The sequence below is a fragment of the Pseudophryne corroboree genome, chromosome 8 (genome assembly GCF_028390025.1).
Source record: "Pseudophryne corroboree isolate aPseCor3 chromosome 8, aPseCor3.hap2, whole genome shotgun sequence".
NCBI classification, from domain to species: domain Eukaryota; kingdom Metazoa; phylum Chordata; class Amphibia; order Anura; family Myobatrachidae; genus Pseudophryne; species Pseudophryne corroboree.
This window is the reverse complement of record NC_086451.1, coordinates 370,457,553-370,529,641: the sequence shown is the minus strand read 5'-3', so window position 1 is coordinate 370,529,641 and position 72,089 is coordinate 370,457,553. Positions and strand designations below refer to the sequence as shown.

General features: G+C 44.0%; 1 protein-coding gene across 1 annotated transcript; it reads right to left on the bottom strand.

The window, feature by feature from the left end:
* Positions 1 to 29,229: 29,229 nt before the first annotated feature.
* SPRY3 (sprouty RTK signaling antagonist 3) lies at positions 29,230 to 56,869 on the bottom strand. The gene is made up of 2 exons (XM_063937573.1): positions 56,177 to 56,869; positions 29,230 to 40,122 (listed from the first exon to the last, which is right to left on the bottom strand). Exon 2 carries the CDS (start codon positions 40,023 to 40,025, stop codon positions 39,153 to 39,155), a length of 873 nt encoding a protein of 290 aa, XP_063793643.1. The 5' UTR covers positions 40,026 to 40,122; positions 56,177 to 56,869; the 3' UTR covers positions 29,230 to 39,152.
* Positions 56,870 to 72,089: the final 15,220 nt, after the last annotated feature.

Sequence of the window (72,089 nt, the reverse complement as noted above, 5' to 3'; positions counted from 1 at the left end):
CGCCTCTTTTTTTCTTTGCGTCATGTGCTGTTTGGGGAGGGTTTTTTGGAAGGGACATCCTGCGTGACACTGCAGTGCCACTCCTAGATGGGCCCGGTGTTTGTGTCGGCCACTAGGGTCGCTAATCTTACTCACACAGCTACCTCATTGCGCCTCTTTTTTTCTTTGCGTCATGTGCTGTTTGGGGAGGGTTTTTTGGAAGGGCCATCCTGCGTGACACTGCAGTGCCACTCCTAGATGGGCCCGGTGTTTGTGTCGGCCACTAGGGTCGCTAATCTTACTCACACAGCTACCTCATTGCGCCTCTTTTTTTCTTTGCGTCATGTGCTGTTTGGGGAGGGTTTTTTGGAAGGGACATCCTGCGTGACACTGCAGTGCCACTCCTAGATGGGCCCGGTGTTTGTGTCGGCCACTAGGGTCGCTTATCTTACTCACACAGCGACCTCGGTGCAAATTTTAGGACTAAAAATAATATTGTGAGGTGTGAGGTATTCAGAATAGACTGAAAATGAGTGTAAATTATGGTTTTTGAGGTTAATAATACTTTGGGATCAAAATGACCCCCAAATTCTATGATTTAAGCTGTTTTTTAGTGTTTTTTGAAAAAAACACCCGAATCCAAAACACACCCGAATCCGACAAAAAAAATTCGGTGAGGTTTTGCCAAAACGCGTTCGAACCCAAAACACGGCCGCGGAACCGAACCCAAAACCAAAACACAAAACCCGAAAAATTTCAGGCGCTCATCTCTACTTCATACTAAATGTGTTGACCAGCGCCCATCATCTTTTGCTATTGGGGTCGTTGCTTAGAATGTCCCTGGCTTTATTCCTGTGGTCATGTGATCTGAGTTATCACAGGGACGTGCTGTTTGGATATACAGTATATGGCAGTGGTTCCCAAACTTTTTGGAATCATGGCACCCTAGAGTATCAGAATTTTATTCACGGCACCCCTAGGCCAAAAATTTCTTAGCAAGAAATTTTTAAATAAATATTAAATCAAAAATTGTGTTTATATGTCATATTTAGGTTCTATTATGTGGTGAGGAACAAGATTTGCTTGTTTTATCCACATATTTTATGATTGGCAGCCACCAGAACTGGTTTTTCCTATTACTTTGACCAGCAATAATTTTGATTGGTCCTGGACCACCAATCCAAGGCACCCCTGCAAGTGTTCTGAGGCACCCCAGGGTGCCTAGGCACACAGTTTGGGAACCACTGGTATATGGTATATAACATAACATCATTATGACTCACAACCTAGCTCCAGTGTTCTGTGATCTCTACTGTATTTGTGTATGACCGGGTTATCTATGGACTCTATTTGCTGCAATATCCCAGTAGCTTATTCCTGACCTCCCCAGGTTCTAACTAGAGTTGTGCGGCGGGCACTTTTCGGGCTTGTGTTTTGGTTTTGAATCTGGATCCCCGCTCGTGTTTTGGATCTGGATTGGTTTTGCCAAAACCACCCTTTTGGGTTTTGGTTTTGAATCTGGATGATTTTTGAAAATAAAACACAAAAACAGCTAAAATCACAGAATTTGGGGTGTAATTTTGATCAGTAACATTCATTTCCACTCATTTCCAGTCTATTCTGAACTCCTCACAATATTGGGGATCATTCCAAGTTGATCGCTAGCTGCCGTTGTTTGCAGCGCAGCGATCAGGCTAAAAATCGGCTGTTCTGCGAATGCGTATAGGCCGCAGTACGCACGCGCGAAGTACTTTCACACAAAACTATGCAGTTTTACACAAGGTCGAGCGACTCTTTTCAGTCGCTTGGCTGATCGGTGAGTGATTGACAGGAAAGGGGCGTTTCTGGGAGGTAACTGGCCGTTTTCCGGGAGTGTGCTAAAAAACGCAGGCGTGTCAGAAGATAACGCAGGCGTGCCTGGGGAAATGGGGGAGTGGCTGGCCGAACGCAGGGCGTGTATGTGACGTCAAAACAGGAACTAAATAGTCTGCAGTGATCACAAGGTAGGAGTAGGTTTGTAGCTACTCAGAAACTGCCTGAAAATTTTTTCGAGCAGTTATGCTAACCTTTCGTTCGCGCTTCTGTTAAGCTAAGATACACTCCCAGAGGGCGGCGGCCTAGCATTTGCACTGCTGCTAAAAGCAGCTAGCAAGCGATCAACTCGGAATGAGGGCCATTGTTTTTAGGCCAAAAGGGTGCGCCAAGGTAGCTGGATGACATTGCTGAGCGACACAAGTGAGCTGCACAAACATCTCGCCCATCTAGGAGTGGCACTGTAGTGTCAGACAGGATGGCACTTTTAAAAACTAGGACCCAAACAGCATGTGATGCAAAGAAAAAAAGAGGTGCACCGAGGTTGCTGGATGACTAAGCTAAGCAACACAAGTGGGTGGCACAAATACCTGGCCCATCTAGGAGTGACACTGCAGTGTCAGACAGGATGGCACTTTTAAAAACTAGGACCCAAACAGCGCATGATGCAAAGAAAAAAAAATGGTGTACCGAAGTTGCTGGATGACTGAGGTAAGTAACACAAGTGGGCGGCACAAACACGTGGCCAATCTAGGAGTGGCACTGCAGTGTCAGACAGGATAGCACTCTTAAAAACTATGCCCCAAAGACCACATAATGTGGTACTTTATTATCCTTTATTTATATGGCGCCACAAGGGATCCGCAGCGCCCAATTACAGAGTACATAAACAAATAATCAAGCAGGAAAACAGCAACTTACAGTTGATGACAATATAGGACAAGTACAGGGTAAATAAACATAGCTACATCAGCAGATGACACTGGAATAAGTATCAGGTGGCAGAAGACTGCTGGATTTGGTGCAGTTTAATATTATTAAAGTAAGAAAAGGATAAGCACATGAGGGAAGAGAGCCCTGCTCGTGAGAGCTTACATTCTAAAGGGGAGGGGTAGACAGACAGGGGTGAGACAGATGGGGTACATAGAGAGCGTGGAACAGAGGTTTAGGATGAGATTTGGCTGGGTTTGGTGAAGAAGTGGGTCTTGAGAGCCCGTTTGAAGTTTTGTAGAGAGGTGGAGAGTCTGAGGGGGAGAGGTAGGGAATTCCAGAGAAGTGGTGCAACACGTGAAAAATCTTGAAGGTAGGAGTGGGAGGAAGTAATCCGTAGGCAGGAGAGTCGGCGTGCATTAGCAGAGCGAAGAGGACGGGTTGGAGTGTAAAGGGAGATAAGGTCAGAGATGTAGATGGGAGAGGAGTGGGTGAGGGCTTTGTAAGCAAGTGTGAGAAGCTTGAAATGGATTCTGAAAGGGAAAGGGAGCCAGTGTAGGTCTAGTAAGAGAGGAGAGGTGGACGTAGTGCGTTTGGTGAGGAAGATGAGCCGGGCAGCAGCAGATAGATTGGAGTGGAGAGAGGTATTTGTCAGGAATGCCAGTCAGGAGGAGATTACAGTAGTCCAGTCTGGAGATGACCAGTGAGTGGATAAGAGTCTTAGTAGCATCCTGGGTCAGAAAGGGTCTGATCCTGGAAATATTTTTAGATGAAAATGGCAGGTTTGTGAGAGGTGCTGAATGTGTGGTTTGAAGGAGAGGGAGGAGTCAAGGATTACTCCAAGACAGCGCACTTGGGGGCTAAAGGAGATAGTAGTGTCATCAATAGATAATGAGATTGTAGGAGGTGAGGTTATGCGGGAGGGAGGGAAGATGATCAGCTCGGACTTAGACATGTTAAGTTTAAGAAAGCACTGGGACATCCAGGAAGAGGTAGCAGAGAGACAGTTGGAGATACGAGTGAGGAGAGCAGGGGAGAGGTCTGGAGAGGAAAGATAGATTTGAGTGTCATCAGCATAGAGATGATATTGGAAACCAAAGGAACTAATGAGCTTACCTAGTGAGGACGTATAGAGAGAAAAGAGAAGAGGACCAAGGACAGAACCTTGGGGTACCCCTACAGTTAGTGGAAGTGAGGGGGAGGTAGAGTCATGAGAGGAGACAGAGAATGAACGGTCAGAAAGGTAGGAGGACAGCCAAGAAAGGGCAGTGTTACACAGACCAATGGATTGAAGGATACGGCAGTACCGCTGGACTTATACGGCAGCACCACTGGACTGGACTTATACGGCAGCACCACTGGACTAGACTTATAAAGCATTACCACTGAACTGGACTTATACGGCAGCACCACTGGACTGGACTTTTACGGCAGTACCCCTGGACTTATATGGAAGCACCACTGGATTTATACGGCAGTACCACTGAACTGGACTTATACGGCAGCACCACTGGACTGGACTTATATGGCAGCACCACTGGACTGGACTTATACAGCAGGACCACTGGACTGGACTTATATGGCAGCACCACTGGACTGGACTTATACATCAGTACCCCTGGACTTATATGTCAGTACCCCTGGACTTATACGTCATTACCCCTGGACTTATATGGCAACACCACTGGACTTATACGACAGCACCACTAGACTGGACTTATACGGCAGTACCGCTGGACTTATACGGCAGTACCGCTGGACTTATATGGCAGTACCCCTGGACTTATACGACAGCACCACTTCACTTATACAGCAGCAACACTGGACTGGACTTATATGGCAGTACCCCTGGACTTATACGGCAGCACCACTGGACTGAACTTATACGGCAGTACCTCTGGACTTATACAGATCTAAAACCTGTGAGTTTCTGACAGCGGGATGATGACGTTTTACCTTGTTCTGGTTTCCGAGTCTGGCGGGAAAACCCGAGCTGGGCTCGGATCCGGACTTGGAACCTGAAGTTCGGGGGGGGTTCGGTTCTCAGGGAACTGAACCCGCTCATCCCTAGTAATAACTAGTGCTGCACCCTGATTTCACCCTTACAGATGGTGACAACAAAATGCTAGTGACAACAACTGGGTGCTGTAGTGTGACATTATCCTGCAGCACTTGACTCCTGTCACTGAGAAGGAGGCAGCAGTGCAGTCAGAGTTTCCAGGAGCAGCACAGCATCTCCAAGATTGCTAGGAACCCCCTCTGGAGTAAGGTAATTAGGGGCTTCCCATGAGGCTATACCCCCTGTAGTGAAGTCAGCAGGTGACTTACACAAGACCATGCCCCTACCCATGAAGCCAAGACCCCCTTTTGTACACATGCATTGAAGGCACAGTCAGGGAGGCACCAGGCATAACCGACGCCAGTGCCACCACTGTGCTAACACAAGCTTTGTCTATGACTCCTCTCAATGCTATCCTTGTGGCTTTTTCATGACCTCTCACTATACTATTATTGGTTTTATTCATTACTTTCCCTTGCATACTCCCTGTGGCTTATTGTATGGGTTCAGCATTTGGAAGGCATGCTGGTTCCTATAGTGCTACTTGGCCCCTAGGTAAGCTAGCCCTCAATTTGGATGTATTTCTGTGTGGGCCTGTATCATAAGGCCTTACAATAGATAATTACATAGCCCTAAGTGGGCATTGTTACCATTCAGTGTAGGGACTGCTGATAATCAGGGAAGCCATGAAGGGACTCAGTAGCTTACCATGTATTTGCAAATATATGCAACAAATATCTCTGAGTGTTATAATCCTGAGCATATAGCTCCTGCATAGTTGTCTCCCAGGGCCTCAGCTCCTGCATTCAGTAACTGACTACACAGGTGTCTGCATTCTGTAATTACAGCTGGTTACCTGAAACCTACTATTCAGCTTGTCAGCCTGCTCAGTCTGCACTGCAGCTGCATGATATATCAATTACTGGGAGCCTGTCTGGTGCTCACAGCTGATTGGTCCAGCCTGTTCTTTTAAGCCTCTCAATCCCAAGATGCCTTGCCAGTTATAGCTACTCCATATTGTGTTCTGCTCTCTGGTTCCTCTTTGGTGTCAGTTCATCTGTCCAGTGGGTTTTTCCTTGTTCCTGCATTGAATCCCAGCTTCACCATCTTGCTTGTGAACTTAGTCTGCCAACTACCGTTACCCTATCTCCAACTGTGACCCACTTGGTACCTGATCCCAAATTCCGGATTCTGCACCAGTTCCTGACATTATAACTGGCTAACCACTTCCTGGGCATGGACACAACAAAATCCGGCTCAAATCTTGGCTGGTCAAATACAAAATTTGACTCAGCAACTGCAAGATCTAAAGCTCCAAGTTTCCACCCAGGAAGAAACTAGCAAGTCATTGGTAGCAACAAGGGCTCCTGGGCCTGAACCGAAGCTGCATCTTCCCGATCAGTTCACAGGTGACCAGAAACAGTTCCAGAATTTCCGTGATAGCTGCAAGCTATATGTCAGACTCCGGCCATTATCATCTGGTTCTGAGGCTCAGCGAGTGGGTGTCATCATCTACCTCCTGCAGGGAAAACCCCAGTCTTGGGCGTTCGGATTAAAAACTGAGATTCCCGCCTTGCACACAGTGGATGCCTTTTTCAGAGCCCTAAGAATTCTTTATGATGAACCAGACTGAGCAGCTTCTGCAGAGGCTCACTTACGAGCCCTGAGATAAGAGAAAAATACGGCTGAGGTATACTGCACTGAGTTTCGCAGATGGGCAGGTGATAGTGGTTGGAATGACCCAGCCCTCCGAAGTCAGTTCCGCTTAGTCCTCACTGAGCAAATTAAAGACTACCTTGTCCAGTATCCTACTCCTGAAACCCTGGACAAGCTCAGGCAGTTAGAAATTCAAGTAGATCGTCGGATCAGGGAACAGAGGATGGAGAAAGGAGGAGGGTCACCATCTCCCTCAGCTGTATCCTTGGAAGAAGCAGAAGACTCCAGTGAACCCATGCAGATTGGGGCCTTTCGTCTCTCTGCTCAGGAAAAATCCCGTAGGTGATCGATGGGCCTATGCTTATATTGTGCAGCAAAGGGTCATTTTGCTAATGTTTGCACCCTGAAGTTAGGAAAAGACAAGACCCAGGGATAAAAGGGGAGTTACTCCTGGGTCTGGCTGGAATCTCTCCTAAAAATTCAGTCTTATTCCAGTTCAAATTAGTCTACCAACTCAGCAAGTGGCAGTCAAGGCTTTCGTTGATTGTGGTGCAGCTGCCAACTTCATGGATATTGCTTTCGCCCGGTCCTGGAACATTCGTATACTAAGGATGGAGCCTCCTGTGACTACTTGTGGCCTGGATGGTAACCCCCTCCTCAGTAGGCAAGTTTCTCAGCAAACTCCTCCTGTTCATTTAACTGCCAGTCTTCTGCATTCTGAGAAGATTAGTTTCCTCCTGGTCAATTGCCCCATGGCTTACATAGTATTAGGCCTTCCATGGTTGAAATCCCATAATCCATCCATCTGCTGGAAGACATGAGAACTCTTACAGTGGGGAATGGAGTGTACGGGAAGGTGTCTGTCCTTGCCAGTGCGATCCTCTCAACTTATACCAGAGGGGCTACCGACTCCATATCATTCATTTGCAGATGTTTTCTTCAAGAAAGAGGCAGATACTCTTCCCCCACATTGACCTTATGACTGTGCCATCAGTCTGGTATCTGAAGATAAGTTACCTAAGGGTAGATTATATGATCTTTCTTTGCCGGAAACCAAAACTATGGAGGATTATATTCGGTAGAACCTAAGCAGAGGGTTTATTTGTCCCTCAAAATCACCAGTAGGAGCAGGATTCTTCTTTGTGGCAAAGAAGGGCGGCTCCTTACGTCCATGCATTGACTATAGAGGACTCAACAAGATCACTGTTAAGAACTCTTATCCTTTGCCTTTAATTTCCGTGTTGTTTGATCAACTCCGGATGGAGGAAATCTTCTCGAAACTTGATCTTCGGGGGGCATATAACCTCATATTGTTATGATTCCCGTACTCCAGACCAGAGGAGATCTTATGGCAGAGGTCTGAGTACTGGAAAGATATACTGGTTGTGGGAGCAGGAGAGCCTAGTAACCCCTGGCGCCCTAACTCCGTTGTCTCGCCCGTGTTATCAGAAATCCCCTGCGAGACTATGGTTGCTTGAGCCCATGGCAGCCGCGTTCGAAGGGCGGATTATGTCTGCCCAACCCCGATGCCCCCTCAGGTCTTAATGGGAGACAAAGGGAAATCCGAGACAGGGTGATAACAAGGGGCCCTCTGACTAAGCAACCAGGCCAGGGGTTACAAGCTAACTAACTAAACCAAAAAGTATGTGCGGACTAGCCGCCAGGGAAAAGGACAACCAAAGATCCACTGATCCGTAACTCCTATCCAGCACCGCTGGATACCAGAGTGGATCAGGGGGAGCGGAATCCTCCGCAAAAGCTCCAGAACACAAAGATACAAAATAATAAACAGTAAGCGGTCAAGCCGCAACACACGGCTACGCCGCGACTCACGAACACCACAGGATGTTAAAGGTGCTCGGTCAGACTCCAGGAACAGATGACAACTTCCGAGTACAGGATCACTGAGGACAGGAACAACCGGATTGAGCAGGACTGGAAACTCTCTGTAACCGACACAGGCAAACAGGAAGCTATCACCGGCGTCTGTGAGAAGTCCAAAGGGTGCTTATAACTGTGAGCTCCCCAATCAGGAGCCAGACTGGGTAATCACAAGTAATGCCGTGCAGCTTGCATGCTGCACGGCCAGCACACCATTATACAATTAGAAAAGACCCAGCAACGGGGAACGCGGCCCGAACGTGGCGTCCCCGTTGCTAGGGTCTGAGCGGCTCCGTGCGCCCGGCGTCTAGCGTTGCCAGGGAGCCGGCGGCTGAACGCGCACGGCGTCCCTGGTTGCTAGGCGCCGGGCCGCACCGACGAGCGGACCCCGGCGCCTAACAGTACCCCCCCCTTGAGGAGGGGTCAAGGAACCCCTAAAGCCAGGTTTCCGAGGAAATTCTCGAAAAAATGCCCTCTTGAGCCTCGGGGCATGGAGATCCTTTTCCAGGACCCAAGACCTTTCTTCTGGACCATAACCTCTCCAATGCACCAAAAAATAAAGCCGACCCCGGGACAACTTGGAATCGAGAACCTTCTCCACCAAGAACTCCTGCTGACCCTGTACAACTATTGGTGATCTCCCCTGAGATATCTTACGAGGAAATTTACTGGACGAAACATATGGTTTCAGCAATGAGCAATGGAAAGTATTTCCGATCCGTAAAGTTTTTGGTAAACGTAACCGGAAGGCAACTGGATTGACTTTTTTGATAATGTGAAATGGTCCAATAAATTTAGGACCCAATCTGGCTGAGGTTTGTCGAAGTTTAATGTTGCGAGTCGACAACCACACCCTATCTCCTACTTTAAAAGTGCACGGCCGCCGGAGCCTGTCAGAAAATCTCTTTTCCTGAAATGCCGCTTTTCTGAGAGCCAGGTGCACTTTTCTCCAAATGAGCCTAAGATGAGAGGTCAAGGTAAGTGAGGAGACAGAGGAATGTTGAAAAAAGGAATTAGCTCTGGGGTGAAAACCAAAAACTGCAAAAAAATGGAGACACATTGGTGGAGGAATGACAGGCATTATTGTAAGCGAACTCCGCCAATGGAAGAAACTCAGACCAGTCATTTTGGAGTTTGGCCGAGTACAACCGCAAATATTGTTTTAGTGATTGATTAACTCGCTCAGTCTGCCCGTTGGATTGGGGATGGTAGCCTGACGTTAAAGATAATTTCATCTTCAATGAGACACAAAAAGATTTCCAAAACTGTGCAATGAATTGTGGACCCCGATCGGAAACAATATCAGTGGGTAACCCATGGAGTCTGAAAACATGGCGGAGGAACAAGACTGCCAATCCCTGGGCAGATGGCAATCGGGGAAGAGCAATGAAATGGGCCATTTTACTAAAACGGTCCACTACCACCCATATGACTCGGCATCCGGCTGACAGAGGGAGGTCCACCACAAAATCCATGGAGATATGAGACCATGGCCTAAGAGGAACATTCAAGGGCATAAGCTGACCGATAGGCAAAGAAAGGGGAACTTTATGCTGTGCACAGACCTGACACGAAAAAACAAACTCCTTAATGTCTTTGGAAAGACCAGGCCACCATACTGAGCGGGAGACTAATTCCAAAGTCTTAGCGATTCCCGGATGCCCGGCTACTTTGCTATCATGAAACTCCGTCAAAACAGTTGCTCTCAAAAACTCAGGGACAAAAAGACGACCAGCAGGAGTATTTCCAGGAGCCTGATGTTGAAGCAGCTTTAACTGGGTAAATAAATCCTGTGTGAGGCCTGCCCGAATGACTGAAGACGGAAGTATGGGAGTAACAGGACTGTTGTCTTGAACTGGAAGAAAACTGCGTGACAGGGCATCTGCCTTGGTATTCTTGGAACCTGGCCTGAAGGTGATAATGAATTTGAAACGAGTAAAAAATAAAGGCCAACGAGCCTGCCGGGCATTCAGTCGTTTAGCTGATTCAATGTATTGAAGATTTTTGTGATCAGTCAAAACTGAAATGATATGAGTCGCTCCTTCAAGCCAATGCCTCCACTCCTCGAAAGCCCATTTAATAGCCAGCAATTCCCGGTTACCAACATCGTAGTTGGATTCAGCAGAAGAGAATTTCCTGGACATAAAGGCACAAGGGTGTAATTCAAGGGAATCCGGATCCTTCTGAGATAGGATAGCCCCTACTCCAACCTCTGAGGCATCAACCTCAACAATGAAAGGCAATTCTGGGTTGGGGTGTCTGAGGACAGGGGCTGAGACAAAGGCTTGTTTCAAGGCCTGAAAAGATAGCTCGGCTTCACGTGACCAATTGGTAGGATCCGCTCCCTTCTTAGTCAGTGCCACAATGGGAGCAACTAGGTCAGAGAAAGAGTGAATAAATCTTCTATAGTAGTTCGCAAACCCTAAAAAGCGCTGAATTGCTTTTAAGTTGGTGGGTTGCGCCCAACTAAGGATGGCTTGGAGCTTCTTTGGTTCCATACGGAATCCCCGAGGGGAAATAATGTATCCTAAAAAGGATACCTCCGTGACATGAAATTCACACTTCTCCAGCTTGGCATATAGGTGATTTTCACGTAATTTTTTTAGAACCTGACGCACCTGGGTAACATGTTGTTCTACAGAGTCAGAATAAATCAAAATATCGTCTAAGTAGACTACAACGAATTTTCCAAGAAATTCACGGAGCACATCGTTAATGAGATCCTGGAAAACTGCCGGAGCGTTAGACAGGCCGAATGGCATAACCAGATACTCATAGTGGCCTGACTGAGTACTGAATGCCGTTTTCCACTCATCCCCTGACTTGATTCTGATGAGGTTATATGCTCCTCTCAGGTCAATCTTAGAAAAAATCACAGCCGAACGTAGCTGATCAAAGAGGACAGAGATCAGTGGCAGAGGGTAAGTATTTTTTACTGAGATTTTATTCAAGGCTCTAAAGTCAATGCAGGGTCTGAGTGAACCATCCTTCTTCTCTACGAAGAAGAAGCCTGCACTTAAAGGGGATTTAGATGGCCTGATAAATCCTTTCCCTAGGCTTTCTTTAACATACTCATTCATGGCCACAGTTTCAGGTCCGGACAATGCATATAACCTTCCCTTAGGCAAAGTGGCACCAGGAATTAGCTCAATAGCACAATCATAAGGCCTATGGGGAGGCAGAATATCCGCATTGCCCTTGGAAAAAACATCAACAAAATCCTGGTATTCCACAGGAATGGGTGCGGGAATGGCAGCAGCTATTCTGATGGGAAGCGTAATACATTCCTTATTACAGATGGTACCCCATTGTGAGATCTCCCCCGACTGCCAATCAATGATGGGATTATGAAAGGCCAGCCAAGGGTGACCCAGAACCACTGGAACTGCTGGGCAATGGGTGAGGAAAAATTCAATTTTTTCAGAAAGCAGAGCTCCTACCGAGAGTAGAACAGGAGGTGTACAGAGAGAAATAACCCCATTGGACAAGGGACTCCCATCTAAACCATGCATGGTGATACACCTACCCAAGGCTAACTGAGGAATACCTAAGGTCTTGGCCCATGTTAAATCCATAAAGTTCCCTGCAGCTCCACTGTCCAGAAAAACAGAGACCGAGGAACAGAGGCTGCCAAAGGAAACTTTAGCTGGGACTAACAGTGAATTATTTGAGGAGATAAGCTGCAGACCAAAGTGAACCCCCTCACAATTCACTTGGTCGAGACGTTTCCCGACTTGTTCGGACAACTACGGGCAAAATGTCCCTTACCTCCACAGTATAAACAAAGACCAGAATTTTGCCTTCTGGTTCTTTCTTCAGGAGACAGTTTGGAGAGACCTATCTGCATAGGCTCCTCTATGTCCACAGGGATGGAAAAAACACAAGGAGTTGACCCGACAGATGCTCCTTTTTCAGCCCTCCGCTCTCTGAGCCGACGATCAATCTTAATAGAGAGCTCAATGAGTTTATCGAGAGTCTCAGGAGCGGGATACTGAAGGAGACTGTCTTTTATAGACTCAGATAAGCCGAGGCGAAACTGACTGCGCAGGGCTGGGTCATTCCATCCACAGTCGTTCGACCAACGGCGAAACTCCGTACAATAAATCTCTGCGGGATTCCTACCCTGTCTGAGAGCACGCAACTGACTCTCGGCGGATGCCTCTCTATCAGGGTCGTCATACAATAGCTCTAAAGACTTTAGAAAGGCGTCTACAGAAAATAAAGCCGGATCGTCTGTCTTTAAACCAAAAGCCCAGGTCTGAGGATCCCCCTGAAGCAGAGAAATAATAATTCCAACCCGCTGAGCCTCTGTACCTGAGGAGACTGGTCTCAAACGAAAATAAAGTTTACAAGACTCTTTAAAATTAAAAAACTGTTTTCTATCCCCAGAAAAACGGTCAGGCAGATGCATTTTTGGTTCAGGAATGACCCTCGGGGAAGTCCGTAACAGATCTTCCTGTGACCTCACCCGAAGGGACAGATCCTGAACCATCTGAGTAAGTTCTTGAATCTGGCTAACTAGAAGCTGGCCAGGATTTGGCCCGACACCGGTGGGATTCATGAGGCCGACAAATCTCCCAACTGAACAAGGGAAAAATTAACTCCTGTTTAATTTTAAATTTTAGTCTGGCCGGTGATAATGTTATGATTCCCGTACTCCAGACCAGAGGAGATCTTATGGCAGAGGTCTGAGTACTGGAAAGATATACTGGTTGTGGGAGCAGGAGAGCCTAGTAACCCCTGGCGCCCTAACTCCGTTGTCTCGCCCGTGTTATCAGAAATCCCCTGCGAGACTATGGTTGCTTGAGCCCATGGCAGCCGCGTTCGAAGGGCGGATTATGTCTGCCCAACCCCGATGCCCCCTCAGGTCTTAATGGGAGACAAAGGGAAATCCGAGACAGGGTGATAACAAGGGGCCCTCTGACTAAGCAACCAGGCCAGGGGTTACAAGCTAACTAACTAAACCAAAAAGTATGTGCGGACTAGCCGCCAGGGAAAAGGACAACCAAAGATCCACTGATCCGTAACTCCTATCCAGCACCGCTGGATACCAGAGTGGATCAGGGGGAGCGGAATCCTCCGCAAAAGCTCCAGAACACAAAGATACAAAATAATAAACAGTAAGCGGTCAAGCCGCAACACACGGCTACGCCGCGACTCACGAACACCACAGGATGTTAAAGGTGCTCGGTCAGACTCCAGGAACAGATGACAACTTCCGAGTACAGGATCACTGAGGACAGGAACAACCGGATTGAGCAGGACTGGAAACTCTCTGTAACCGACACAGGCAAACAGGAAGCTATCACCGGCGTCTGTGAGAAGTCCAAAGGGTGCTTATAACTGTGAGCTCCCCAATCAGGAGCCAGACTGGGTAATCACAAGTAATGCCGTGCAGCTTGCATGCTGCACGGCCAGCACACCATTATACAATTAGAAAAGACCCAGCAACGGGGAACGCGGCCCGAACGTGGCGTCCCCGTTGCTAGGGTCTGAGCGGCTCCGTGCGCCCGGCGTCTAGCGTTGCCAGGGAGCCGGCGGCTGAACGCGCACGGCGTCCCTGGTTGCTAGGCGCCGGGCCGCACCGACGAGCGGACCCCGGCGCCTAACACATATGAATTAAGGCCGGTGACGAGCGGAAGACGGCTTTCAACACTCATTCTAGGCATTATGAATACCTTGTTATCCCATTTGGAATGTCAAATGCTCCTGCCGTCTTCCAAGATTTTATCAATGATGTGCTCTGAGAATTCCTGGAAAAATTTGTTGTGGTCTACTTGGATGACAAGCTGATATATTCACGGTCACTTGAGCAGCATCGAGTCCATGTCCAGATGGTATTGCAAAAGCTCCGGGAGCACCATCTATACGCCAAGTTAGAAAAATGTGAATTCGAAGTGAAGGAAGTTGTTTTATTAGGCTACATCATCTCTCCTAAGGGGTACTCCATGGATCCCAGTAAGCTTCAAGCAATTCAAGATTGGCCACAACCTACTAACCTTAAAGCTATACAACGCTTTTTTGGATTCACTAATTATTTCAGGAGATTTATTCGTTCATTTTCAGACATTGTTGCACCTATTGTTGCTTTGACCAAGAAAGGTGCGGATCCATCACATTGGTCACCTTCAGCTCTACAAGTTTTTTTCAAGTTAAAAAAAGCCTTTATATCCGCACCTGTTCTTAGTCATCCAAATCCTGACCTGCCTTTTATTATGGAAGTGAATGCATCTGAAGTAGGAGTGGGAGTAGTCCTATCGCAGAAAAATCCTGTGGATTCTAAACTTCACCCGTGCTCTTTTCTGTCCAGAAAGTTCTCTCCTGCCGAAGCCAATAACAATGTTGGGAATCGTGAACTGCTTGCCATCAAGTAGGCTCTAGAAGAATGGAGGGATTGGTTGGAAGGGGCGAGACACGTGATTACTATCCTCACTGACCATAAAAACCTATCCTATATTGAATCAGCCAAGAGACTGAATCCAAGACAGGCACGATAGGCGTTATTCTTCACTGTATTCAACTATGTGATCTCCTATCGGCCAGGATCAAAGAATCTTAAAGCAGGTGCCTTGTCTCGAAGCTTCCTTCCAATTCAAAATTCATCCTGCTCTTCGGAACCAATCATTCCTGTTTCCAATATCCATGCTGGTCTTGCTCAAGATTTAGTCTCCCAGATTCAAGTCACACAGTCTCTCGCACCCGTGGGGACTCCCTCAGGACTCCTCTTTGTCACTAAAGAGTACAGGACAGCAGTTTTATCTGAATTTCATGTAAAAAGAGTCTCTGGGCATCCAGGGATTTCTAAGACTCTGGATTCATTGTCTCATTCAGTTTGGTGGCCTTCCATGTGCCAAGATGTTAGAAAGTTAATTATTGCTTGTGAGATCTGTGCTCAACATAAAACTCCTCGTAAAGCCCCCATGGGACATTTTCTGCCTCTTGTGGTTCCCTCAAGACCTTGGTCCCACATTTCTATGGACTTTGTGGTTGATCTTCCTAAATCATCAGGGTACAATACCATTTGGGTTGTGGTAGACCGGTTCAGTAAGATGGCTCACTTTGTTCCTCTTTGCAAGCTCCCCAGTGGCAGAGAATTGGCAACCTTGTTTATCCAACATATCTTTAAATTACATGGATTACCACAGGACATCGTCTCCAACAAAGGAACTCAGTTTATTGCTCGATTCTGGCGAGCTTTCTGTTCAGCATTGGATATTAATCTTAGTCTGTCCTCTGGTTATCATCCACAATCCAATGGACAGACTGAGCGAATGAACCAGTCTCTTGAACAGTATCTCTGTTGTTATATTTCCAAGTACCATAACGATTGGGTGGACCATCTGGGATTTTCTGAATTTGTATATAATATTTCCAGTCACTCTTCTTCATCCATGTCACCCTTCTTTTGTCTCTTGGGTTTCCATTCTAGGTCTAATGCTTTTGACATCCTGCAGCAACAGACTTCTTCCCTTGATCCTGTAGCTCGTCTGAGGAAAATTTGGAGGAGAGTACATCTAGCACTCAACCAAGTCTCTCTTCGTTCCAAGAAATTTGCTGACAGACGACAAAGACCTTGTACTTTTAAAGTGGGTGACATGGTGTGGCTGTCCACTTGAAATATCAAGTTATGCAGCCCTCTCAAAAATTTGGGCCTAGGTTTATTGGTCCATTCCGGATTATTAGACAGATTAATCCAGTAGCCTTTCGACTCCTTTTACCAAAATCACTTAATCACTTAATATCAATAACATTTTTCACTGTGGCTTGTTGAAACCAGCATTTGTGTCCCAGATTTAGAAGATCTCCTTCCAGAAGGCCTACCACTGTGTTGGTTCAAGGTCACCAGGAGTTTGTTGTGGAAAAGATTCTGGATTCCAAGTTCAGGAGGGGTCAAGTTCATTTCCTCAAACATTGGAAGGGTTACGGTCCGGAAGAGAGAACCTGGGTACCAGAGAGGTTTCTTCATGCACCCAGACTTAAGAGGTCTTTCTTCCATGAATTTCCAGAAAAGCCTGGTTCTAGGGGTTCTTAACCCCTCTTCCAAGTGGGGGGTGGGGGGTTACTGTTATAATCCTGAGCATATTACTCATGTTTTGCTAGTCATTCTTATGATTTACCTTTGCCTCAGTTTGTGGAACTACAGGTCACAGCTAGCTCCTGCATAGTTGTCTCCCAATGCCTCAGCTCCTGCATTCAGCAACTGACTCCACAGGTGTCTGCATTCTGTAATTACAGCTGGTTACCTGAAACCTACTATTCAGCTTGTCAGCCTGCTCAGTCTGCACTGCAGCTGCATGATATATCAATTACTTGGGGCCTGTCTGATGCTCACAGTCTATTCTTTTAAGCCTCTCAATACCAAGATGCCTTGCCAGTTATAGCTACTCCATATGGTGTTCTGCTCTCTGGTTCCTCTCTGGTCTCTGTTCATCTGCCCAGTGGGTTTTGCCTTGTTCCTGCATTGAATTCCAGCTTTACTATCTTGCTGACGAACTTAGTCTGCCGACTACCGTTACCCTGTCTCCAAGTGTCTGCATCCCAGTCCGTCTGTGTACCGCTGCCTCCTGTGTCTCTCCTAGAATTCGTGCTGTTGTTCCATCTCCACGGCCCCAGTGTACCATCTTGCCATGAGCACCCTGCCACCTTCTCCAGTTCCTGTTTATTCCTGCGTACCCCTGCGGTTTGTCATATACATCTGGACTATCATACCACATCTCTGCCATAACTCTAGTCCAGTTCAGATATCAAGTGACCCAGGCAGGGGGCCGCAACCTGCACGTCAGGAGCCGCGAAGCCCATATACCCTTGCGGGGTTCCCTGGTGAAAACCTGCCGGTGTGTTAGACTCTGCGCCTCTGTTCTGGGTAACGTCAACCACTTGGTACCTGATCCCAAATTCCGGATTCTGCACCAGTTCCTGACACTGAGTTTCTATTACCATATAGATTTTAAGTAATGTTGCAAGTACTATTTAGTGTACAGGGGGATACCAGGGGGGAAAAAGCACCCCCTTTCTGTTTTCTGTTTGCTGTGACCCCACCCTTTCATGCACCTGATAAGTGCTGCCAGATGGATTGAGCAGCTGTCACTGTGTTTGTCCCTGTGGCTTATCTAAGCCCCTGGCTAGCTAACTCTTTTCAATCCTATTACCTGCAAAAGGTGCAATGTGCCGTTGTTGTAGCGTTTAAATGCCAGCAATGGCACCCGATCTCGCACCCTTTCTGCCTGAACTCGCGCCAAAGTGCTTGGAGTCCTATATGGCAACGAGCACTTTTGTGCGAAATAGCTCGCTATAAAGTGCGGCCGCTATCGCAATGATTTACACCTGCGATATCATCGCGGCTAATAGGATTGTCCCCATAGTGCTAGTAACTACCATCTGGCAGCACTCATCAGGTGCATGAAAGGGAGGGGTCACAGCAAACCAGAACTAGGACCATGACCTGCATACTTACTCCAAATCTTTATGTGGTGCAAAGCCACTGGTGCATTATATCTGAACCCTTGAAGCCATAACTTCCTGAAGAACTCTGACACCTGCACAGGTTAAAGAAACATTATCTAATTCTTAACTTGTAAAGAGATGAATCATGAAAGCATAAATGGCCACCTGCCTAAGACCACCCACCTAAGATCAAGGTCCATAAGCAGATACACAAATACCAAGGCATACTGTAAATCTTCTACTCCCAGGGTCTAGATGTCATGATGTAATGTGGAGAATTACAGAAGTAATCCACACAGAATGAGATGGAATTCTGATTGAATCCCATAATCAGAGACACAGAGCAGAAAAGAGGTAAAATTGACTGAAACGCTTGCTGGTAAAATTCCCTTGAACTATTACGTTAGTATAATCCTAGAAAATCCTGGATGATAGCATAGGGTTATAGCATAAGGTCCAGTGGTGAATAACACAATACTCAGTCAGTAGTTGGACAGAAAGAGTGTGATAGGGAATGAATGGCGCAGTCTTCTATACTATATCTCCAATAACATTATAGATAGGATCGGCCAATTAGTTATTGAGTGACACACTATTCCGCTGCACCAGCTAGTGCATTGGGGCATGTTACACTGTACATTTTCACAACCTGAATGAACCACTCAGGAGCAGTTCTACTATGTTCTGTAATTAAGGAATAGATCATTACAGACCTTCACTCCTTGTGACGAGGTTAGGGTGTGCCTTGCCTATATTTCTATAAAAGATTTCAGGTTCTGCACATGCCTATTTAGAGAGAAAACATCAACCAGTATGCCATCCTCTTCCGAAAGCAGTGGCACCATGGGGCCATCTTAATTCACTTGTCCAACTTTGTCTATGAAAACTTAATGCTGATTAACTGAGCGAGACGTTAACAGGTTCCACTTTGTGCCTCTCAAGTAACTAAGAGCATTGTCCCCAGGGGTTAAAGTGGGGAAGGGGGGGGGGGGGAACAAGGTGGAACTTAGTTCCACCACCTGTAATGGTAGGGGGAACTAGTTCTACCACCTCCATTGCCCTGCACAGTAATTCCAACAGAAAAAAACGGACCCATCACCTACATCAATAGATGATGCAGGCGGTGCTAGTGCTACTGATGAGCTGCAGCCACCTCCCCCTTCTTCAGTTCCTGGTGGCTCCATGGTCCTCCTCCATTTACAGCTCACATGTCCTGGTACTTACACACGCTGTGTCTGTTGGACAGTATTCATCCCCTCCTCAGGTCCTAGTGGCTTCCTTTTCCAGCACAACGTATGTGATATCATGCTGTCACCGCTGCTGAAGTGAAGAGGAGCCACGAAGAGGAGCAGGCTTTGTGCATCTTGAAGACAAGATGAGAGGGGACTGGAGGAAAAGAGAGATGGGCAAGCTGCTGGAGGGATACAGTGCATGGAGCCCCTGGAGGGACACAAGCAGTGAGCTGCAGGAGTGACAGAGGCATAGATGTGTATAAGGGGCACTACTGTGGGCATTATGTGTATAAGATGCACTACTGTGGTCATTATGTGTAAGCGGCACTACAACATCATCATCATCCAATTCTCTTGCTACTGTATTTATGAAAAACAAAGTCTGTAAGTTCTGCGCTACCAAACGGATGCTACTAATTATACCACTAAGGTAGTCACCATCCCCTTTCAACATACATACTTGCCTATTTACGGATTTACGGAGTGATGGAGTAGGGGAGAGGAGACCTTGCTGCATTCGGCAGCATGGCCCTCGCTGGCATTGTCACCAATCGGACCTGCATGCAGTCCGACGAAAGATGACGACGAGCGGGAGTGTGCATTGGCATCACATAGAGTGTACATACTGGGGATGCAATCGCAATGCGTAGGTCCACACACGCGCACTGTAGACTTTGCACATGTGCAGGAGGCTGAAATGCATTTTTTTGCAAATTAGCGTCTCATGCTGAATGAGGGCCAATGTAAGTAACATTCTCCACTATGCATATATTCCAGTGTTTAGACAAGATAAATCTGAACCCCTATACTGAGTTTGTGGATGCGTGTCCCGAGAGCAGAGAGTACTGTAAGTCTGCAACTCGATTTTTACAAGATGTCAACATGGCTTTGCATTTTGTAGGGACAGTGGAGGAATGCATAATTTTCAATCCTTGTAGTAACAAAGTGCAGATCAACATGTTACTTTCAGTACTGAGCTGATACCACAGAGGATGCTGCTGGCTTCGCATGGGCTGATGCTGATGTTTGACCCGAATTATGGTGGCAGTTGCTACATACAGTACATCTTTTGTCAGGGCCATCTTTTCATGTGGTCTCAATGGACAATTGTCCAATGGCCCCAGGACTATAAGGACCCTGATAGCTGAGGGTCCCCTTTTTCCAGAGGTACCACATTTTTGAAAATCGGCCCTGGGGAACCGGAGATATCTGACTTCAAAGCAGTGGCCCTTATCCAAGCCTGTTAATTGCTTTTCCCAGCCAGATATCTTGGGTTCTGTCTGACTTAGAGTTTTTTTTTTACGGTATATTCAAAAAACTGAGACTCTGCCCTTTCGGTGGATACAGGCTGCTTGTCTCTACTATGCCCAGAACCAGAGATATCAGCCTTCCAGCAGCTGGTCCCTGCTAGTTTTGTCAGTAGATTGCTCTGGCTCCTGAACTGTTCTCCCCAAGTCCCCAGTACCTCCTAACAGGTTGGAATCTCTGGATTTTTATCCTATTGAAAGCCAAGAAATCTATTTCCAGGAACTGGAGATATCTGCAATGAAGCAAGCTGCCCTGATGAATATTAAGCCCACTCCACTATCATATTAAACACCCCCTACCACTTTGGAGGTCATGTACCAGGGCCCCTTCATTCAGCCCAATGCTCCCTTCTACTGTTTAGTGTTCTCCCATTTCGCCCCATCTTCCACCATCTGTGCAGTAAAGCAGTAATTAGCAGAAATTACTGCTCCATTTCCTACATGCTGAGCGGAAGATGGAACACCACCTACCGCCTGTGGGACATCAAAGCTGCCACTAATAGCACCCCCCACCCCTACCGCTGAAGGATGGGTAGAGGCCCCAATGCATTGCTTTGCCCAGAGGCGTACACTGCTGTTAAGACAGCCCTGTCTTTCGTAGCTTCTCTGACACCTGTTTTGCAGCTGACCATACACACAAGCTATTAGTGACCGTCTGTCTTCATTTATCAACATGACTCAGTTGATATTGGGTAATTATTGGGCATTAAACTTTTATTGAGGTCATACACAGTGCAACATTAGGCCAATGTCAAGTCTTCTTGTAGAATTGGTAACTAGCTTTAGTTTACATGTATATTTCATCTGATAATTTTGTATACCTTCATCAGGTGTCATAAACTTTAAAAAATAAATCTGATTTTTTTTTTTTAAATAACAAAAATTAAAAGTCAGTACTTACACCTTGCACGTAGGTTGGATATTGTATATTTGACAGGGTTAAGATGAAAGTAATTCTGAAACCTTTTCTGCAATGTGGGCCTGATTTCAATTTATATGGTAATGCACAGCAGCATCCCTATACAACTATGGTACAACTAAAATGCAAATACCACAGGGGACATCTGTATGAAATAAATGCCTCCTACATGCATCTGTGATCTGAGTGCAACATCCGAAGACACAGCATTGGATCACCATTGCAACCATCGGTTGCGTTGGTCGCAGTCCTCGGCTAACGGAAGCTTAGTCAGACTGGCCATTGGGACTGGTTTAGCCATGTCCAGTAAGTTTGCATCCAACAATGCAGATCCAGGGCTCGGCACGCCTACAAACACCGGGCAAAACACGCCTCCCATTTTGTAGAACGGCTTCAGTCACTGACCCCAACTCCCACCCCGCAAATGTCACAGCATGTCAATCATGCTATGTGGGGACTGCGAGCGATCTCACAGGATCCGTTCTGTACATGAACAATCACCCAACCATCGAACTTGTACGTAAACCATCGGGTTAGCGTACAATTACGAATCAGTCCTAGTGTTGGTTGCAGTTCTGACTATGATGTCTATTCAATGCCTGTTGAATCCAATCCTCTCCGAGAGGATCCGACAGTTCAGTATTCAATTTGCGGGCAATTCCGATAGGTTCAATCTGACTTTTTTTAAAGTAAAAAAACTGGCGAAATCGCCCGCAAATCTGACAAACCACGTGGATCCGCAGCTAATCCGCCGTTCCACGTGTTTTCCGACGAGTTGGGATTCTTCAAAAGTCGGAAAAACTGCACTATAATTGAATATCCAACAGTAATTGATTAGACCCCTATATGTTATAGAAACTTATCTTATTTAAATATAAGTTGAGCTTTTTCTTTGGCATTTTGAGTTTCATTTTAAGTTGGTTGCAGCACCTATTTCATTTTTTTTTAGTTTTTTACTTGTGTATGTCCCCACTGTACCTCACCAGCAGCACACAGCACTTTTTCCATCTGCAATGTTTCTTCCAATCCCCCACTGCCTGGATATAGTAATTAAGTACACGTTTATGTAAACCAGACAGCAGTAGATTTTTGAACAGTTTTTTTCTGTTGTCGGTGATATCTTGGAGTTTGGACACTTTCTTGACCATCTCTTCTTCATGATGCTGACAAATTCAGGTGTTTGATGACAAGAAAGGCGCTGCAGAGTTACAGTAGTTCAAGTGGAAGAAGAGAACAGGGTTTCAGTGGTACTTGTATATTAACAAATACCATTTTTTCTTTCAAAACATAGATCCCTGTGTCCTGTAAGTACATAGACCCCTGTGTCCTGTATGTCCTGATGGTTTAGGCTGCGGGGAGGGAGAGGTAGTGGGAGGAAGAGGATTTGGGTTAGTTGCCTTCTGCACTTCTATTGGGATTTCAAACAGTCGGGATGCTGGTGTCTGTGGGGGTCATTCCGAGTTGATCGCTCGCTAGCTATTTTTTGCAGCGATGCGATCAAATAGTCGCCGCCTATGGGGGAGTGTATTTTCGCTTTGCAAGTGTGCGAACGCTTGTGCAGCCCAGTGGTACAAATAAGTTTTGTGCAGTTTCTGAGCAGGTCTGAACTTACTCAGTCGCTGCGATCACTTCAGCCTGTTCATGTCCAGAATTGACGTCAGACACCCGCCCTGCAAATGCTTGGACACGGCTGCTTTTTCCAACCACTCCCAGAAAACGGTCAGTTGCCACCCACAAACGCCTTCTTCCTGTCAATCTCCTTGCGATCGGCTGTGCGAATGGATTATTCTTTAAATCCATCGCTCAGCAACGATCCGCTTTGTACCTGTACGACGTGTCTGCGCATTGCGATGCATACACATGCACAGTTTTGCCGAGTTTTGACCTGATCGCACCGCAGCGAAAAAACCTAGCGTGCGATCAGGTCGGAATGACCCTCTGTATTCTGACCGCAGACATAATTTGCTAATCTGCTACAACCAATGTTAGTTTTTATATTTTTTGCAACAATCGTGCAGATTTTTAATGTTTATCACACATCTATAATTGAGTGTAACTTGAGTGCCTGGTAAACTCTGACATCACTTATGGGATTCATAAAATGCTTTTGGCATATAAATGATCATGTGAGCCAGGGGTGGGGAACCTCCGGCCCGCGGGCCGTATAAGGCCCGCAAAGCCGTTTGTTCCGGCCCACCCGCTTGTGTCAGTGAGACACGCCGCCGCTCAGTCCGGCAGCGGCGTGTCTCAGCTGTCAGGGCAGGGAGGAGAGCACAGCTACTATGTCCGGCTGCAGGTAAGAACTCAAACCAGCCGCCAGTTTGTGAGCCAATCAGAGCTCATAGACCGGCAGCCAATCAGGAGCAGCCGCTGCCGGTCCGTGAGCTCTGATTGGCTCACGAACTGGCGGCTGGTTTGAGGTCCTACACGCCGCCGCTGCCCGTCATAGCCGCGCTCTCCTCCCTGTCCTGACACCTGAGACACGCTGCTGGAAGGAGCAGCAGTGGTGAGCAGCACAGTGGGGTGGGGGGCACTATGGGGGCATTTGTGGATCTGGCACTGTGGGGGGCATTTGTATACCTGGCACTGTGGGGGCATTTGTATACCTGGCTCTGTGGGGGCATTTGTATACCTGGCTCTGTGGGGGCATTTGTATACCTGGCTCTATGGGGGCATTTGTATACCTGGCACTGTGGGGGCATTTGTATACCTTTCACTGTGGGAGCAATTGTGGATCTGGCACTGTGGGGGCAATTGTCGATCTGTCGCTGTGGGGGAATTTGTGTATCTGGCACTGCACTATTGGGGGCATATGTGTATCACGTCCCATTTTAATTGGCCACACCCATTTTTTGGCGCGCACTCAGTATCACTAAGGGGCAGACCTACTGGGGGGCAGGGTAATTTTTAAGTTGAGAATTTTTGTATGGCCCCCGAAGGATTTGATAAATAACCAAATGGCCCTTGGAAGAAAAAAGGTTCCCCACCCCTGATTTAAGAGATTATTTTAGCAGTACAGAAGGCAATTTATTGTGTATGAAATGGACATTTTCATGAGAAAATAAATTGAACAAAAATCAGTATTTAATTCAAAAATATTTTCTTGTTATACCTGGCAGTGGTTGCCTAAAAGTTAACTCTGCACTGATTGTCTGTTAACTATCTCTCTCTCTCTCTCTCTCTCTCTCTCTCTCTCTCTCTCTCTCTCTCTCTATACTTTTGATAGGGCTTTTATTTGAAGAAATATCTCGGTAACCATTTTCTTCACAGGTAGGATGGCTTTGGTGGATAAGTAACCGATTTTTCTTGTTCTTATAGATCAGTCATACTACTTTTACGCCAAAATCCTGGATCCAACCCGGATTCCTGTGTCGGCACTGTTCACACTGCACATGGGTGCAGTGTTTTAAAGGCTGGTGCTTGGAGATTAAATCACCGCCAAGCGCTGGGAAGTAAATGGACGCTACACTCATGAGCTTGGCATCCATTCACCTTCACCCCGTCACCGCTGAGGTCTGCTTAGCAGCGTAGACAACAGCGGAGACTGTGTGCGCCATGTCCCTCAACCTCCCGACTGACAGCAGGATGCTGCGGTTGGGAGGTATGGGCTTTCCCATTGCTGTAAATGGATCACAGGTCACATGACCTGGATTACCCATTTACACGGCCCATGAACACGGGTTCTACCTATGTTTAACCCTGGTCTAGACCTTGGTAGGATTGCCAAATAAATTAACCCAGGTTATATAATTTTGGGAGCCATTTACATTGACGGCTCACCCAGGTCAACTCAACAATAACCCGGAATTTTGGTTTGGTGTAAAAGGGGTATAATAAATGTTTATTTGGACTTTATGTGAGCACCAATTTTCTGCAGTTTTTTTATTTTATTTATTATACTAGATCATGCTTATGTACAATTCACTTTACACGTGCACACCTTTCATTAATTAAGTATTTGTGCACGTTGCAGGGTTGTGTCTGTACATGGCAATTATTTTTTGCAGAAAATACTAAGGACTATTTAGGAAATATAGAGGCAAAACAAAAAAAATATGGAATTTTTGTCTGTGTGTCTGTCTGTTTGTTCCGTCATCACGCAAAGACTACTGGATGAATTTGGATTGAGTTTTCACTATTGTATAGCTTAGGGACCTAAAAAGAATCTGAGGTATGTATGATCTCGATGTGACACCAGAGAGAAGAGCACTAAAGGAAAAATCTGATTTCTGACTCTTGGCGCATGCAGTGCTCAGGCTCCTCAAGTCCAAAATTACTATATGAATATAGTACTAGCTGTTCTACCCGTTCTTCACACGGGAGTTCTGATTTTCACGGTTGTAAATATAAATGAGTGTTAAAAATTTAGTAAATCTATAGAGCTGTAAATTTGAGACATCTTGGTTTTTGGCATTACCCAAGGAGCACCCTTACCAAGTATGGTAAAACGTGACAGTGCCATTTTTGTAGTTTATTAAATTCTACACACTGTAGGTGCAATCCAAATTTTGATCCGATTGTCCGTTTGGGCGTTATCGTACACACAACGCAAGCTCCACATCAGTAATAATATCATTATGTCAACCCCTTTTTCATCCCCTTAGTAGAGGTTTATTAAAATTCTTATTATGTAGTTTTTCTATTTCACACCTGCAGAATGCCTATTTTAAATATAATCTTCCTAACATATCGAGAAGTAACAGAATTAGTGATGAGTGAGTGAGTGAGTGAGTGAGTGAGTGAGTGAGTGAGTGCTTTGTCATTTTTGTAGTTTATTAAAATCTACACACTGGAGGTGCAATCCAAATTTTGATCCGATTGTACGTTTGGGCATTATCGTTCCTGCAACACAAGCCATGCATCAGTAATGACTTAATTATGTCAACACCCTTTTCCTTTTCATCCCCTTATGGGAGGTTTATTAAAATTCTAGTTGCGTAGTTTTCCTATTTCCCACCTGAAGAATACCAATGTTAAATTTCAGCTTCCAAACATATCGGGAAGTAAGAGAATTAGTGATGAGTTTGTCAGTCAGTGAGTGAGTGAGGGCTTTTCGCATTATATATAGAGATATATACAGTACTGTGCAATAGTTTTAGGTAGGTATGGAAAAAATGCTGCAAAGTAAAATTGCTTTCAGAAATAGAATTGTTAATGGTTTATTTTTATACATTAACAACATGCAAAGTGAATGAACAGAAGAGAAATCTAAATCAAATCAATATTTGGTTTGACCACCCTTTGCCTTCAAAACAGCATCATTTCTTCTAGGTACACTTGCACTTAGTGTATGAATGAACACGGCAGGGAGGTTGTTCCAAACTTCTTAGAGATCTAGCAACATATCTTCTGTGGATGTAAGCTTGCTCAAATCCTTCTGTCTCTTCATGTAATCCAGACAGATTCGATGAAGTTGAGATCAGGGCTCTTTGGGGGCCCTATCACCACTTTCAGGAGTCCTTGTTCTTCTTTACGCTGAAGATAGTTCTTAATAACATTAGCTGTATGTTTGGTGTTGTTAAATTTGAAGCCAATCAGATGCTTCTTTGACGCTATTGCATGATGGATAAGTACCTGCCTGTATTTCTCAGCATTGAGGACACCATTAATCCTGACCAAATCCCCAACTCCATTGCTGAAATGCAACCCCAAACTTGCAAGCCTATGGAGGTAATTCAGAGTTGATCGCAGCAGCAAATTTGTTAGCAGTTGGGCAAAACCATGTGCACTACAGGTGTGGCAGATATAACATTTGCAGAGAGAGTTAGATTTGGGTGGGTTATATTGTTTCTGTGCATGGTAAATACTGACTACTTTATTTTTACACTGCAATTTACATTTCAGTTTGAACACACCCCACCCAAATCTAACTCTCTCACTGCACATGTTATATCTCCCGCCCCAACCCCCCCGCAGTGCACAAAGTTGCTGCTATGATCAGGTCTGAATTAGGCCCTATATCCACAGAAGATCTGTGGTTAGCTCTCCAAGATGCTGAAACAACCTCCATGTCGAGTTCCTTCAAAAACTGTGCAAGTGTACCTAGAAGAATTGATGTTGTATTGAAGGCAAAGGGAGGTCACACCACATATTGATTTGATTTAGATTTCTCTTCTGTGCATTCACTTTGTTAATCACTAAAAATAAACGAACACGTCTATTTTTTAAAGCTTTCTTACATTGCGGCATTTTTTGCACACCTGCCTAAAACTATTTTGCACTTTTGTACTGTATATATACAATATATACATATATTACACACCCCAAAAAACACTAAGGGCTGCAGGCATAGATCTCAGGACCAGCTGCTTCTCCCATGGGAAGCTTTACAAGGCTTGCTCAAGAGTTAGTAGCCCCAAGCATCTTTTTTTGTTTACCCCTGAAGCGAAAAGTTTTTGTTTGCAAAGACATTTTTGTGATCAATGTGTACAATATAAAATATACATCACAAACGTCAGGCAAAGTACCAGTGTTGGCACTCCCACATGTGTAATGGATAAACACACCCACCGGACTGGGTGTCTATATTACTTCAACATTTTAAGGGTTTTATTCTTTTCTACTGGAGATTTTGCCTGACGTTTGTTAAATATATCGTGCACCCTGCCTAGCTGCTGCCATTTAGATATGGAGTAACAGCCATTGTGGAGGGATCAGTATGATTTACCGAAGTTTGGGATGCCGACCGCCTGTACAGTGTCGGACTGGGACATAATGAGCCCACTGGGGGGATGCAGTGGTTGGGGCCCATGCTTAGAGGCTTGGCTAACCATTAGCAAGAACATGGTCTGAGCCCCTTGATAAATATAAATAGTAAATACTGCTAGTGCATGCATTATAATGCACCAGATTAATAACGGCAATGCACTGTAGAGAATGCACCATAGTTCTGTATATTCTAAGGTAGCATAGGTATAATGAATAATTCAAGTGCATAGTCTGGAACTTGATCCTTTGAGGAGGTGGTGGGGCCCCAGGCAGGTTTCCGGTGGTTTACCCTGTTCCCCTGTTGGCCAGTCCATCCCTGCGCCTGTATACCATCAATGGCATTCTGATCATCAGAATGCTGGCGGGGGAGCCAGCACAAAGAGTCCCCTTGTGGGCTTACTGCGCTCGTCATGCTGCAGGCTCGGTGGCTCACTGCGCTCGCCACAGGTTCTATTCTCACTCTATGGGTGTTGTGGACACTCACGAGTGGGAATAGCCCATTAGCTGGGATTCTGGCTGGCGGCATTGTCAGCGGTCAGGATCTCGGCGTCGCTATCCTGACCGCCGGGATCCCGACTGTCGGCAACCTAACTGCATACCATTGTGGATTATATCTATCTATCTATCTATCTATCTATCTATCTATCTATCTATCTATCTATCTATCTATCTTTCTATCTATCTATCTATCTTTACTGGATAGATAGATAGATAGATAGATAGATAGATAGATAGATAGATAGATAGATAGATAGATAGATAGATAGATATGTCCTCATACCTCTAGCCTCAATACACCATGCAGCGTGAGTTGCCTGCTGGGAGTGCAACTCTGCTAACGTCAGATGTCTTTTTTTGCCAAAACTTCGATGTGACTAGAATGCACCAGGAGTCTGTATACGGAGCACAATGTAACTTGTATTATAAAAAGCCATGCCGCTGCATTGTAGCACTTCATATACAGTTTTAGAGACTCAGTTGCACACAGATATACAAATGTCATGTATCAAATGAATTAGCACATCTCCTGGTGCATCCTAGTCACTAAGTTGCATTTTCCGTAAAACAAGGCACAAAAAAGACGCCCGACGCTAGCAGAGTCTTACAGGGCCTGGCATGCCGAGATGGGTGATGGCCCAACTGCAGCAATGATGTCATAGGACACATCTCCCAGCGTAGAATTATTATGTCACAACAGGGGCCATTTTAAGTTAGGCATACCACTCTTGGGTGTGCTGTGTTTCTCTGATATACACACGTCTTGGGTGGTTGAACGCACATACAAAGAGCAAGAGTCTAAAGTTGGGTTTCATTAGCATATAATTATTTTGATTTATCTTTTTGTTGTTGATATAATATCCAGGGTTACAATTGCCATATATTATAATCTTTTGCACTCATACACATAACGGACGGTGCAGCGTTCAGTAAATAATAACATTTCTTGGTACTGAGAGTGAAGAAAATGCTGCTTTAAGTGATTAGCTTAATAAAGGTTAAATAATATTGGTGGTCCATGCTTTATGGTAATTTTGAAGCAAAGTTGGGTCCATTTTTTTTTTTTTTTAAAAAGGTTTCAGAATAAATTATTTGAGCAAAAGCTCTGTAGTAAAGAAAAAAATAAATACTAAACACATAAAAATGTAAACAATACTTATATATTTACTGGCCAAAAATGTATCAGTGTCTTCAGTCCCATCATAACATATTCCATTCCGTAATATATGGTTTACTGCTAATATTGGCCCTCATTCCGAGTTGCTCGCTCGCAAGCTGCTTTTAGCAGCATTGCACACGCTAAGCCGCCGCCTACTGGGAGTGAATCTTAGCTTAGCAGAATTGCGAACATAAGATTCTCAAAATTGCGAATAGAAATTTCTTAGCAGTTTCTGAGTAGCTCGACACTTACTCTGCCACTGCGATCAGTTCAGTCAGTTTCGTTCCTGGTTTGACGTCACAAACACACCCAGCGTTCGCCCAGACACTCCCCCGTTTCTCCAGCCACTCCCGTGTTTTTCCTAGAAACTGCAGCGTTTTTTCACACACACCCATAAAACGGTCAGTTTCGGCCCAGAAACACCCACTTCCTGTCAATCACACTCCGATCACCAGAACGAAGAAAAAACCTCGTAATGCCGTGAGTAAAATACCAAACTTCTTAGCAAATTTACTTGACGCAGCCGCAGTGCGAACATTGCGCATGCGCAGTTAGCGGAAAATCGCACCGATGCGAAGAAAAATAATGAGCGAACAACTCGGAATGAGGGCCATTGTTCACTACAGTTTTCCAATTTTAAAAAAATATTTACAGGAATAAAATTGGTTGGTTTCTTAATAAATACTCTATTTGTTTCCTTTAAATGGTTTCACATTGTGCAGATTATTCAATAGGATTCAATTATTTAAATTGCATTTAGACAAACCAATCAGATGATTGCTGTGATTGTGCAACTTACACTAGCTACATGTTGATTGGTTGCTTTTTTTTCATTGCAAATTGTGCACCTAAAGTTGGCTTTACTGAACATTTTTTCTTATACAGTAGCACCAATGTAGTTCTTCCTCAAATGTGAATACAAAAATGATTCTCATTTAGACATGGTAAATGAGATTCAAGATGGCAGCCATCATAATGGCACCAACATTTTCTGCTCCAAAAATACCTTAATATATAGACCCCAACATTTTTGTACATTATTTATAGAAGCACACAGGTTACATGTCGTAATGTTTTGCATTGTACATTTTATTCCCAAATTTAAATTTGGGATCTATTATAGACAGTCGCATAGAAACTGTCTTGTTATGGCTAGATGACAATGCATCCTTGTGTCAGCAAAAGAATAATTTCAAAGGGTCTCTTATTCTTATACACAAACAGTTTCACAATAAATCCATCTGTTAGATCTGGCTCTGTCTACCTGAGGTTAACTAATTAAAATATATTGAAATATAAAAGTACATTTTACATTGAAAGCAAAGCTATGCTAGGTAGCATCTATACATATTCATCAGACCTCACTATTTCCAAACTAGCAAGCAAGTTTGTGGTGAATTTTGTTGGTAATATACTCGTACTTTCTAAATAACCACATATCACGCATACATTTTTTAAATGAACATTTTCATAAGAACAGATATTTTGTTTTAACAGATTTCTCACAGTGTTAGGTGATTATACAAAATGGAGGCCCAGATTAATCAAGTTGTTTTATCACAAGTAACAAAATAATACTGTTATAAGTTTATTAAAGTGCCTAAAGAAATCATGTCTTCACAAAGAGGAGGGCCTATAGTAGCTATGGATGATATAATCCATACTGCATGTTGAAGCCATTAAGCTAGATTGTTTGTATTGCCTGTTCTAGAGTTTAGGCAGTATAATAGGGGTGAGTATGCTGGATTGTTGGGGTTGTTTGTTTTGGAGTCTGGTTTGCTAGTCAGGGCAATGGAAGAAATTATCGACAAAAGAGAACTACAATAAATTACATAAAGTGTGATAATTCTTCTTTTCTGACCGTAGCTGAAGGTTGAAAAGCTTCATAAATAAGGTCATTAAATAGGTATGACTAAGAGCATTGACAGCATAGTATTGTTGGTATACTGATCCAGATGTAATGACACTTGATTTCGGTGGCTGTGCAGGATGCCGACTGTACTCAAATATTTTTTAAAAAGGGGAAATCCCTTACAAGGCAAAACCATGCCTTGTAAGTGATTGTCCGTTTAAAAAAAAATGTCCGCACGGCCACCGAACTTGGGTGTCATTGCATCTTGCCCCATGTGTTAAATCTTGTATATTTATAATTGAAAGTAAATTGTAACTTGATCAATACAAATGTAGTAACCTGAGATCTAAATATATTACTAGAGTAGACCATAAAGTCACTTTAGAGCATGTCATAGGGGTTGGGTATGGAATCCCGGCGACTGGGATCCCGGCGGCCAGAATACCAATGCCGGGATCCTGGCCACCATAATGCTGGCAGCGGGGCGAGCTCTAGAAAGCCCCTTGCGGGCTCGGTGGTTCACTACGCTCGCCACAGGTTCTATTCTCACTCTATGGGTGTCGTGGACACCCACGAGTGGGAATAGCCCTGGCACAGCTGTCTGCATTCTCGGAGGTCAGGTTCCCAGCATTGGTATTTTGCCCGCCAGGATCACAATCACTGGGATTTTAACTGCATCCCTGTCATAGATTGTTTTAAGTGAAACACAGGGATGGTCATCAGAGGTCTATCCACCGGTTGTCTCCATCAATTGTGCCATTGGTGCTTAGCATAGATAACATAAAACAATAGAAGGCTATTTCTGCTTGTGCTGCACATGGGCAGTGGGCCAATTAGGGAAATATGCAGGACTTATCCACACATCAGGCATGGGGCTAAGCTCTATACCCCCTGTGCAGGCTAAAAGCAGAACACTAATGCTGAACCTCTGCCACTGATGGTGGAGAACCATTGGTTCTTGCCCATTTATGGAAAAACCATCAACCATTGGTAGAAAACCATTGATGGCTTGTAACTAACAATGGTCAATGGCCATCCCTAGGGTAATACACAGCATATAAGGAAAGAGGACATATCTGTGGAATATTTAAGATAAAGGTTTACATGACATCACTATATTACACAAAAATGCAAAAAAAAATGTTTTTCTTAGAAATTATTTGTTTTATGAATTCATTACACAAAATTGTACACAAGCGGGGTGAGTTAAATGATTTTAGTGTGATAGGATGTGCTTGTTAGGTGGGTAAGTACACTTCCTGTATAGATTGATAAAGGCACACAGGACATTTAACACCTTCTGTATCCTAGGAACACTTCCTTTAAGCATTGGTAAGAAAATAAGTAGGTTATATCATATTTCAAAGGCAAGTTTGACAATTAAGTAGGATGTGATGGAAATTGCAATTGAGCATATACATATACAACATGTATTACTGTATAAGTAGATATTGGAATCATTCTATTTCTGTATCTTGAAAACAATTGAAAGATTTCTTTATGAGGTTTTCCAGGTAACTTTTTATGAGATGTTCTCATTTTGTGTTGTTGTTACATTTCTGTTTTAGTCTTTTGTCTAATTTATAAAAATACTCCAAATGCCATTTATGTCTGAGAGCACTTTCACTATTGCAATAAAGAAATTTAGTTACAGTAGATTTCTGAATGTGTCTATACTCATGTAGTACGGGTGAGTGACACAAGGTGCACATTTAAAGCAAAATGCGCATATATTATATTCTGGATTGCCAAAATGTTAATTTTACAAGGGCACAGGTTGAAGAATCCTCATCTTTGATTGTATTGTATTCTCAGTTCTGCATCGACTGTATATAATAATCAGCTACAGTAAGGTCTATATAATCATGAGCTAAGGTCTGTCCCATCTCTGACATGTGCAGTAAGTGTCAGTGTGTATGCCAGCAGCACACACCCTCCCCTCCAATGGCTCCCACTTCAGTGATGGGACAGACCAGCCAAAGAGGACAGTACGTGCACTGGCGTACCTATAATGGGTGCAGTGTGTGCGGTGCACACAGACCCCTGGGTCCAGAGGGGGCCCCCACCATACACGCTGCACCCATTTTTTTGATTCCCACGATGATGTCAGCAATGCTGTGGAATCACCATGAAAATGGCGCAGCAGCCATTTCCCCAGTGATCTGCGCATGCGCAGTAGATTCTGAGCCCTCTAGTGCTCAAATTCTCCAGCTTGGCGGCAGAGAAGAAGGGGCCCGAATGGAGGAGGCAGAGCACGGGCCTCCTCCTCTCTTGAAGCGCCCCTGAGTATGTTGTTGGTTTACAGCGGGCATGTGGTTGGATGCAGTGGAGATGGTGCAGACTTGGGTACAGGGAATGGGTTTTACTGAGTGCCCTTGCATATGATGGTTCCCTTTACTAGTTTGTCATTACATGGGAAGATGACATTATATCTAATGCATATCTATTACCATGAATATTTGTTCACACAGAATAAAAAAAATATACTGTATCTGCAGGGCCCGATTAACAATGGGACGGATGGAGCTCCAGCTCCAGGCCTCCACATAAAAATAGGCCCATCATAATGGCAGCATGTTGATGACCAGCCTCCCTGTTGGCCACACAGTCAGCCATTTTCTCAGGAATGTATGCAATTTCTGTATTTTTATGTACTTAGGGAAACAGTGGAGCTGATAGTGTATGACGTGTACACACCCATGTTGCTCTCGCCCAACCCACACACACACTGATCACAGCTCCTCCTCCTCACAGTAGGACCTTGTACATTTTCAGCTCCAGGCCCATGTGGCCCTTAATCCGACCCTGTGTATCTAGTACACTGAGCCTGTAAATTATCTAGTAACCTGAAGTAATGCTATTGGTATGGTATTGGTATTTACTGCTGATGCTTATCATGAATCTAATCAGTACTTCTATTAATATCAACTCTATTCTGTGTTTACTTTGTCTCTTTTTTTGCTATTTTAAGTGTATGTAGTTCAGTTGTTTCATAAACAATGAGACCTATGGCCATAGATAATTATAAAGAACTAGCTAAGAAAAAAAAAGGGGAAAGTAAAATCTAAAAACTTTATTTTCATATTACCCCACCAGGATTCATGGAAATATTCATTTTGACTTTCCTGTGGGAGAATTTGCCATAATGTGATGTATTCTCTTGTCACTAAGTGCAAATGAGCAATGCAACTGTGGTCGCCATAGGAATTCATTAATAACACAGATTTCACAATCTCACCAAGCAGAGGACACAGAGAAAAATGTACTTAAAATACTGGTAAAGTGCTCCAAAAATATTGTGGAACATTAATTGGAGGCGTTTCATAAACATATTTCCAATAAGAGAGATTTTATATATATATAAACACATCTTCCCACTTAATGCTTTTGGTATATAGAGTATCATTAATTTTCCTTCATGCTTAACAAATTTATGACATCAGCACCATGCATGGAACCAAGAACCATTTTACCAAGGTCCAGTTATGAAATACAGCATACATTAATTCTCATAAATATTTTTTAATCCTATTATTTCATGTTTGTAAAAATGTGCTCAAAAATATATTTTTCTTTTACATTTTACATACATTGTTTTCCTCTTGGTAAGGATTCTACAATTATATTATAATCATTGAGTGACCTTCATGTATCTTGCTAGTAAGGGACCTGTTGCACTGACTTTTAAAACATGTTATTTCACAATTAGTATTATTATTATGAATATAGCTCCCTTAAAGCCTACATACAGTGGTGGTAGCCATTTTGTGGGCAGAGCAAATACTCCCCAACCTATCAATTCACTAGGAATTGTGACATCAGTTATCACTTTGTTCAAACAATAATGTTCTCTGGGAGTGTTTGTCTGAGCTTTTTTTGATTCCCAGGAGTGCAAAGAACCTCCCCTGACCTGTCCTCTTCCCTAGTAATGTGGACGAGCACATGGTGATTCAACTTGCTGCGAATCGTAACCCCTCCATGCTGTAATTTCCATTTGGTCCTCTGGGCTCTCACCAAGGGGCAGTCCTAAAATTGTACATGAAGTACTTTGCTCAGCTTATCACATTACTAGGGAGCAGTGTCATTGTTAATATACAAGAAACATGAATATTAGCTCATCTGACAAAATGGCTGCCTCCATTGCCATTTAAGAAGCCACTAAACTGACAATAGAAGATTATTTAAGTAAGTTACTTCTTTTAACAAACACAAGAAAACTTTACATATCCTGACAGGAGAGATAAAGATATGATGAAAAAATATGAATGTGATGAAAAAATGAATATTAGCTCATCTCACAAAATGGCTGCCCCCATTGCCATTTAAGAAGCCACTAAACTGACAATAGAAGATGATTTAATTAAATCACCTCTTTTAACATTCACAAGAAAACTTTACATATCCTGACAGGAGAGATAAAGATATGATGAAAACATTCACAAATATATTTTGTAAATTGCCACCATTTTTCTGTTATTTACAGAGCAATAAGCAGAAAAGGTAAAGGAATAATGCAAGTTTTTTTTTATTTTTAAGTGATGTCAGGAAACATGTATAATACATCACTGACAGGACCCACTATATTTGACTGATCGTGTTCTTATTATGCAGCTGATACTCTTTTAACAGTCATTTAGACAGACCTTGAATAGATTACTTGCAGCTTCAGTGCTTAGTGAACCATTGTTTCTCCCTGATCACACTAAAATCTTCTAATAAGTTTTTGAAAGATTTGCATGTTTATTGAATGAAAGAAGTAGCTCATACATGTAAGGCAACTTGTATTGTTTAGTGGCTTTTTAATATGGAACAAAGTGGGTAATTCTGAGTTGATCGCAGCAGGAATTTTTTTAGCAATTGGGCAAAACCATGTGCACTGCAGGGGAGGCAGATATAACATGTGCAGAGAGAGACAGATTTGGGTGTGGTGAGTTCAATCTGCAATCTAAATTGCAGTGTAAAAATAAAGCAGTCAATATTTACCCTGCACAGAAACAAAATAACCCACCCAAATCTAACTCTCTCTGCAAATATTATATCTGCCCCCCCCCCTGCAGTGCACATGGTTTTGCCCAACTGCTAAAAAATTTCCTGCTGCGATCAACTTGGAATTACCTCCAAAATACAATATAATCAGAAAAAAAGTCTGAATGGTTTGTAAATAGTAGAGCTGAGTGAAATTTTTACAACTGATGCCTTAACTTTTCGTCACGTTCTGCTATGTGGCTGTGAAATTTTGCACATTCTGCTGGCGGAATTTGCCTATACGTACTCCCAGCCTGTCTGAACCACACAGCACATCATAATGACTTGATTAATGTTGCTCCAGCTCAATTCATAACTATAAAATTCCCAAAATGCTAACGTAAACATACCATATGGAAGGGTTCTCTGCAGAATGGCAGTATATGATGATTATACCCCTGGATCTTACCACCCATGCAATACTTCCTGTTCCGCTGTCAAACTCAACCTGTGTGAAATTTCGCTCATCTCTACTAAATAGTGATTTAAAGTACAACCTTCCTTGGTTGCTTGGGTTGTGTGTTTTAAACAAAAACAAAAATGAGACTGTAGGGTCTGTGTACTAAGATTTAAAGAGAGATAAAGTGGAGAAAAAATATCAACCAACCAGCTCCTACAGTAACTGTCAATTTTCAAAAACAACCTGTAACATGGCAATTAGGAGCTGATTGGCTGGCACTTTATCTCCATTCAATTTTCTTCTCTCCAAGGTTTAATACATAGATTCCTGTGACTCTTGCTGCTGTAAAACTTCCTATTGGATGGGGTAAACTGGGACTTGTTGCTTATCTGCAGTTGTCTACATCTGTTGAAGACAAAGGGTAGCATTTTCCAGTCACATTCAAACCACAGAATTCCAAAAAACAGTAAGTATATGGAGCTTATTTAATAACCTGCTAGAGTACAATGCTGTACTTAGTGCCAAAATCAGATTTTAGCTGTATAGAATAGCAGATCTAATTAAGCTAACATCTGACAATTGCTATGGTTTACAGAACTGATTACTTTCACAACTGTGTGTCTGTGGACTGTTGTGTGAGACATTGAGACATGCATATGAGCACCATGGGGACTAGACCCTACACATTTTTATATATTAATACTATATTAAATCCAGGTTATAATAATAGGGATGAGTAACTCGTTCTCCAACTGCGGCTACTACAAAGTACCATAGGACATGTAGTTGAACAACAGTTAGATGCTGTATTTTGCCAGAACTCCAAAAAAATATCTCTGAGAATACCAGTTCAGTAATGCCAAGCCGCTTTGATGCAACAGTGAGCGTTTTATAAATGATGATTATGGATTTAGCTATGTCCAGAATAACCCTACTTTCAAGCATGAATCATGAACAATAGATTAGCTGGAACAATATATGGCTAAAAGCACCTTTACATGTATGGATATATTTTTTTCATAGGTTCACTGCTTATTATTAAGTGCAATATATAGTGAGGCTTCAGCACAAAGTGTCAATAAGAGATAATGTGGTATAGTGTTGAGTTCTAGATGTATAGATAGCCCGCATGGTCATTTATCCTAAACAATGCAATTTGTACCTGTTTTGGAGGGATTATTAGACAATTTAATAAATATGCACAAATGAATGGGGGAAATAATGTGAATTCCTGCCCAAGGAGGACCATTGTGCAATTAATCCACCACAAAAGAAGACCTACAAATGCTTCCAGTAAGGTTTCTACAGTATGCAATAATTATTTAAATCAAAGTTTTGAATGCCACCTGAGGAGTAATGGCTGCAGAATGGAGAAATATATTAATATAGGTAAGAAAGAAGTGAAACATGACCTATCCATGCAAAATATATCTTCTTTGGTTTACATCATATTATGATATGTGACAAAATGCATTGTATCTAATTGACAAGTTTACTAAACACTTCCTTCTTGAATTCAAATGAAAAAAATAAATAAATAAAATTGGCCCCCTAGCTTTCCATTGGATCATGTACTATAGGTGTGGATTATTCAGGCAGTTACTCTACTTCAACCAATCCAATCATCTTCTGAAGATGGTCTCCCCTCTTCCCTGTTTGATTCGTGTTTACATTTTACCACTAATGTCTATACTGCTTTACAAAGTACAGTTCCTTATGCAATTGCTATGTCTGCTAAATTAAAGTGCACACAATGTCATGTTTATCATAGGCTTTTGAAGTCGATCTTGTGTTTTACATTTCTATATTGTGATTCCTTCCTAAATTCAGCCCCGCTGACAAGGTCAGAGGATATTTCACCATATATCAAATCTGTTCACTACACTGACAACAGTTCTGTCTTTTGTTTAAAAGATTTAGGTTGTGAAAAAGTCCAATTAGAAGATCTCATCTTCAATCACTTTTTACATGAACTCCATCCTGGAGTGCCAAATCCTACTCAGAGGAGATATTGTGGTAGACGTCTCAGTATCAATATGCAGCCAAAACTGATATTCCTGCAGAAAGTGGTGAAGTTTTAAAGGTATCTACTTTTTTCTGATATTTTCTCTTTAATTATATCTTTTATCCAAATTATATTCTGTTAAAATCTTTCTTAAATTCCTGAATTGTTTATGGGGTCTTGGTAAGGCTTTCGCTGACTCTGGCACCAATTGTTTCCAAAAAGAGGAGAGCAGGAAGTATTGAGGGTGAAAAGGAAGCAGGATCATATCCAACATGGCCATCTTAGGTCATACAGGCTTGTCGAAAGGCCTTGGGAATGGTGTGCCACTAGATGAGGAAATTTTCCTGCAGACCGTGTTGGTGTGGTTTTCACAACGACAGCCTGGTCTTTTCACTTTGTCGTAGCCCTTCTGGCAGAGGGTCAGGCAGCCTTTCATAGGAGGATAGCAGCATAGACAGGGCATGAAGAAAGAAAGGAAGCTCATGACTGCCCAACGAGCACAGCAGGATCCCTGGCTGCAAGAACAAGGGTTATCAGCACAATTGTCCTCATCATCAGAAGAGCAGTGGTAGAAGAGGCCCTTGATACAACAAAGGCATGTTCCATAGTCGATGACGTTTTCAGCCGAGCACAAGCAGCGCTGGTCACAAATCCAACATGAAGGGAGTTTCCGAACTTGCGTACACTCATCACATATGCAACGCCCACACTCCTCACAGATGAAAAGGTGGCCGACATATCTGTCCGACTTTTCCATTATGCCTTTTATAAATTGATCTTGCTTCAGGTCACCATCCTTGGGCTGTGTCCTCATAAGTGAATGCCCTGATTGAGATGGGGTGATTCCCGCTAGCAATCTCTGATCTGAAGCTGTGGTGCTTTGAGAAACTGAGCTTATTGTACTGGAATGACTGAGATCATGCATAAGATGTTGTGAATGGTGTTGATGGCTTTGGCTGCGATGAAGATCCTGGTGGTTGTGGGACACCAGTTGATCATTAGGCCACTCTTGCTTTGCAGCATGTTGGGATAGGGAAGGGTTAGACCAGGTTTGCAAGAATGAGACATTGGGTCTCTCCACATAATCATTGTTGGCTCTGATTGACCGGATTTGGTCAATGGAAAGAACCTGTTGGATGTCTCCGGTAGAAATATCCATGATCTTTCAGCTCCTTCCCTTATTTATGAAACTACAGTCAATCTTTGGATAGTAACAATTTTAAGTGGTATTATCCATCATGGTACATCGGAAGATCCTGCAAAATAGAAAAAGAGATACTTTAAGCTTATTTTCTATACAACATGTTATTGGTTTACACCAGTGGTTCCCAAACTCATTCCTCAAGGACCCCCAACAGTTCTTGTTTTCCAGGTCACCTAGCAGGTGCACAGGTGTATTCATTACTCACTGACACATTTTAAAAGACCACAAGTAGAGCAAATTATTTAATTTGTGATTCTGTGAGGAGACCTGGAAAACGTGAACTGTTGGTGGTCCATGAGGACTGGTTTACACCAAGTACATTTCACTGTGACAATGTATTGTAGAAAATAAACAATCATATGCATTATAAGTAAGTCTTAATGATAACAAGCTATAATATGCTAATTACTCAGACACTTCCTCAAATATAATTTCTTGCTCCTTCACACATTTTTTTTTTAATGTAAGCATTCATGTATAGCTCCTCAGTTTTACTTTTTGTTCTATGTTCTATTATTACGGATATACTAGGCTTGTACCATGTGTGGCTAAAAAGCAAGCAGCAAGAACAAACTGAGAAGGTCGCACATCAGCCAGAAAAAAAAAGTTACCTCAACCATGTACCTCAACTGCTAATAGCACCCTCACCCTCAATCTTACAGAGAATGCAAGGCAAGACATCATAGCAGGTTTACTAAATACAGAAAGCAATATGCCAGAGGTTGACATAATCTTCCAAATAATGCAAGAAAAGGATGTGCCCACATCAATTAAAACACCAGAGAACATATGGAATGACCACCTGCATTGGCCTAGGCCTGACGAATGTAAACCAAATCTGAAAGAATTTATTTTCCCCATTTGCCATTACAGCGACAAAATGGAAATCTTATTTTGTTTGAAAGTACAGGGAAAAAAAGGCTACAAAGAACGAAAAATAAGAACCAGCAAAGAAGAAATGTATTGCGGTAGCTAAATGAAAGAGGAAATAAAAAAAAAGACAAGACAAATCTACTGTATGTCAAAGACAGGCTCAAAAATCCAAGTGCAGACATTTAAGAAAGATAAAACTAGCAACAAAGCACCAAAACAAATTAATATGTCACATCGTTTCTGCTACCACTTGTCAGATAGCCACTGTTTGGAAACAACTGGTTCCTCCTTCATTAACATCAATTGTTTCTCAAATTTAGTATACACATTATATGGAATACATGACGAGTAAACTTAATGATTCCTCCAAATCCTTTGATAAGGCTTGGGGCGCCTGGCTCGCTTCACAAAACGATCCCTCTTCATTTCAGTTAGGGTGAGTTTCCTCTTCCTCTAGATTGTTATTCATCCATCAGGATCTCTCTTTCTATCTTCTCTTACATCAATGTCTCTGTCTGACTTTCCTCTTCCTTCTCTTCTCACGGTCTGCCACACTGTCCTTCTTTCTCTATTTTCCCTACCAGCTATAAAACTGGTCACTATATTGTAATCTATATTTTAATGACTATTTATATGTTACATTTTTCTTTTGTATTTTCATTGTGACCTTTCAATAAACTTTATATATTTAAAAAAAAAATGAAATGTAAAACTATAGAACCTCAAACATTAACTGACTCTGATGAATTTTCACTACTTGATTCAAGTGGTGACACCAAGGAGGGAATTCAACTGTTGTTTGTCTGTAGGTGCTCACATTTCTGCACGCAGCTTCCTGAGGTGGGGAGCAAAAATGTGGAAAAAGTCCATGGTGTGGGAACTCTAAGAAAGGCTTTAGACGGGTTTAGCCACAATACGCAACTAAGGGCCTAATACAGATCTGGTCGCAGCAGCACATTTGTTAGCAGTTGGGAAAAACCATGTGCCCTGTAGGGGAATGGGGGGGGGGGCAGATATAACATGTGCAGAGAGAGTTAGATTTGGGTGGGGCGTGTTCAATATGAATATAAATTGCAGTGTAAAAATAAAGCAGCCAGTATTTACCCTGCACAGAAACAAAATAACCCACCCAAATCTAACTCTCTCTGCAAATGTTATATCTGCCTCCCCTGCAGTGCACATGGTTTTGCCCGACTGCTAACAAATTTGCTGCTACGATCAGATCTGAATTACCTCCTAAGCCCACTGCTTTTGTGCCTGAGGGGTCTACTTACTAAACCTTGGATGGAGATAAAGTCGCTGGAGATAAAGTAACAGCCAGTCGGCTCCTAACTGCCATGTCACAGGCTGTGTTTGAAAAATGACAGTTAGGAGCCGATTGGCTGGTACTTTATCTCTGTCCACTTTATCTCCATGCAAGGCTTAGTAAATAGACCCCTCAGTGCCCAAATAGGTGCCCAAACCAATTGGATTGTTCCTTCGGGCACCCATTTATTATCGCCTCCCCCTGTCACCCACCATCTCTCCCTGTCACCCTCTTCCTCCCCCTGTCTTCCGCTATCACCCTCTGCCTCTCCCTGTCACCCATTGCCGTGTGGCATATTGTGAACTTGGGTTGGGGTCAAGCAGTGTGTGGTAGGAAAGAAAGACAGTGAGGCGGTTTTTGAAGTATGATTGTTTAGAGAGGGAAAGAGCAGCAAAGTAGGATGAGAGCATAAATTTGTAGTGGAGGAAGTCGGCCATAGAGTGTGATTTACTCCACTGATGCTCAGCGGTACGTGAGCATTTTTGCAGATATCTGGTGCATTTGGTGTGCCAGGGTTGAGGTGTCTATCTGCGAGGGTGAATAGTGGTCGGTGGGGTGACATATTCAAGAGCACAGGTAAGGGATGCATTGTATAGGGAAGAAGCTTGCTCAGGGCAGGTGAGAGAGAGAATAGGAGAGAGGAGTGAGTCAAACAGGGAGGATAGGGAAGTGGTATCAATAGCCTCAATGTTACACTTAGTGGTGGTAGTCTTAGGAGTTAGAGATGGTGAAGCAGAGAGAAATAGGTTAAAAGTGAGCAAGTGTTGGACAGAGAGGGGGAACAGGGAGTTGGAGAAATCAGAAAGATCACAGCGGTGAGTGAAGACCAGACCCAGTGCGCTCCCATTCACATGGGAGGGGAAGGAGGTCCACTGGGAGAGACCAAGTGAAGAGGTGAGGTTAAGGAGTTTATAGGCAGGGTTATCGATAGGGATGTGGAAATCACCTAGGATAATGGAGGGAATGACATGAAGAGAGGAAGTAAGGAAGCCAGGAGGCAAAGTTGTCAAGGAATTTGGAGGGCATGCCAGGGGGGCAGTAAATGACAGCTACTCGAAGATGAACAGGTTGAAAGAGGCATATAGCATGGACCTCAAATGTAGAGAATGTAAGGGATGGTTCTGGGGGTATGAGTTGGTGTGAGTAGCTAGAGGGTAATATAAATAATATAAAGTAATATAAAGTTTATGAAATGTTGAAGTGTATTGTAGTCATACCAGGACAGAAATTGCCTTCATAGCATCATTTTAGATCTAACCGGCTTTAAAGCTCACACGGTATTTCACTGATGAATGATTTACAGCTAATAATATCCCTGATGATGGCTGGCCATACCTATTGTAGTAATGTCAGCTGCAGAAAGCAGTATTATAGTATATGAACACTCCAGTAACTGTCTGTTCTAACTTCTATCAGATTAGAACTTTGCTAGATGGTTTGCAGTGTCAGTTCTGCATTATTGCACCTCTACCAGGAGGTATACGGACTCCTGGTCGACACCAAAAATGTCGACACACCTTAGGTCGACACCAATTGGACAACATGCCTTACATCAACGTGGGCAGAAGGTCGACATGAGTTTTGTTTTAAAACATTTTTTTTTAAAGTTTTTCATACTTTACGATCCACGTGGACTATGATTGGGAACAGTAACCTGTGCCGAGCGCAGCAGTAGCGGAGCAAGGCACCTTGCCCGAAGCGACGAGGGGACGTGGTGCACTAATTGGGGTTCCCAGTCACGCTACGAAGAAAACGACACCAAAAAACCATAAAAAACTCATGTCAACCTTTTTCCATGCCGACCTTGTTCATGTCGACCTTTTGTCCATGTTGACCTAAGGTGTGTCGACCAATTGGTGTCGACCAAAGATGTGCCGACCTTTTTGGTGTCGACCTTGAGTCTCAGACCCCTACCAGGAAGGCTGCTACCATCAGGTGTAGACAAAAGCTGTCTCCCCATACAAGGTGTGTTGGCTAGCAAAAGGAATAATCAGGCAAGACATCATTCACATAATGAACTACACTGCTCTTTACTCCCCTGGTTAATGTCAGTTTACTAACACATTGGCACCTATTGACTGTAGAGCAGCAGGGAGTCTTACAGGTTGTTCTACTAGCTCAGACATGCAGGTAAGTTTACTACTTGGATATCTCTTAAATTTTTGGGGAGATGTATCAAGCCTTCTAAAGAGCGGATAAGTGGAGCAGTTGCCAATAACAACCAGTCTCCTTCTACCTATCATTTTGTAGACTATACTTGATAAATACTAGCTAGAAGCTGATACAGGCAACTTCTCCACTTGTTCACATGTCCACTGTTTAGGAGGCTTGATACATTTTCTATATACAGTAGACCCCTATTTACTAAGCCTAGGAGAGTGATAAACTAGACGGAGGTAAAGTACCAGCCAATCAGCTCCTAACTGCCTGTTACAGTCTGTGTTTGAAAAATGACAGATAGGAGCTTCCAACACTTTAGGCTTTTAGGAACTTGGCAAATTTGTGGGAGCTGCAGTGTTTTACTGATCTTTCAGTGATGCAGAAGATGTTTGGTGATTTCTCCTCCTTTATAAGTTTCATACATGGGGACAATACAATAAAACAAGAAAATCATTCAGAACTTCAGTTTCCGCATAGTTTGTGGGACGAAATTGATTGTTACATACAGTAGGCACCACAATCTCTACATTCGACCCTATATCCATATGCGAGGACGTTTCTTGTTTGTGGGATAGAGAAAAAGCAGTATTATTTATTTGACCTAAAAAATGGATTCACTTTAGAAACTCAATCAAATGATTATTATTACACGGTCGAGTCACATTATTATGACCACCAGCTAATAGCCAGAGTAACCGACGTGTGCAACATGGACAGCAGCTAGACGGGCTGAACTGTCAATTCACAGGTTCATTTTCGGTGAGCTGCTCCGCTGTAGCGTGTCGGTCGGCCCTCACGCACTTTCGTAGCTGACGCTCACCTCTCACATCTATGGCACGTGATGGCGGTTTTGGTGCCATTTGTCCAGTCAAGATACCTTCACCACAGCAGCACGCGAACAGTTCACAAACTGCTGTGTTTCAGAAATACCGCCCGAAAGCTGATAATAATCCCTTTTTGGAACTCGGATAAATTGCCCCTTTTACCTATGACAGCAACGAGTAATATGTGTGCAGACGGCTTATCGCAGACCTTATATACCCACCAAGACAGCGCATGACACATGATGTACTCCATGGGCTATGCGCTGCCGACGTCAAATGTAGGAGGTGGTCATAATAATGTGACTCCACCGTGTATTATTATTAGTATTATTTAATGTTTCACCGAGTGGTTATAATTGCAATACCTCCATAGAAATGGATATATTTCAATATTATTTCTGAATACAAATAATGATTATAATGTGTATCAAAATCATTCAGTGAAAGTTTTAACTTAACTCCGACCACAAGGGAAATGCATGACCTTATCTATACTGCAGACTGCTAGGAGAAAACCACTTTATTTCTTATTAACGTGACTCTAATTGCTTTTCCAGGCATTATCCCCTGGAGAGGCTTCCAGGAGACACTAGTAAAGTAAGTGAAGCGTTGTACTGTATGCCATTTACACCATCCTGTGTTACGCATAAGTCAAATATTGTAAAATAATGTTCAGAATATATTATTTTGAATTATATATTTTTCACATTGCAAAAGAAAATGTATCATGTACACATGCATTATTAGAAAGGGACATATCTCCTACAGGGGTTGGGTATGACATGTTTAAATGACGACGTATCTTCCCCAGTGACCCAACGGCCGCTTACCTGCTACCTGGTGCTCCAGCAGCATATTCCGCTCCTGGTGGTCATGTGACCAACACTTCCAGGTCAGACCTCCAATCCTCCGGTGTTCCAGTAAGTATTTCTTTCCTATTTCTTTCCTATCCCTTATGCTAATCCCTACCCCTAACCTTCCCCCCCTCACAGCCTGATCGTGTCCTTCCTCTGTGGACATTTTAACAATGTTGACGTCACAATAGTCGACATTGTGGTGTAAAAATGATGAATGTTGGCATTGTGGTGGATACATCATGAATGTAGACATTGACATTATCAACCTTCTGACTACATTACCTCCTACAGATGAGTAAAATATTTAAAACTCTTCCACAAACTATACATTTTGGATTTAAACAGGAAACAGCACGCGTTTTGCTGGTGGAGTTTGGCTTTAAGTATTCCTAGTCCTATTGCGGCTATATCACACAACAGAATTAATTGGCATTGACACCTCATATCTATTAATAGACTATGGGTGGAATATAATAGGATACGAGTTTGTAAAAGTGCTTGTTTTTGGTGCTTTGTGCAGCAAGATTCAAAGCAGTGGGTTATTTTTCGAACCAACCTGGATTTGTCATTACAAATAAATTGTTGCTTTAAGTGGTGAAATTGCTTCACAGAACAATTCAGATGTTCCAAGCCACTTGGTTCCTTTTTAGTTGCACTATCCGGCCATTAACTTCAATATATTTTCATTGTGTTCAGCGATTTTAAGCAATTTCTATACGCAATGTAAAGCCACACCTCCAGTCGCAACTAGGGAGGCCAATCCCAGGATCAGGATCGGTGTGATCCTGGGATTTAAACCAAAAAACATCTGTGATTTAATCCCGGGATTGGATGCTCCAGTCCCGGTGATTGTGGGATTTAACTGCCCCATTAATTTTTTAATGCCGGCCAGTGTTGAGCGTCCTCAGGAGGTTTAGACGCTGCCCGGCTCCCCCTGCCCCCAGCAGTGCCTACTGTGCAGTGTGACATGATGTCAGAGGTCACGCTACGCAGTCTGAAGCCAGCCGCCCACGCCGTCCGGACCGCACCTCGCACCCCGCGAGCCCGGCTCCCACCCACGATGGTAAGAATTTGTGTGGGCTGGGCTAGGCTGCGGTGGGGTGGGCGGGTCTTTAACCCAATCCTGGGTATCCTAGGAATCCTGGGATTGCCCTTTTCTCAATCCCGATACCCGGGATTGAAAAAAGGCCCGGGATTGGCCTCTCTAGTCACATCCCACTCTCATCTCACTCAGATACAGTAGCTGGAGTGATTGCAGCCAAGGAGAGGGAGTTGCATCTGCAGACTTGGGATTGCAACTGAATCTGATTGCAGAGTTGCAAATTTTAATAAAACCGCAAATTGCGATTGCACTTGTGATTTCTTGTGAATAAGGCCCTGTGTCTCCAGACCTGTGCTTGTCTCTAGTAATTCCTAAATTTCAATTTTCCTAAATATTATTGATATGTAGATGGTACTCTATTTCAATTTCTATTAAAATGAACAAATAATTTTTTTCATTTATTTAAATTGTTAAAAAAAAAACACTTCAAAAATAATCCCACAATTTCCTGTGAAGACACGGAAATAATTTGGCAGTACAAAAAGATGAACTCTGCCTACAGTAACAAAGGGCACAGTGCACATCGCTGTGACCGTTGATTTTACAATATTACCTGACATTTACAATAAAAAGGCAACAGTTTAAAAAAACTGATATTTAACAGAATTGTTTAAAAATTCTTTAGAAAGTTGTGTTGGCCAACCAGACAACTTCCACTTCTCCATTTGGCAAGATAACAGTAAGTAAACCGTGGCCTTGGTAAGGAACACCAGATCACACATTTGGTTTATATCATATATTGGTGAAGGCGTCAGAGTCTATTGGACCATTACTGCTTCTTCCTCTAGTACTGTAAAATATAGATAAGTAGAAAAGTTTTAAAGTAAATGTTGCTTTTACATCTAAGATAACATGTTATTTTAGTATCTGTAAGGGGAAGTCACATCTTTCCGGACTAAAAATCAACAGTAATCTGGCTACTGTACAGTAAAGGGGGGATATCTACACTCATATGACTATATTGTATTTTACTACAGTAAATATGTTGCGTTGTATTTCAAGCTTTTTTTAATTAATATTATTTTTAATTCAAAGCCCTGTACAAACACACATTTCTAACACAGGGCCTAATCCAGACTGGATCGCTGCAGCGGCAGCAATCGCAGTTTGAAGCCCCACATCTCAGGGCTGCTTTCAATCAGGCAGAGGCGGTCACGAGGCAGGAGAAGGCGTGCCAACGGCATTAGAACACCGTTGGTGGGGCGCGGTCCGGACAACACAGGCGCGTCAGACCTGGGATGCGGCGGTTTGCCGTTTGCCAGCGCAGCTAGCCTGTGAAGGCAGGGAGCTACTCAGTGGCTGCAAAAGCATCGCTGGCGTGCAATGCTTTCACACTCGGGGGGCAAGGCCCGACATGCGGGGTGGACTAGCCCTGTGCTGGGCGTCCCTCCGCATGTCACAGAAACTGATCGTAGATGTGCTAAATTTAGCACATCTACGATCAGATCTGAATCACCCCCACTTTCTTCTAATCAAATATATATCATGTAGTACTTTCATTAAAGAAGTCTTAAATAAGATGAAAAATATGACCGTTGTACTAAATTAATACTCACTACAAGGAAAAAGTACATTATAATATAGTAAATTCCAAAACTGCTCTCAGGGAGAATGACACAAAAAACATGACAAAAAACCCCATATTACAGTAAATATTTTGTACAGCTGGAGCCACGCTAATCGTGGCTCCATCTGCCGCTAAATGCGCCCGGCGAGGCGGACTCCCATGCACAAATGGGATGTGCATGCATCGTAGACGCGCACGTGCCCATTCAAAGTGAATGGGAGCGTCTCTGTACGCTCGACGGCGTGTCCGTCTGCGATGTAGCCACGCTCAATGAGAGTGGCTCCGTCAGTAGTTACTTAATGCTGGGCATATATTGTCAGATAAAATGCCTGACAGACTGACAGGCATTTTATCTGACCCTGTCGATATCCGGGACATACACTGTGAGATCTCTCACAATGCATGTCACCTGATATCGGTGCTCCGCCATTTTACCATAACTTCCCATGTGAAGGAACAAGAAAATGCCCCAAGCTGCAGACCGGACACTTTGAAAATATAAAATCGGAGGGGCATGCTGGACGATGCGGCATGTCCAATTTTCAGGTGGGTCAGCCACATAGATGCTGCAATTATCTGGCCGATCCGCTGATGTTGGTTGGATCGGCCAGTTAATTGTGGCATGTATGCCAAGAATAAGGACTGGCTGGATAACTACTGTATTGTTGAGTTGAGTTTAGTTCAGTTGAGATTGCATTAGTCAACAATCAAGATACAAGATCAAGTTTAGTGGAGATCTTGCTTTCTGTAGTTTCCTGTAATAAAAATTTAAATCTATAAGGTCTTGGATCACTTAGAGCTAAACCTCAGATAGACCCTCATATATCAGAGACAGGTAGGACAAGTGTATTGTCTGTGTATTCATAGGGCTGATTTTGTCAACCTGTAGACCAGTGATTTTCAACCTTTTTTTACTCGCGGCACACCGAACAATATTTTTAAATTGCCAAGGCACACTATCAGTTCCCCACAGAAAAATAATAAAAAAACATACATTGGCCCTTACAGTAGAAAAAAATCCACACATATATTGGCCTACACAGAAAAAACAATCACATTTCTTCCCACATAAATCCTATTGCTCCCCACATGAATTATTCACATTGTTCCCCCCATAAATCCTATTGCTCCCCACAGGAGAAATAACACAACAAATATTAGCCCCCACCGGTTAGCTGTCCTTCTCCCTGTCCCTCAGTGGCGGGGGTTGTTCATAGTGGAGTGCTGCGAATACTGAGCAGCGGGCGGTCAGGCAGGTGTGGATGTGGGTGGGCAAGGAAAGCTGTGGATGCGGACAAGAACTGGAAGATGTGTATGCAGGCGGGTGGGCTGGCTGAGTGGTGAGACGCGGCGGCCGTAACCTATGATATCACACCGCCGCGTCATCAAGGCATAGGTCACAGCCGGAGCATGACTGTTCCTCTAAGAATAGCCCGGGCCAACAGTTCACTGTACAGGAAGCTGCTCTGGCTCCGCGGCACACCTTGCAACTGGTCGTGGCACACTAGTGTGCCACGGCACACTGGTTGAAAAAGCCTGCTGTAGACACTTTTTCTAATGGGAAAATCCACTAATGTAGGGCAAACAAATACGCATCTGCATGCAGAACGGTCAGACTGCTGGGTGAAAAAGATCCATCTGAAAACAGTCATCCCCATTCACATGCTACTGAAGCTGACTTACATGCTCATGATACTCCCATGACACTCTTACGAGATGAAACAGTACCTCGCATCTGCACGGAAAAAGTGTTCCAATCTACTTATGTCTGTTTGTGTGCATATGCACACTGGTGGCACTATGGTGCTGCATTGTATTATGTATAATATTTAAACTCTTCAAACCATTCAATGACGCAACATTCCATATTCAATGCAGCCCAGACCTCCCCACCTGCTACAGTATACGACCATAACACACACACACCTTATCAGCTTACCCTGCATGCTCTTTAATTGACCCTGAGACCTCTCCACATGACATCAGACCATCAGTGCCCCTGAGACCTACCCACATATCATCAGACCACCATGCATGCCATCATATCACCCACATGCCACTTCAATGCCCCCACCAGCCTACATGCTCCTTCAATGCCCATCAGACCATCTCACATACATCCTCAATGCTCCTCAGACCACCCCACAAGCCACTTCAATGCCCATTAGACCACCCCACGTTTCCCTTAATTGCACCATGTGTCTGTAGACCACCCAGAACATCATTAGCCTGATCCACATGCTGCATTATTGTCAAACAGAAAACCCCACATGGCCCTCTAATACATCCAGGCTGGAACAGGTAACATGCACTGTTCATGAAAAAATACTGCAAATCTGGTTGGAGGGTAGCTTATAAAGGAGGGGGGGCAACAGAGCAGTAGGAAAAAATGCTGGCCACCAGAGAGAGAAGCAGCCTGCAGCCAGTTACAGAGAGGCAGTGTGTGGGTGTTTCCACAGATCTTCCACATGCTGGAGGGTAGTATAACACTGGACAGCATAGTGCAGATCAGCAGAGAAGGCACCTAGGGCAACTTGATGTGGGTGTAGTTATGATGATAGTGGGCTATGGAGGGGCATGGGGTTCAGTCAGAGCTAGATGCTTCAGCTCTCACCCACTGCTGCCTGCAACTCAGTGGGATCCCAGACAAGATCTGTACGGAACGTCTCTGAGTGCACTCCCATGGTGCTGAAAATAGTGGTTTAAGGCGAGACTTCAGAGGATAATTGGTGCTGAGGGCTTCAAGATCTTACTGCCTTCCTGGCTAAGCCACACACCTTGTGGCTTGGGTTACAATCAGGCATGGAGCCCTGCTAAAACAGCCTAGCAGGAACACTAAGATAACTGATACCTGACCCTGGCCTGACCACAAGCTCACTTTCATCATAAGTCTGGATGCATACATTTTCTTCACTGGCTCCCAAAGTGGTTTTTTTTTGGCGTCTGCATTTCAAACAGCATCCATTCTCTGTATATACTGTAGATGATTTAATGCTTTGGTTTATTATATTGTAGTTATGTATAGCAAGCTATATTTCATGACACTTCGTATACATAAGGCTGTCAATGTGTATACAGTATATGTAAAATGTGTATTTTATATATAGTATGAATTGTCCATTTTTGGTTATTTGATAACCTTGGAGGTGGATGACATGTTGATAGAGTTCTTGCATTCTCTAAATTGAAATGCTCCAGACTATGAACTTTCTGTATGCATTTAAAATTGTGCATAAACCAGCCAAAAACATAAGCTGGTCATATGGTACACTGCACTATAATTGTGCAAAAAAGTGACCAAGCGGTTTGAGCGGTTATCATTCAGTATATGGACGGACCTGAATAATAATTGTTCACAGAGTGAAAACAGTAGAAGACCAGTCTACATCATATGGTTTGGTTATCAAACCTGCCTAGTATATCCAACCGTCATTCAGCCAACTTCAGGCTATGAACAGAGATAACCTCCAGCATTGTGTAATCGTTCCGTCACTCCTCCATGTCAGCTGGTCAGCTGCAGCCTATGACCAGCCTTACACATCAGTCTATGGGCTATTAAGTGTAATGATTCAAGTTGACAGAGAGTGTGTAAGTGAGTGCCACAAGATATTTAGGAATGATTTAGACAAATGTGCTCTACAAACAGGCTCCAGCTATTGGTATATATACTGTAAGTGTCTATCACTCTTGCGTTATGTGATGGAATAAATGACATTGGAGGTAGAACACACAGTATATATGAAGAACACACCATGGGGTAAATTTACTAAGATGGGAGTTCTATTTCAGATGGGATGTTGCCCATAGCAACCAATCAGATCCTACTTCTCATTTATCTAGCACCTTCTAGAAGATAATACCTGGTATCTGATTGGTTGCTATGGGCAACATCCCATCTGAAATAGAACTCCCATCTTAGTAAATTTACCCCCATGCAAGCAACTTGTTTTACTCTACAGCATATAGTAGGTGCAAACTTGTACCAGTACACGGCTAGTGCCCAAGTATTGGGTGTCTACATGACCCCACCACCAAGTAACTTTAACATACATGGTTAGTGTACAAATATTGGGGGGGGGGGGTGCAGAAGCCCCCACAGCATCTCCTGGGCTTGCTTCTAAACGGCACAGTGTCTCACTGACTCTAGGATTTCCCGTCAGCCAGTCTCAAGATTTGCCTACTAGCATGATTCCAATGTCAGAAGGGTCACTGATTCTAATCTCTTTTCTGTCACTACAGCCTATAAGTTTGGCCAACAGATATGTTCTGAGCGGAAGAAAAGTGCACCCACTGATGACAGAGTCTGAAATGAGACACATTTAGGTCGAATACACCTTTGGAGCTGATTGAAGAACAACAAAAATCAAAAACATTATTAGAGTTACCTAGTATCACCAAGTACTAGGCTGCTTTACATATTGTATTTTGTATACTATTTTATATTATTTTTGTATATTATGGTATAATGAAACAAAATGATGTTATTTATATGATTTCAATGTTGGAATTCAGAACCTGGGATTAAAGTCAGGTAGCCCAAGATCGACAATTAGATACCAACCCATAACATAATATAATTTAAAATAAAACCATTTCATTGTCTGTTTTTATTTATCTTTTCAAAATAATCAGGACTCTGAAATTACCCCTGCTGTGTACTATACTAATGGGTTTATTTTTACTTATTTTTTTGGGGAAAGATAATAGAATTGCTTGCTCAGCAGATGTACATATACGTTTTATTTTATGTTTGTTCATTTTATATTTTAATATGCTTATTATTAATGCAATGTCATGGCTTCAGGCCTACATATTACTTTGTAGTTTTACAAGAGCGTTGTGGAACTTCTCTATTTCACAGCAACATATTTATACATATTTTTATATTATTGTTTGTCAGTGATTTTAGAATAGCTGTACTTTGGAGAAAAATCTGGGACTTTAACATAAAAAAAATCTCCTAAAATCTTCAATAGATACTGGTATTGTCAGCAGGATGTGTAACATATTCTCATCAATGAAGAACAGTATGTTCCATTACTCTCTGACAATTGTCCAGCAGGAAATCTGGTCACAGACTGATAGGAAGGTGTCATCCACCAATAGGTGTCAGAAATAGGATTATCCCCTAAACATTAGTTACTTGGAACGTTTAATAAGAGGTAATGGTTAGGCCCTTTGTTCTATATGTGTTCTAGATTTTGTGTTTTATAGACTATGTGTTCTCTATTTTGGACAATATACCAACCATATTTGGGTAAAGTTAAGTAGAAAAGATTCTGAAGGCATTTAAAGATTAATTGCATCCCAAAGGATCTGCACTTTGAAGTTGAGGGCAAAGTGTCCCGAAAATTCTAACATATTGTTTATTAGGTAGCATTTTGTGCTTCTCAATAAATCCTGAAACAAAAGGGGGCTAATGACATGAAAAATACAGACCTTTAAATGCTGTCAACTAACTCAACCTGGCAAAGTTACCTCCAGTCTCAGACTTGGCCCCATGGCATTGAGATTTATTTTGGACAAATCAGGGATGTTATTGAGAAGATGGACTAAATTAATAAGGCCTTACTATACTACTATGATTCCTAAAACCACAGAAAAAATTATACTGTACATTAATGGGTATAATTCAAAATGGCCTACTACTGTACCTTTTATGTATTTTGTGCAGCATAATTTTATTTGATACTAATGTGTTGTTTTATCTCGTCTTATGGGATTACATTGTATCTGCAATAGGATATTATTAACAAATATGATCCTTTCTAAATAAAGCATGTGAGAAGTCTTTGTTTTGCCCAAATACCCTCATTTCATCTAAAATAATATCCTGGTCAATACTATAAACGTCTCTTAATTGTACGAGAATGGGAAGATCGTTATTTGGCTTATATGAAAGGCATGAGTGTTGGTGGACAAATATCCCATCATCCCCTGCCAGCCATCTGGTTGGTTTGTGACAATTATACAATCCTTAAACAGCTGATGGGAACACCGTGTCCACCCTTATCCAAAAAGTCACTATAGAACCTTAAGAAGTCTTAAGAACTTGCTGTTCCATATTGATACATAAAGCAAAGCGATCCACCAGTGTTACAAGGACCAGTGAATAATGAAGCACAACCTCCTGCTCTGCTGTTTTCACTTGTCAACTCCCTTTTCATTCATATAATGTTTAGTACTGGGAGCAGAATAATGAGAATCTCTAAATCTGCAACTTTAAAGATTTAATGATATATTTGTCATAATATTGAATGTAATCATATTGCATACTTGCCTTTCATTTACATATGTAAAATGTCTCACTAATAATTTATATACCTTAATTAACCTTTACCGTTGTTTATAACACTGGGATTGTTTATTATTATGTTTCTTTTACTTACTATTTCTTCGGATCATCATTAACATTGTAAAATACCCACACCTTTTCTCATCTGCACTGATAGCAAGTTATCTACATAACACATATACTGCAAGATCTTCTAAACAGAACAATTATCTTTAAGCAAAGCATACCTTTTTAGATATTATATATTACCTGTTTCTCACTATAGCACCATTATATCTGCTCCTCTTCAAAGCTGCATGGCAGCGATTAAGGAGTGGTTATGTATGTTGCATTATAAATGCGGTTTAAAGCTGAAACAATACTGCATTGCCTAAAGAGACACAAAATAATAATCACGCTACAATTTGTCTACTTATTACAGTTGACTTTTAGAATTTCTTCTGAACTTTTATCGGCCCAATTTTCTTGCACGTTGTGATAATTTTGGAGCAAATTCTATTTTTTCCATATGAAAATGAAGATATCAGACATTTTGTTTTAGAAATCAGTCATGTACTGTATAAATATTTACATGATAATATCACGCAATGCAGGGCTAGAAAGTTACACTATATTGTTACTGGTCCGTGTATACAAATATGTTTTTCCCTACTTAAAAAAAAAAAAATTAAAAAAATCACAATGATAGAATACGTTATAGCTTTTGTTTTACATTTTAATTTTGGTTGCATTCGTTCTTTTAACTTATCAATAACAAATACACAGTATACCACAATTTATACAGAAACATATATTAGATTTCTGTTCTGTTTCTGTCCTATATTGAACCTAGGGCAGTATGGCATCTTACTATAACTTATAGACCACCTTGTATCTGCACTGGAAGGATTAATGTCCACTGCATTTCTTCATACAAATGTTCTACCTCTGTGAATTGCTCTTCTCTGATGTAAAGGCTGCATGCAATTTCTTATGTTCATGCTTTATGTGAATTTGTATTGTTATTATTACAGCAGTTTTGCAGTATTTGCATTATTTTTATTAACATCTGGTCATTGTCAAATTTTTTGCATGCAATGAAATGTAGTCACCATCATCATATTTATACTGGAGTCAACTTACCTATGTGATACTTTAGATCCATGTTGCATTGACTGTATACAGTCCCCACCCTGATCCAGGTAGTTACTGATTCTCTATCTTGCTCTTTGTATGCATCCCAGCTCTAGGAAAAGTCTGAATCAATACTCCTCCAGAAGGGACGGTGTTCCCCCCCCCCCCTAAGCACCCCAGCAGCAGACAGCAATCACACACAAGGTATGCGGCTAAGCATCAGAGATCCATAGATGCTACAGACAGATGTAATCACACAAGAGCACTGCACACTCCCAAGGCTGAAGCCGCATCACCAACAGTCTTTCCGTTAAATCCGCAGTTCAATGTATATCTTCCATAAACATCTATGAATCTATAATTATATACAGGGTTGTGTGCAGCAAGATTGAGCTAGAGGGATGTTGTCTTAGCTGCCTGTGTGTACATCCCTGATCAGCACAGCCTGATCTTTCCTGAATGCTGAGAGGTGGTGCTGATCCCTGACACTGTGTTTTGTGAATGCGGGTATTCTCAGTTATCTTGTGAATGAGTTAAGGGGGTGGAAGGAGGTGGAGCCCAGAGGGTTTTGTCAGTCTGCTCACTGGATGTGTGTGTCTCAGTTCTCCCTCTTGTTGTATAATCGTTTTCTGATAAATCTTCTATTTGAAATGTCCTTTTCTCTGTATCCTGCTTGAATCACATAGAATGACGAGGCCTTCTACCCATATGACAGTCTTATCTGATTTTTTTTTCCAAGGGAAAAGGGACAGTGACGGCTGTTAAAGGCTCAGAGTAAAATGACATTACTGAGTTCAATGGAATTGACAGCGGCGTGATTGTGCATGCACATTTCTTTCATTTTTTTCTCAGCCTTTCAGTCTCTCTCTCTCTCTCTCTCTCTCTCTCTCTCACTTTCTCCATTGCTCTCTCTTTCCCTTTGCTGTACTCCTAATGCTTAAGTGGCGTCATCCTTTGGAAATTGAATCGGTCCATTAGATCTCCCCATAGGCTTCTCTGTATCCGGTCCCATGGCTCTGACAGCAACAGAATTAAACAAGGAAAAATAATGCACAAAAAAATGGTTTTAAAGCAGCAATTCATCTGGATCAAGCTCAAAATAGATTTCAATATTGAAGTATTTTTATTTTATTTTATTGAGATCACAATTAGTGTTTTGAAACCTCTTCCTTTGTTTTTATTCATTCTGGGGCCAGTGAATAATGTGCAGGAATACATTAAGATGTAAGTTGCCCTCTGATGTCTCACATGCATGTTAAACCATTTAGTATTAGATGATGGTACTCATAGGCGTGCGCAAGGGGGGTGCCTGGTACGCACAGGCACCTCCTAATGTCTGGCACTCCAATCTCACATGCCTGATGCAGTGAGCAGGCTGATTACTGTCCCCTCTGCGCTGCACCCTGTCAGGACTGCATTACTGACCGGACGCCTGGGTTAATCAAGGTGCCACTGCACCGGCTTTCAAACTCCCGGCTCCACTTCCATGTACAAAAACAGCGTGATGTGACGTGATGACGTCATGCTGCTCGCACGCCCACCCGTCACACGCCCACCTCTCTCCTTCTATGCTATGCCAACACCAGCCACTGATGAGGAGCAGCATGCAGCCAGCGTTCCTCTTAGGAAGACAAATTCAATACTGGCAGGCGGTCGGCAGCAGCATTGACACGTCACTTGTTTTTCCAGCAGCAGCAGCAGTACTAGTCTGCGACTGTCAGTGTCAGTGAGTTACAGACTTGTAAGTAAGCTGCTGGAGCTTGCAGTGGAAAGAGAGGGGGAGCCAGACCAGGCTGAGGAGGAGCAGTGTAATTGCAGTGAGTGCCATCAGGGGTGTTTGTTTGGGGCACACCACAACATCTGACAATGTATCTGCTTTATTAGGATTGGTACAAGGGTGGATATTTATATTGTGTTGACCATCAATAGATGGTGCTAGACATACCCAAAAGGCGATGCTAGATACATCACTCCGACGGTGCACCCCCTAATAAAATGTGCTGCGCACGCCTATGATGGTACTGAGTATTGTAGAGGTGATTTATGAAGCAGAGGGACAGCACCAGTGTCTCATAAGTGTTGCTGTTTTATCAAGAACGGTGGACTGTGCACCTATGTGTACAAAGCTGTGCATGAGTGAGAGGAAGAGTCATTGTGCAGAGGATGTTTAGTGAACTGCTACGTGGACTGGTGCCTGGACCTGTAGATATATTGAGCCTTTATCTTTGCTGCAGGATATATGCAATGATGTGCATAAAATCCACAGAGAGGACAATCCTTTGTGAAGGATGAGACCTTTCCCTATAACTGACCTGTCCCACTCTTAGGAGACCTTGCATTAAGCAGGACATACACTCCGTGCCGTAACTAGACATTTTAGCGCTGTGTGCAAGAAACAGCATCCCTCCCCCCCATATAAAAAAACGGGGTCACTGCGCGCCATAGGCGCACGCAAAAAATATAGGGGCGTGGCTTCATGGAGAAGGGGCAAGGCCACAGAGCTCCCTTTTACACATTATGGCATGCAGAGCACCCTTTTACACAGTACGGCAGGTGGAGCTCCCTTTTACACATTAGACAGGTAGAGTCCCCCTTTTACACATTAGACAGGTAGAGTCCCCCTTTTACACATTAGACAGGTAGAGTCCCCCTTTTACACATTAGGCAGGTAGAGTCTCCCTTTTACACATTAGGCAGGTAGAGCTCCCTTTTACACAGTACGGCAGGTAGAGACCCCTTTTACACAGTACGGCAGGTAGAGCCCCTTTTACACAGTATGGCAGGTAAAGTCCCCCTTTTACACAGTACAGTAGGTAGAGCTTCCTTTTACACATTAGGCAGGTAGAGTCCCCCTTTTACAAATTAGGCAGGTAGAGCTCCCATTTACACAGTATGGCAGGTAGAGCCCCCTTTTACACAGTATGGCAGGTAGAGCCCTCCTTTATACAGTACAACAGGTAGAGTCCCCTTTTACACATTAGGCCGGTAGAGCTCTCTTTTACACATTAGGCAGGTAGAGCTACCTTTTACACATTACGGCAGACATAATTCCCCTTTTTACACATTACGGCAGCAGAGTCCCCTTTTTTTTTACACATTATGGCAACAGAGCCCCCCTTTTCTATTTCGTCCTAGAGGATGTTGGACACTCTCAAAAGACCATGGGGTATAGACGGGATCCGCAGGAGACATGGACACTTTAAGACTTTCAAAGGGGCGTGACCTGGCTCCTCTCTCTATATCCCTCCCCAGACTCAGTTTTAGAAATGTGCCCGGACGAGACACAGGGCATTCAGGGAGCTCTTAGAGGTTCTCTGGAAAGACTTAATGTTAGGTTTTTTATTTTGGGGAGATCTGCTGGCGACAGACTCCCTGCTTCGTGGAAAAGAGGGGAGAGCAGTCTAGACCCACTTCTAATGAGTTTCAGGGCTCTGCTGCTGCTGACAGGATGCCTTCAGCTCCTGAGGGGAGATGAACGCCGGGCTCTCCTGGATGCTCCCTCCCACAGCTTGCCGTCCCCCCTCTTCAGCCAGAAGTCAGAAGATAGGTGAGTATTGAGGAAAAGACATCTTCTTCAAAAAGACGGCATATAAGAGGTATCGCACAGCGGCTTGCTCAGTGCGCGCCAGGCTCCCGTTCAGGTCACACCGCTGGGTGCAGGGCGCTGGGGGGGCGCCCTGGGGAGCTTCTTACCTCTATAAACTGGCTGGCAATGATATGCCAGGATAAATATATAAAATTAAGCGGGACGAAGCGCGCCATGTTGGGGGTGGGGCTTCTTCCTCACTGCTCACTGGCGCCATTTTCCTCCTCCTCAGTGAAGTTGCTGGTCCTTCCTCACCCGCAGCAAGTACCAGGGGGCTCAAAACAGAAGGGGAGGGCATATTTATTTATTATAAGTAAAGCGCAGCAGCTCTGGGACATTTATTAGTGTGGTCAGACCTGCTTATTTGGCGCTGGGGTGTGAGCTGGCTATTTCCCTTTGTGTTCCCTCACAGGCTTGGTGTGTGTGCTGTCTCTGGGTAGTCGGCATGTCGGAGGCAGATTATTCCTCTTCAGGTGATAATTTATCAGGGACACTGAATGTTTTGGGGATGGCCATGTCGACACCGCCGACTGCAGATTGGTTAACTACATTGAATGCCTTGGATGCTAGTGTCACGTCATTAAATCAAAAATTTGATCAGTCTGATTCTCAATCCCGGGTGTGGAAAAGATCAGTGGAGGACGCTTTATTACAAATGCAAGACCCTGCGGGGTCGCACAAGCGTAGTTTTGACCAGTTAGTTGACACGGGTACCGACACGGACTCGGAGGCCGATGTCGATTATGCTGATTCTAGGTTGGACCCTAAATTGGCTAAGAGTATTCAGTATATGATTGTTGCTGTCAAAGATATCTTGAATATTAATGAGGACCCTATTACACCTGAAACCAGGGTCCTTATTTACAAGGAAAATAAGCGCTCGGTTACCTTTCCTCCTTGTTTCGAACTGAACGCTCTCTTTGATAGCATTAGGAACAGCCCTGATAAAAAAATTCTGATTCCTAAAAGGATCAGGGTGGCATACCCCTTTCCCGAGTCTGATAGGGATACGTGGGAAAATCCCCCCACAGTAGACAAAGCCCTGGCGCGTTTGTCAAAACAGGTAGCCCTCCCTGCAGCCCAATCAACGGCCCTTAAGGAGCCGGCGGACCGTAAGCAGGAGGCTACCCTAAAGGCTATTTTCACTACTACAGGGACGCTGCTCAGGCCTCTTATTGCGTCTAAGTGGGTCAGTAGTGCTATTGAAAAGTGGGCAGACACTTTGTCTTCTGATTGGGATACTCTGGATAGAGATAACATCCAGGTAATGCTTGGTTATATCAGAGATACAGCTGCATACTTGAAAGAGGCTGCAAGGGATGCTGGCCTGCTAGGTGCTAAGGCGAATGCTATGTCCGTTGCGGCTAGGCGAGCGCTCTGGACTTACCAGTGGAATGCTGATGCTGATTCCAAGAGAAATATGGAGTCTCTTCCTTTTAGGGGAGGTGAACTTTTCGGTGACGGTCTTACTGATTTACTATCAGTACTATTTTTACCTTCAGTTCCTACGCAACAGAAGAAACCGCCACATTATCAAATGCAGTCCTTTCGGACCAACAATTATAGAAGAGGCCGAGGAAACTTCTTCCTGGCTACCAGAGGTAGAGGAAGAGGCAAGAGGGTACCCGCATCCTCGGGTTCCCAGGAGCAGAAGTCCTCCTCGGACTCTGCCAAATTCTCCGCATGACGCCAGGTCTCCCTTACAGGGGCCCGCACCGGTGGGGGCACGCCTAAAGCTTTTCAGTCAGGTCTGGGTTCGCTCGGGTCTAGACCCTTGGGTATTGAGTATTGTGTCCCAAGGGTACAAACTGGAGTTTCAAGACGTTCCCCCTCACAGTTTTTTCAGATCAGCCTTACCAGCTTCGCTTCCGGACAGGGCTCTGGTCTGCGGGGCAGTACAAAACTTGTGTCAAAATCAGGTTGTGGTCTCGGCACCCCTGGCACAGCAGGGGCAGGGATTTTATTCAAGCCTGTTTGTGGTGCCGAAGCCGGATGGCTCGGTAAGACCAATCCTCAACCTGAAATCTCTCAATTTCTTCCTGGTGAATTCAAATTCAAGATGGAGTCTCTCAGAGCGGTGATCTCCAGTCTGGAGGAGGGGGAATTCATGGTCTCATTGGACATCAAGGACGCCTACCTTCATATCCCCATCCCCCTCATCAAAGTTTCCTGAGGTTTGCTATCCAGGATACACACTACCAGTTTCAGACGTTGCCGTTTGGTCTATCCACGGCTCCGAGGATTTTCACCAAAGTAATGGTAGAAATGATGGTTCTCCTGCGCAAGCAAGGGGTTACAATTATCCTGTACTTGGACGATCTCCTGATAAAGGCGAGGTCCAAGGACAAATTGCTGCAGGACATTGCACTATCCCTGTCAATTCTACAACAGCACAGCTGGCTCCTGAACTTGCCGAAATCACAGTTAATCCCGACAACCCGGTTGGCGTTTTTGGGCATGATACTGGACACGGTCCAACAGAGAGTGTTCCTCCCCATGGAGAAAGCTCGGGAAATTCAGAGTCTGGTAAAACTCTTGCTAAAACCGAAAACGGTCTCCATTCATCAATGCATTCAATTGCTGGGAAAAATGGTGGCGGCATACGAGGCCCTCCAGTTTGGGAGGTTCCATGCCAGAGTGTTCCAGTGGGACCTGTTGGACAAATGGTCCGGATCCCACCTTCATATGCACCGGAGGATAATTCTATCTCCCAACACCAGAGTCTCACTTCTGTGGTGTCTCCACAGCTCTCACCTCCCTGCGGGACGCCGGTTCGGGATCCAGGACTGGATCCTGGTAACCACGGATGCAAGTCTCCGAGGCTGGGGGGCAGTCACTCTGGGGGTGAGCTTCCAAGGAAGATGGTCAAGTCCGGAAACGCATCTTCACATAAACGTTCTGGAACTGAGAGCCATTTACAACGGTCTCCTACAAGCGGAACATCTTCTTCGGAACTTGCCGGTTCTGATCCAATCGGACAATGTCACGGCAGTGGCTTACATCAACCGCCAAGTCAGCACGAGAAGCAGAGCAGCAATGGCAGAAGCCACGAAAATTCTTTGTTGGGCGGAAAAACATACAAGCGCTCTGTCAGCAATATTCATTCCGGGAGTGGACAACTGGGAAGCAGACTTCCTCAGCAGACACGACCTTCATCCAGGAGAGTGGAGCCTCCATCAGGAGGTCTTCGCACTGATAACAGTTCGATGGGGGGTTCCCCATATAGACATGATGGCGTCTCGCCTCAACAGAAAACTTCTGAGGTATTGTTCCAGGTCCAGGGACCCTCAGGCGGAGGCAGTGGATGCGCTGACAACACCCTGGGTGTTTCCGTCGGTGTACATTTTCCCTCCGCTTCCTCTCATCCCAAAGGTGTTGAGACTTCTAAAAAGAACAAACATTCCAGCGCTCCTTGTAGCCCCAGATTGGCCAAGGAGAACGTGGTACCCAGATCTTCAGACGTTACTAGTCGACGATCCCTGGCCTCTTCCTCTTCGCGAGGACCTGCTGCGGAAGGGGCCATTCGTCCACCAAGACTTACAGCGGCTACGTTTGACGGCATGGCGGTTGAACGCCAGATTTTAGCCCGGAAGGGTATTCCTAGTGAAGTCATACCTACTCTTATTCTTGCCAGGAAGGCTGTGACGTCAAAGCACTATCACCGTATTTGGAGGAAATATATTTCCTGGTGCGAGTCCAAGAGAGCTCCAGTGGAGAAATTTGACCTTGATCGTTTTCTCCATTTTCTACAGAATGGAGTGGATGTGGGCCTTAAATTAGGCTCCATTAAAGTGCAGATTTCTGCCTTGTCCATTTTCTTTCAGAAACAATTGGCCTCACTTCCTGAAGTGCAGACCTTTGTGAAAGGGGTGAAGCACATCCAACCTCCTTTTGTGCCCCCTGTGGCACCTTGGGACCTTAACGTTGTATTATCGTTCCTTCAGTCACATTGGTTTGAACCTTTGCGTTAAGTGGAGTTAAAATTCCTCACTTGGAAAGTTGTCATTTTGTTGGCGTTGGCATCCGCAAGGCGGGTGTCGGAGTTGGCGGCCTTGTCTCACATGAGCCCTTATTTAATTTTCCATGAAGATAGAGCAGAGTTGCGAACTCGGCAACAATTTCTGCCAAAGGTGGTTTCCTCTTTTCATATCAACCAACCTATTGTGGTGCCAGTGGCTACTGGCGCTTTGGCTGAGCTTTAAAGATTTATGTAGCCAGGTCGGCTCCATTGAGGAAAACAGAGTCTCTGCTTATTTTGTATGCTTCCAATAAGATTGGGGTTCCTGCTTCCAAGCAGACCATTGCCCACTGGATATGTCAGACGATTCAGCAGGCTCATTCAACGGCAGGCTTGCCGTTGCCGAAATCAGTGAAGGCCCATTCCACTAGGAAGGTGGGTTCGTCCTGGGCAGCTGCCCGGGGTGTCTCGGCATTGCAACTTTGCCGAGCTGCTACTTGGTCGGGGTCGAACATGTTTGCTAAATTCTACAAGTTTGATACCTTGGCCGATGAAAACCTTAAATTTGGTCAATCGGTGCTGCAGAGTCATCCGCACTCTCCCGCCCGCTATTGAGCTTTGGTATAAACCCCATGGTCTTTTGAGAGTGTCCAACATCCTCTAGGACGAAATAGAAAATAGGATTTTAAATACCTACCGGTAAATCCTTTTCTATGAGTCCGTAGAGGATGTTGGGCGCCCATCCCAGTGCGTACTGTATCTGCAGTTTAGTTCTGGTTACACACAGGTTGTGTTTTTGGGTTTTTCTTCAGCTTGTTGCTGAGGTTTTGTCCATGTCCAATGACATGTGTTCAGTTATCTGCCATGTTATACGGCATGCTTATGGCGTGAGCTGGTATTGGCTCACCTTGTTTGTTAAGTCCTTTCCTCGTAATGTCCGTCTCGCCGGGCACAGTTCCAAACTGAGTCTGGGGAGGGATATAGAGGGAGGAGCCAGGTCACGCCCCTTTGAAAGTCTTAAAGTGCCCATGTCTCCTGCGCATTCCATCTATACCCCATGGTCTTTTGAGAGTGCCCAACATCCTCTATGGACTCATAGAAAAGGATTTACCGGTAGGTATTTAAAATCCTATTTTATTTTACACATTAGGCAGGCAGAGTCCCCCTTTTTACACATTAAGCAGGCAGAGTCCCCATTTTTACACATTAGTCAGCAGAGTCCACCTTTTTTACACATTAGGCAGGCCAGAGCGGTAACTAGACATTTGGTGCCCTGTGCCAAAAAGAGAATTGGTGCCCCCTTCCCCCCCACATTTAAAATAAGGCAGTGGCCGCCGCAGGGATGTGGCTTTATGGGAACGGGGCATGACCACAGAATTGTACCAATTCACATTACACTACACAGTAGAATCTGTCAGTCACCTTACCACGCACAGTAGCGTCCGTCAGTCACATTACATAGCATCCAGGGGCGGATTGGGAACAAAAAGCGGCCCTGGAAAAATTTGTACTAGTGGCCCCACATGGGCAGCATCAGAGGTGTAAGGTCTAGACATGGGCCATGGCAGCAGCACCCTCACCCCAAAACTTTCCAGATAGTGGGCATGTCCAGCATCAAGGGGGAAGTTAAAAAGAAATAAAATTAAATATTATGAGCACATTATATGATACACCTTCAGAATTTAGTAAACTATATAATTCTTTAGAAATATATATTTTCTTGCTTATTACACCAACCGTATCCCAATCACTATTCACTCAATCTTATATGTCAGCCAAGCAGGCACACAGAGCATACACTAGATCATCTGCAATCACAGGCTAAGTGGCAAAGTAATTTTCATATATGCAAATTATTTTGCATCTTATTCATTATGTCTATAAAAAGGACCACATGTCCTCAAACAAAACAGGCCCCATGGGTGTGTCGGCCCACCGGGAATCTTCCCTGTAAACCCTATGGCCAATCCGCCTCTGATAGCATCCGTGGGTCACATTGCTCTGCGAATCCGTTGGTCACATTACACAGCACAATAGTTTACATCGGTCTCATTACACTGCACAGCAGCATCCGTCAGTTATATTACGTAGCATCTGACAGTTACATTACTCCGCACAGTAGCGTCCGTCAGTTACATTACTCCACACAGTAGCATTTGTCGGTCACATTATACCATACAGTAGCGCCTGTCAGTCACATTACATCGTACAGTAGCGTACGTCAGTTACATTACACTGCACAGTAGCGTCCAGCCGTCCATCAGTTACATTATACCATACAGTAGCGTCCGTCAGTTACATTACTCCGAACAGTAGCATTTGTCGGTCACATTATACCATACAGTAGTGTCCGTCAGTTACATCACACCGTACAGTAGTATCCGTCAGTTACATTACGTAGCGTCTCTCAGTCACATTACACCATACAGTAGCATCCGTCAGTTACATTAAGTAGCGTCCGTCAGTCACATTACACCATACAGTAGCATCCATCAGTTACATTAGGTAGCGTCCGTCAGTTACATTACACCGTACAGTAGCGTCCCTTGTTCACATTACACAGTGCATGTGTGGCATACTGGAATGTTAACAGATATTGGAAAGTTCCAAAAGCCATTTCATTCTTATCAGTGAGTGGTGGAGTTTATGACCCCAAAATCAGTACTGGCAGACAATGCCACATGTAGGAGGTTACGACAGGAAGTGTAGGGGGGTTTTAGAGGACAAGGAAAAGACACAGGCTAGAATTCAGTGTGAGCTGAGGACTGAGATAGAAGGCACAGGCTAAGTGTCCAGGAGAAACGCAGTCTGGGGACTGTGGAACAAGCATGGTACTCCACAGTCCCTGGCATTATAGAACAGCATGTAGGTGCTGCTAGGAAGAGCAAACGATATCCAGATTTGCAGTGTGAGAGCCACAGTATGCAGAGTACAGTGGAAGGAACCAGGAACAAAGGGGATCCTCAACTTCATGGGTACCCAAGAAGCAGGACGGGAGGTGTGAGTCTTCGGGAGAGGATCATCTGGGTGAGTGGTAGGAAACCACGTTTGGCGGAAGGCCCCCAGTAACGTGTCCATGAGAGACCCCGTTTAGACAGAGCCCCTAGTGAATGATGGAGAGCACACTGAAATGAATCTCAGTTTGCGGAAGCCGTACTACTGATTCCCAGAGACTGCGCTGGTATGTACTCTACTGTAATACTGTCACATCATTGTTAATGCTGTTATTGCCAGTGAAGCAAATGAAAGGAAATGTAACCTGATGTAACCCATATGAATATTGTGCTGGAGAGGAGAACAAGGAGTTAAATGTTATTGTCGTGATAACCCTGTCTGAACTGTGAATAAACTGCTTGCGTATGTGAGGAGTCGGCCTGGTTTGCAATGCTTTTTAAAATCACTGATGGACCTGCTGCTGCCCGGCTACCATACATGTGTCTGTATGTAAAGAGAGAAAGTGAGACTGCTTACGTATCTATTCAGCTGCCGACTTCTGTTCTGTTCCCTGGAAGCCCCTCTCCACACAGCACACACTGCAAGATGGGCGGCCCGGGAGGAAGCGGTGATCAGAGCATATGGGAAACAGTAATCTACATACAGCAGACAGACATTGGGGGGGGGGGGGGGCATGAGGAAGTAAGTGGCCGGGGCTTCGGGCGGCCGCTGTCTGTGATACGAGGAGCTGCGGACGGATATGGGGAGAAAGGAGGGGGCGGACAGCTGCAGCGCTAGTGGTCGTGGTAAGGTAGTAAAGGTAGCGCTGATTGTTAGGAAACGTTGCGGCAATTGCGGGAGAAGGGACCGGGCATACCTCACCGGTCACTGCTGCCAGCACTGCAGCTAGTGGCGGAGGTCGCGGCCCCATGGTTTCTGGCAGCGGTCCTGCGCCCACAGTGCTTTTGCACTGTGTGCCAGGCACCACTCGCCCATAGTTAGTACCGGCCCTGCATACACTATACAATTATCTGCCAGATCTGGGTGGTTGGAATTATAATCTGGTAATGGATGAGAGCAATTGACAATCAAACATTTTCTACCAAACACTGTAAACCTGACAAAAACTGTTGTTCATACAAATTGGTTAAATCTGTGATTTAACCAATTTGTATGAATAACAGGTTTTGTTCATTTTCCAATGTTTGGGAGAAAATGGTCCTTTGTCATTTGCTCTCATCCATTACGAGATTTTCATTCCAACCAGCCAGATCTGGCAGATTATTTGCCAGATAATTGTATAGTGCATAGGTCTGCAAACTCGGTCCTCATTACCGCACACAGTGCATGTTTTGCAGGGCTCCTCACAGAATCACAAGTGAAATAATTAACTCCACCTGCGGACCTTTTAAAATGTGTCTTTGAATAATTAATACACCTGTGCACCTGCTGGGTTACCTGCAAAACATGCACTGTGTGGGGTAATGAGGACCGAGTTAGCAGACCTATAGTATAGTGCATAAGTTCTCAAAGTCGGTCCTCAGGACCCCACACAGTATATGTTTTGCAGGTCTCCTCACAGAATCACAAGTGAAATAATTAACTCCATCTGTGGACCTTTTCAAATGTGTCAGTGAGTAATTAATACACTTGTGCACCTGCTGGGTTACCTGCAAAACATACACTGTGTGGGGTCCTGAGGACAGAGTTTGAGAACCTGTGGTTTAGTGTATGCCCAGTTTAAGTGGTCAATCCAATTTGGGCTCAGATCGGACCATGAGGGGTGTGACATGGCGGTGCTGTTGCCCGTATTTTAACACTGTGGCAACGGCAACTTGCAACCTTCACTCGGAATTGAATTGATCCCTAATATGGAGGAATTTTCAAGAGGACAAGTGGAGGGATTGCCCATACTATAGTAACCAATCAGATTATACTATGATTTTATAGAATGTTCTAAGTCAGGCATGTCCAAACTGCGGCCCTCCAGCTGTTGAGAAACTACACATCCCAGCATGCCCTGACACAGCTTTAGCATTCTCAGACAGCAAAACTTTGTCAGGGCATGCTGGGATATGTAGTTTCACAACAGCTGGAGGGCCGCAGTTTGGACATGCCTGTTCTAAGTGAATGATAGCTTTAATCTTAGTGATTACTAAGGGCAACATCTCCACTTGTCCTCTGTAGAATGTTTGATAAATCCCCCCTAAGTCATACTTACTTACACTCCCAGAAGGTGCCTAAGATTCACAATTTTTCAGTAGATCTCGCACATTTTTTTGGGGTAGCTTCTTTTGCATCACACTCACTTTCTAGTAAAGTGGGTAGGATAGGGATCTAATCAGTGGAAGCTCTTAACTTTTATGATGAGGGGAGTTGCTGTCGTCCGGATGGTCAGCACTGCTGCAACTGCAGAAGTCTGGATGGAAACAACCCATGCTGTAGCAAATGCCAGGTCCACTGTGCATGAGCATGGATCTGGCAGGCATTGGGCCCGCAGCATGCACACAGAGACTGGCAGATACCGCTTCTAGTACAGCATTCACTGCAGCCCCTAGAAGTCAGGTTGGGCAGATGGTAAGACATGTTATTGCGGTCTGGACTGGCAGTCCCAGGAGGTGGAAAATCCTCCCCATCGGATGGCCTGTCCTGTGTCTGATTAGAAGACGTAATGCCTGCCATGAAAAGCTACACACTGCAAGAACAGCACATACATCAACTGGGCTTCTCATCGAGGGTGGAGGATTTTACTGGCGGGGCTGCAGCCAAGGGTTGATGCTGTCCCTGTATTAGGAGCTCTGGGCTGCACTGTGGACAGTGACAAAAAACACCAGTGTGCATTGTGCACTAAGAGGTAATGCTGTCCTTGTATTAGGACCTCTGGGCTGTGCCCCAAGGTGCTGCAGTTAAGTTACAGCTCCAGTGTGACACACTTAGCCAAAATGCAAATAATAGATGAGATGTTCCTTCCTGCACTATTAAACATAAAAAAGAACGTTTTGCTAACTGGCTACATGATCCATCTAGCTTGGCCAGTACTAACTAGGGACATGTGGGTGCCCATCAAATAGTGTCCTGATTATCAGTATTAACTAGAGACGTGAAGTTGCCCGCACAACAGTGTACTGACTCTCCCCTCTGGCAGTCCTGCATGAAATGGGGCCCAAATAACCGTGGGAGGGACTTAAATAGAATCTAAAACACGTGAGATCCAACACCGAGAAGATTACATTTTGCCTCATTTTAAAATCTTCTCGGATCCCGGAACTTTGGGTGGGCTCGGTTCTACAAGAACCGAGGCCGCTCATCTTTATAACAGAGTAGATGGGGTGGGAACCCCAAGAATCTGCTTTGTAGGCTGCTGACTTATGGTTGATCAGAAGCAGACTCTGTGCCCCCTCAGTCATAACCCAATTCTGCACCAAGTGTCCACTGGGTCCTAGGCAGGATATACTGTAGCAAGTGCCCATGAGTGGAACAAGGGTGAAAAAAAAGGGAGCAAAAATGATAGAGAAAAGCATGCCAGTAATGCAATATCTGTAAATCTAAGTAATGAAACCTAAGTCCCAGCTCTTTAGGAGATTTAGATTCACCTAATAGTGGCAAACCTTTGTGCACCCTATATACACACCTCAGTATGGTGGAGGGTCCACACATTACATGGGCTACAGTAAGTTAGAAACTAATGAGAACCGATCATCATTACCATCCCAGTCCGTGGCATGAAGCCATTGACAATCCCAGTATCACTAAGCCGTCTCTTTCCTATGCGACTGTGGGATGTCAAAACACTGGGCAGGACCTCAGAGCAGTATGAGCCGCATGGGCTGTGCTTTATATAGGTAATGGTAAGGAAGGGGGCGCATGTGTTTTCAGGGGTATGGGTCGTTGGGTCGACCCAACTTAGGTCAACACTCAGGTCGACCACTAAAGGTCGACATTGCCATTAGGTCGACATGCATTTGGTCGACATGGGCGTTAGGTCGACATGTACTAGGTCAACAGGTCAAAAGGTCGACATGAGGTTTTTGACTGTTTTTGGTGTTGTTTTCTCGTAAAGTGACGGGGAACCCAAATTGGTGCACCGTGTCCCCTCGCATGGCTCGCTTCGCTCCAATCATAGTCCACGTGGATCGTTAAGTATGAAAAATTAAAGAAAAAATGAAAAAAAGTGAAAAACTCATGTCAACCTTTTGACCTGTCGACCTAGTACATGTCAACCTAACGGCCATGTCGACCTAACGGCCATGTCGACCTTCAGTGGTTGACCTAATGAGTGTCGACCTATCGACCGTAACCCGTTTTCAGGGGAGTAGGGCCTCCCTAAACTGCTGGGCCCCTAGACATGTGTCCCTAGTGGCAACCTTCTACACAATATGCCCCTAGTGACAGGTAGGAAATTCCACTGACATGGGGGGTCATTCCGAGTTGATCACTCGCTGCCGTTTTTCACAGCACAGCGAACAGATTACTACTGCGCATGCGTATATACCACAAAGCGCAGGCGCGTTGTACGGGTACAAAGCGGATCGTTGCTGGCCGATGGATTTAACAAAGAAGCCATTCACACAGCCGATCGCAAGGTGATTGACTGAACGACGGCGTTAGTGGGTGGCAACTGACCATTTTCAGGGAGTGTTTGAAAAACGCAGGCGTGTCCAAGCATTTGCAGGGCGGGTTTCAGACGTCAATTCTGGGACCAAAAAGACTGAAGTGATTGCAGCGGCTGAGTAAGTCCAGAGCTACTCAGAAACTGCTAAAAACTTTTTCGTGCCGCTTGGCTGCATACGCGTTCGCACACTTGCAAAGCGAAAACACACTCCCCCGTGGGTGGCGACTATGCGTTTGCACGGCTGCTTAAAGTAGCTAGCGAGCGATCAACTCGGAATGAGAGCCATGACCATATGTGCTTTCTTCATGAAGCAGATCATCTTTGTTTAGTAAAACCAAGATCCTCTCTCTGGCACAGTGCTTCTGTGTCTATGGCATCCAAGTAGCAAACATAATGTTGCTCTAGGCAAAATCAGCCACAAGGCTACAATAGTGCAAAATGACACTACAGTACTTTCTAGATCAGGCATTCCCAACCTCGGTTCTCAAGGCACACTAACAGTGCAGATTTTATTGACACCCAGGCTTCAGCACAGATGGTTAAATCAAAATAACTGCGGTACTAATCAATTCACTTGTGCTCAAGCATGGAACTCACTAAAACCTGGACTGTTAGTGTGCCTTGAGGACCGAGATTGGGAATGCCTGTTCTAGATGGTAGAATCATACTTGCCTACCTGACCCTCTCCATGAGGGAGAAAATGCTCTGTTCCTGGACTTTCCTGGTAATGTATGATTGCAATCACCTGTGGTGAAACCCCTTTCTTATCAATTAGCTAGCTCACCACGGGTGATGGCAATGATACATTACCAGGAAAGTCCAGAAACAGAGC

Bases quoted from the DNA above. Each gene is read 5' to 3' on its own strand.
- SPRY3 (XM_063937573.1), bottom strand. From the start codon at position 40,025: ATGGATATTTCTACCGGAGACATCCAACAGGTTCTTTCCATTGACCAA.